This window comes from Epinephelus fuscoguttatus, linkage group LG10 (assembly GCF_011397635.1).
Source record: "Epinephelus fuscoguttatus linkage group LG10, E.fuscoguttatus.final_Chr_v1".
Lineage (NCBI taxonomy): Eukaryota > Metazoa > Chordata > Actinopteri > Perciformes > Serranidae > Epinephelus > Epinephelus fuscoguttatus.
This window is the reverse complement of record NC_064761.1, coordinates 8,114,969-8,187,057: the sequence shown is the minus strand read 5'-3', so window position 1 is coordinate 8,187,057 and position 72,089 is coordinate 8,114,969. Positions and strand designations below refer to the sequence as shown.

Here is a 72,089-nt window from a genome sequence, read left to right as displayed (position 1 = left end):
GTAAAGTTTTCCTCTAGGTGACCCAGACAGACTGGACCAGTGGACACTCAACACGAGGAGACAGAACTGGACTCCAAACAAGACTTCCCATCTGTGCAGTGAGCACTTTGAGAGTCATCACTTCAGCACTGACTCCAGCCCTGCATTCCAAATCGCATACTTCTACTATATACTTTTAGTATGTACTGCAGCTGCCCTTAAAAAGTATGTAGTGTAGTATGCAGTATGCATGCAGTATGCATACTATTGGGACACACTACATCCGCCATCACATCGCTCCCTGAACTCCGACCTTCTTGCTCACTTCTGCCGCCGTCCGTAGTGACACATTTGAATATTTTGTGTTGTTGTACTTCGGAGATGCAGCAAATCTCCTCTCGTCGAGCTCGCCAGAGTCGTGCATACCGTTGGAGGTGCCGGAGAGCTGTGTTGCTGTTATGTTGTAATGTATGTTGTTGTTTCTAATAAACTGACGTGTTCACGTAAACAGTTCCAAGCCTGTTATTAGTGACCTGTCTATTGAACTAGTCACCAGTAGGCATATTAACCCCCTTCACACATAGCTCTCTGTTGCTGGCAGATGTTTGATGTTAAATATATTTACAGCTATGCAGCTGCTGGCACTATATTCTGTCTGCACGTGAAGCAGCCTTACATTCACATTACTTTTATTTGTAGTGTAACATACTTGCACATTCTTACTACATTACTTAATATGTATTTGACTTTTACTATTTATATATTTGCTGGCCTATACTGCTCATACCTGGCTCATAGTGTATTCATATTTAGTCATATTCATTCATTATTTATACCACACTTACACCACTGCCTATACTGGTAGAATCTTCTATATTGTAGTCATAGTTGAACCCTAACATTGATTATACTATAATCACAATAAAGTTGAATGTTGTAACCGTGTTCTTGTAAAACTGTATGATATGTGACAGTATATAATCAGATCATTGCAGTCCTAATATGTAGTGTCTTCGTATCTCAAATTAAATAAATCATGTATGAAAGGAAGTGTGGGTGTTGGTTGTACATGCAGCTCAGTCAGTGCGACGTAACTTCCGCTGCGCAAAGGATTGTGGGTCAGAATGGCCAAAGAATCATGCTGACATGCATACTGAGAAATATGACTGGATGTAGTAGAACATCCTGATACTTTTGGCATACTGCATCTGACATACTATGTATTGGGACACACTAATTCTTTTTCTGGCATACTAAATAGTATGGTAGTATGGGTATTGGAACGCAGGGCCGCTCCTCAGAAACGGATGATGATGTTTATACAGTCTGTGGTGTCAGTACGTTAACTTGCCGTAGCCTTGCTGTTTGTCATGTTAATGTTATTGTCGGCAGCCCTGAATAGCTTGTAAAGCTTTAGCATAGTTAACACGTTTTATCGGCCCATGTGTTTACTTCTACAGAAAATTAATAATTCTGTGGTTTATTTGCACAACGTCGCCTCTGCCGTCTTTTATCACGCTTGCTAACGCTAAGTAAACTTTACCAGCAGATCTGTATGAGGCACAAACTGAGGCTACAGTGAGCAGTGTGTTTCCCCCGTCTCGCTGCTTTCCAAACTGCTGGCCGGCTGTTGCTCTGCATCACGTGGTGTAACGCTACGTCGTTGGGAGCACTTGTTTACATGCAGATGATGTCCCGACTCCCGGCACGGGCGGGGCTGGCAGAATCGCTGCCATTGAAAAATTAGATCGCATATGCATATGAATCGTGCAGCCCTACTATAGGGTCTTTGATAGGCATGTAATGATATGTCGAATTTCGCGGTATCGCGATAAAATAAATTCTCGATACCGTCGTGGGCATAGACATATATACATATGCATCGAGCGCTGAGTCATACGTCAACGTCGCCGCCATATTGGATGTGGCAAGGCTGTGCTGTAAACTAATACAAGTGAATGGACTTAATTTCATCAAGTACCTTTCTACAAAGAAATTTATGTTAATGCCTCTCGTTTATTCATTCACACACGCACTAATATACTTGGGAAACAGGCACCAAAAACAATGTATTTGATCTTCTCAGATGGCGAAGATAAGAACTTTATTGATCCTACACAGGAGCAATTCACCTTACATCAGCTATAGAGAACAAGGTAGTGAATTAGTGAATTAATAGGAGGTTTTCCAAATAACATTCTACGTGCATCATCTTAAATCCTGTAACTTGTTCTTCTAAATAAATTGCAAAAAGCACCACAACACCAGGTGAGGTTTAAAACACTATCTGGGGTTATTTTTGGCACACTCAATGTCTACAGCCTATATGTGACATTTCAATATGTATGGATAATGTTACATATGTATGTGAGCAGTTAAGCTAAATTATTCACGGTGGTGTGGTGGTTAGCACTCTCGCCTCACAGCAAGAGGGTTGCCGGTTCGATCCCGGGCGTGGGAGCCCTTCTGTGCGGAGTTTGCATGTTCTCCCCGTGTCAGCGTGGGTTCTCTCCGGGCACTCCGGCTTCCTCCCACACTCCAAAGACATGCAGATTGGGGACTAGGTTAATTGGTAACTCTAAATTGTCCGTAGGTGTGAATGTGAGCGTGAATGGTTGTCTGTCTCTATGTGTCAGCCCTGCGATAGTCTGGCGACCTGTCCAGGGTGTACCCTGCCTCTCGCCCGATGTCAGCTGGGATAGGCTCCAGCCCCCCCGCGACCCTCAAGAGGATGAAGCGGTTAGAAGATGAATGAATATGTAGATATGTTTATGAATCTTCACATACTATAGGTAATCTGTCACAGACAACGTGAAACAGTTGAACTGTTGAATCTCAGCTAATAAGCTTTTCTGAAAAGCAAAACTTTAAGATGTAACATGATTTCATGAAAGCACATACGGTGCTGCTGATTAGCTGCATGTGTCCAGTCAAGATTTATCTAGCGTAAAAGTATCATCATATTACTCTAATGCAACTCTACTCTACTCAAATGTTTTAGCAGAATTGATAATGAAAAATTGATAATAAAAAAAAAAAATTGATATGAGTTTGATATGAGTCCTGCCTGACTACAAGGAGGAAGAGGTTGGCGTTGTCGGGGTGGATGACGTGGAAGTGCTTCAGGCTGGTAATGTAGAGGATGAGCAGCAGCTTCCACCACCTGCTCCCTTTCCTGCTTACCACCTTGCTCCCGTTGCTGTTCCTCATCCTGTGCCTTATGCTGATCGCAACGCTCCTTATGATTTCCCTGCTTACCCTGCTCCTTACCCTTAGGCTGCTCCTTACCCTTATGCTGCTCCTTACCCTTACGCTGCTCCTTACCCTTATGCTGCTCTTTACCCTTATGCTGCTCCCCATCCTCATGCTGCTCCTTATGCTGCTCCTCTTCCTTACGCTGATCCTTATGCTGATCCTCTTCCTTACGCTGATCCTTATGCTGATCCTCATGCTGCTCCCCATCCTCATGCTGCTCCCCATCCTCATACTGACCCTCGTGCTGTTCCCAATAACTCTGCTGTTGAAGATCTGCTTTTCAGAAACATGTACGGGGAACCGGAAGAGGACTGGGACTGGGACTGGGACTCAGACTCTGAGTATAGCCGTCTTAGCTTTGGTGACGAGATCCCTCTGTTAGATGCTGAAGACTTCGGGCCCATCTCCCAAGAAGAATGTTCCGAGGAGCTTGAAGATGCTGTGGTCCTTGAATCTTCTGGCAGTGCCTCCTCCATGAAGAGGACCAGGGAGGACAGCGACGGGGAGGAGGCTGCTGCGAAGAGGTGGAGATGGGCTGAAGAGAGCGACTCGGATTGACTCAACGATGGATGGGCTGAATATTCTGCTTGAGACATCGGAGCAATCACACATCTGCTCTTCATCACCTCCTCATTACAGCAGGAACAGTGATTCTGATGGCAGCCTTTGCATCTTGCAGGGCTGCTAACACCCCAGATAGCATCTTGCTCTGGGACCACCGGATTGACCCAACACAGGGGGCTTGCCTTTGCGTCTGGCTGGGCAAGCAAAGCCCCAGGCAGCCTTTGCGTCTGGCAGGGCTGTCAACACCCACATAGCGTCTTGCACTGGGTTTTAACTAGTTTATCTCCTCATTATTTGCACAGTGGATCGATCGACTTTTCTTCCTTTCATCCTGAGGACGCCTTTGCGTCTGGCGAGGCCGGGGATGCCCCAGGTAGCCTTTGCGTCTGGCGGGGCTGCTAACACCCCAGATAGCGTCTTGCTCTGGGACCACCGGATTGACCCCTTTTAACCCAGGGGGCTTGCCATTGCGTCTGGCTGGGCAATCAAAGCCCCAGGCAGCCTTTGCGTCTGGCAGGGTTGTCAGCACCCCAGGTAGCGTCTTGCACTGGGACTTATTTAGAGTATCTCCTCATACTTTGCACGGTGGATGGATCAACCTCTCTGTCTTTCCTCCTGAGGGCCGGCCTTTGCGTCTGGCGAGGCCGACGATGCCCCAGGTAGTCCTCGTGTCTGGCAGGGTTGTTGACACCCCGTGCATTAAGCCTGGCGGGGCTGAAGACAAATTTGCCTTTGCATCTGGTAGGGCAAAGAAACATTAGCTTGATTAGTGTTCAAATTAAAACTACATTCCTTCTCACAGCAACAGTTGCTCCTACAGATCAGTCACCTTAAAAAAACAGAACATCCAACATAAACAAACCTCATGGAAACATTGGACCAACAAAGCTCCCCAAAATTAGTTTAAAGTCTGCCTAACATTTAGCCTATATTCCTAACAATTTGCTCCCTTAACATAATCCTCCAGAAATTTTTTTTTAGAAATAATAAAGAAGAATAAAAATTTAAAGAGTACTTGTCTCCCTAATCTTGTATGTCTGTTCTCAATTCACCAGCTGAACTGCTGTTGTTCACCGTGGACGAACAAAGTAAGTATGAGCTTCTAACTCAGAGAAAAAGTGACCTAGGCTAGAATTGAATATGATATATATATATATATATATATATATATATATATATATATATTTATATAAAGTTTTATATACTTTATTAATCCCCCTGAGGGGAAATTCAATGTTTTCACTCTTGCTTGTCATTAACACACAGGTCGTAAAGACACACACATGCACAAACAGGACCTACACATGCACAAAGTGGAGAGATGTCAGAGTGAGGAGGCTGCCTTGGTCAGGCGCCCCAGGTGGTTGGAGGGTTCAGTGCCTTGCTCAAGGGCACCTCAGCAGTGCCCAGGAGGTAAACTGGCACCTCTCCAGCCACCAGTCCACGCTCCATATTTGGTCCGGACGGGGACTCAAACAGGCGACCCTCCAGTTCCCAACCCAAGTCCCTATAGACTGAGCTACTGAGAAATTAAGTAATGTATTATATTATGTGAACCAGCTACATACTGTATACAATTCCAGTTTATTCATATTTCATGCGTATAGTCATTCAAAAATAATTTTCAACCATTTCTTTATTTGACAAATTTGTTTTACTAAGTTTTCTAGTCTTACTAACCATTTTTGACTTTCCTCTTATCTCACTCCCCCACCTGAGCTGCTGCTGTTCACTGCGGACTAATAAAAGGTGAGTACGAGCTTCTGACCTGTTATTTTGTAAGCCTGGTTCTCCATGTAATGTGATTTATTCAGTAAATAAAATATTATTTGATTTACTAACCATTATCTCTCTTTCTCCACCACCTGAGCTGCTGCTGTTCACTGTGGACTAAAGGGTGAGTAGCTTCTGATTTAAAGTATTGTATATTATTGTGTAAACTAGCCACATGTGCACCTGTTTATCCTTATGTTAACTCTTGCTTAATAAATAATAGATTATCTGTTTTACTCTTAACAGACATTCCCTGCATCTTTTAATTGGAGAGACTCAGTGTTCCTGCAGTGCACCCAGTGTTACCTCAACAAGACAGCTGGAGAGAAGTGGTCATCTGTGTTTCAGTCCACTAAGTAAGTATCTTAATTTTACAATAATAGCAATACATCAACATATGCTCATGATTTTTTTAATAGCTAACTTGTTTAAATATATTTCATCATAATCAGTGTGATAGATGAAGCCTGTGAATGTTTTCTGCACTAAAATAACCTGTGACAGATTAATAATGTTAAAACAGAGATGATTCAGTCCACAGGCCGACACTTTACAGTCCATTAGTCCAACAGAATTTTGAGTAACATCAATGCTGACAGCAGACACTGTATTATTTTCTCTTATTACATGAGTACTAATGAATGTATTTGTTGTTTTAGGGCAGGACTCCTCTTGTGTCCAGGGGCCCCTGAGATGGGATGTGAACCAAACTGCACAAAGCCAGCATCACAACCATCCACTGAACACACTCTGTCATGCTACTTCTCAACTTTACCAGTTAGCTGTTGCAATCAATAAAACACTCAGTCATCTAAAGTGACACTCTGTATTGTGAGATTGATTTCAACTTCAGTGATGTTGAGTTAATGTGAAGCTTTTTAAATAGTGAATCAGTTGCAGGTGTGTAGTGGCTAAAATGCTGCTGAAAAGGTAGAACAGGAGTCTCTCTAAACAAGCAGCTACACTGAGTCATCTGGATTACTGTGTCATTTTAAAGCATTTCCACATATACAGAAGTTCTGAGAAACCATCACAGATCAGGGAGGTAAGAAGATGAACACATTGGACAGGTTGTAAACACTTCAGAATGGGGAGAGGAAGTGTGGTGGGACCTTCAGCCACTGCAAAAGACCAAAAACACACACACACATGCACACACCTCTTTTATATCAACACAAATCTTTGAAGGTAACAGGACATTATACATTGAAATTACATGTACCTGTATACATTTTTTAATGCATTTCAAACATGGGTGCAGATCCCGGGGGGGACGGGGGGGACATGTCCCCCCCAAATTCTGAAAAACACAAATTGTCCCCCCCAGTTCTAAATAGCTTAAATGATTGAAATTGAACAAATGTATACAGTAGTCCTACATACTGGGAGAAAGGGAAGATGATGAGGAGAAATGGGAATCCGTGAGAGGCGAGAGATGAGAACGTGAGTGGACATAACATGCCTGAGACCCTGAAACTAGAAGTAGCATTAACTAACAGTGAAGCAGTGAAAAGGAGGGTGATGGCTGGTTCCATGTACTACTGGCTGTTTAAGAGAAATAAACAGTAAAGGTAAGCATATGATTCTCTTTGTAGTGCTTTTTGAATGACTTGGTGATGGTGATGAGCCTCTATGAAATCGTGAAATATGCTGGCAATCTCAAGCGCTCTGTGGGCATGATTTGCACGCGTGCAATTAAAAAAAAAATCACAACTGATTGTGCCCCCCCCCAAACTTGTCATCAGATCTGCACCCATGATTTCAAAGGCCCATTCTGCTGCCACAATTGTCATATAAAACAGATGACAGTTTTATGTAACATCAATATTTCATGAAGTAATTAAGCATTACTTTGGGTTTGTAAGACAAACAAAAATGATGTTTTCTCCACAATAAGACTTGAAGTCTGTAGGAGGATGAAATGATCATTTCACACAAAAAAAACATCGGAGGGATGAAAAATGGAGAGCAACACTGCTTTGTTTGACCTCAGGGTGGGGTCAGAGGAAAGGCCACCATCATGGTTTATCCTCTGTATGAGGCAACTAAGTTCATGCTCAACTCTCGACAGAATGCTCTCTTTATTCACCAGACTAGTCTCATCTCGGTTTGTCACAGTTTCAAATATAATATTTAGTATTTATGCAACATGCTCAGTTCTTCCCCCTGCAGTACTGAGTGTGTAAAAGGCCTTCAGCAGTGTTAAAGTGACAAAATACAACACACAAGGTTAAAAAACAAGCAGGCAGAGTTTGAAACATCCTACACACACTTGTGTGTTCCAAAAACAGATGGGAGCCTTTGCAGTCAAGTATAGTCATGTCTGCACCACCTTACACATTCCACACACCAGTAGCCTACACATGTAACCCAGCAGAGGATGTAGTCGAAATTCAACCTGCCTCAGGAGCTGCTGATCCAGTTCTCCACTGAAATAATCCAGTCTGTTCTCTGCACATCCATCACTGTGTGCTTTGGATCAGCCAACCACCGAACAGGACAGGAAAAGACGACAACAACCAGAAATTGTAAGTCTATAACAAGATCAGACCATACCTCAGCCCTACTGTTTCAGACACATATCTACACATGCAATCATTCTCTCAACAATTTCCTACTGTCTCACAATTTAGTCCCTCACAAATGACACCACTGGACTAATAGCAAGACTATACAACAGAGCTTACAAGACCCATGGAAACCTTCCCCCTTGGACTCACCACTGCATTCTCACATTCTAACGACTTGACTTTTCAAAACTACACTAATAATCTAGCCATTAAATTTTACCTTCAGATCCAAAACAACAAGGCAGGAATGCATCACTAGAGCAGTTTCGCATCTACTTATTCCTATACTGCCTAACAAAAACAATTATGGTCAGAGATCATTTTTTCACATTAACCTCTATTACACATGTCAAACATGTATATAAACACTACTGATGGGAGGACATACCTGCAACCGGTAATTCAAATCTCATATCCCATTTTGCTCACTCCACTTCAGTCCTCTACTCAGCAATGTCTATGTAGCTGCCTATGTTTTGTTTTTTGTTTTGTAGCCTATTATAATGTGGTTTGTGTTGCGTAACAGGAACCAGCTGAACAAGTTTTTTAATTGAGTCAGGACCGTTTTAACTGTAACACACAATGTTACTTTCAGAGTTGGGTATAACGCGTTACAAAGTAATGGAAGTACTCTAACGCTTTACAAAGTAACGCGTTAAAGTACTTTGATTACTTTTTGCAGTAACGAGTAACCTAAAGCGTTAGTTTGCTGTTTGAGTAATCAAATACAAACAAGACATCATTTACTTCCGTTACTTTTAGCTCCGAAACAGCAACGGCTGTCGTTTGGTTCTAATAACGGAGATAACCGCTGTTTTGACCGATCTCGTCCCGTTAACGGAATTTGACCGTACAAAATGCCTCACCGGAGAGTCCTCTCAGCTCTGAGACGAAGATCGGCCCGCCGTCTTCGGTACAGAATGATGCTCGCAATCGACCTGGGATTGTTTGCAGATGTAAGTTTCTTTTTTAATCAACTATAAATCTAATCATAATATACAACGCAATATAACATACCTCACAGCCTGAAAATTGGAGGGAAAAATGTACATCAGTGAACAACAAAGTCGTTGTGAATTGAATGATTTCATTAAGTTTAATAAGTTATAATATATACAGTAGTAATACATATGAATAAATAAAACCAACTTCTTGTTTGTCCTGTTCGCGACAAGGAATTGACGATCGATGACATCACGTTACGTTGCATCTTGGGTAATTTGAGTGTGAGTAGTATTGTCATGATGTATACTCAACATTTCTGGCGAATCTAGTATGCATCCGGGAACTTCTTGCATACTCAAAATCGCAGGCCGCGCAGTGTAAACACACTGCATACTCAAAGAGTTAGTATGAGTAGTAGGTAAGTATGCAGTTCCGAACACAGCCAATGTTAATTAAACCTATCAGTCTGAAAGAAGCCACGGAGCTTGTGGCTCGCTACGTGGTTGGAGAAATGCTGCCGTTGTCTATGGTGGAGTCTCAATAGGTGGAGTAGGACTTGCTGACAGACATATTTCAGACTCAGGACTTGCATTATGCCTGGTACACGCTGGTACTCACCAATTATCCCCGGTCGTCTTTAACGGCGTGTGTGATGTCACTGCGTTATTCTTGTCCTATTTTTATTACTTTCACTATTATTTGAGTCACTGCCAGAACTGTGTCTGTTCATGTGCCAGCCGACATGTTGTTGTAGTCACCTAAAAGCGTCAGCAGATGGCAGGAGCTACATTTGAAGCGCCATATGTAAACTATCAAGCTACTGTATCTTCCACAGGAAGTTCTGACAAATGTTTCAGAATAAAAGTCTATTTAGAAAATGGAAGGATTCTCTAGCCGAGGTTATAAGGGGCTTTTAATTTGAAACAAGTGTTGAGTTTGAAATGACGGTGCAATATGTTAACTTTACAAAGACAATGGAGCAGATAAAAGGTAAATATATGAACACACAGAGGGATTAATAAATAACGGACCGTCTATAATGTAGCTTGTTTCAAATGAAGCTGGGAGCCTCTGCAGTGTGGTGAGTAAAAGCCCCGCCGCTATTTGTTAATGTTATTACTTTATGTCCGACCGTGAGGATGTACCATTGTTTGCTAGCTTGATGCTAATGACTGTAACGTTGACTCAGTGGGTTGACAAAGTGCCTCTGCTGTTTCACACCATCATTTCCCCCTTTTACTCTGTGTGGTAACATCCCTAGAGGAAATATTAAAAATGCTGGGGTGTTGTTGTCATACAGTTGTCTATGGCAGCAGATCGTTGTGTGTTTCTACTGGTCAAAGTGACCTGTGATGGGAGAATTGGATCTCAGTGAAGGGCAAGTGGTCCACAACTTTAATTTTGGAGACCAAAAAATGTAGGCTTAGCGCCCTGTGGTCAATTGCCCAATAGGAAATGTAGAATACTCAAAGTACTTTAAAAGTGCTTGAGTTACTTTTCTCAGGGAGTAACATTGGAAGTACTTTTAAAGTAATTGAGTTATTTTACTCAGGGAGTAACGCAGTAAAGTAACTGGTTACTTTTTTAGAAAGTAACGCATTAACGTACTTTGATTACTTTTAAAGTAACCCTTACCCAACACTGGTTACTTTTAATTCCTTTCCTGTATAAATACAAGAAATGAAAGGGACAGTCAAGACTGCAGAAAATGTATTAGTGCCAGCCTGACCTCCATACAGGACTAACACACAGTGGTGTAGTGGTAGGTGATGAGATGGGTGTACTCCTAGGTAGATGGGTAGTTTACCAAGAAGGAAGTGGGTATACTCTTCTACCAATGGCTTTTTGGCTGATAGGTTGGTACACTGTAAACAGTCATAAAAAGAAGTGGGTATACCCCGAATAACAGTGTGTACCCTCCACTACACCTCATGAGTCAGGAAATGGGCAGATTACATCACTGCATACCATCACACGCTGGACACAACCTGTTCCACACCACCATGTCACTGGACCAGTTTCTTCCTGCATGACGTCACTATGATTAACATTTAACACCAGTCACATAGTGTCAGGAACAATCCCTGAGAAATAACCCTATAACCAAGCATCCACCTTACCAGTAAAATAAATATGTCATAATCTAAACACTCACTGCTCCTTATCATGTTAATATCATCCATCAATATATAAGCATTGCTGTATACACTATGTATGTTTATATGATATGTGTAACAGTTTGTATTGAACTGTTTGGTACATGGCTCTCAGTTCAGTATGCATTAGACCTACAAATTTGACAATTTGTTGAACTAATGAAGTGAACTTTTATGACATTTGGAAAATATAATACAGATTGTGTGAAACTTTGGGCTCTAGTTTCGCAGACCGGGCGAGGCGGAGACGCATTGCACCTGTGCTTCCCAACTGGGTGTGGCCAGGCGGATTTTGCAAGTTTGACACACCTTGCGCGCTGGCGCAGCTACTGGTCTTTCCCACCTCTGTCCCTCCTACCTGCGCAAGTTGGAAAGAGGCAGGAGAGAAGGCGTGGAGTGGGTTTTACACACATCACACCAATCAAATGAGCCCCTCTCCTCGCCCTTAAATGCGCCGCGCCAAGGCGTAATGAGAGTTTACTCAATTCGCCATGGCAGAAGGGAGCAGCAGCATCAGACAGCCAAACTTCTCCCAGGAGGAAACTGATGTTTTGGTCCGGGAGGTCCAAGCTGGCAGTGTCCGAATATATGGAACTGCGAGCAGACCTCCACGGGCTGATGATGCAAAGGTAGCCTGAGAGGAGGTCACCACAACTGTAAATCAATGTTGCGTTTCTCTTGTGCGCGCGCTCTCTCTCTTTCTCTCTCGCAGTCTCACTCTGTTTCTTTTCTTTTGGCTTTTCTAAGATGACAGATGCTGAATATATACTCCCTGTCTGATGCTGTGGCTGTTTGTGGTTGGCTGAGAGGGATGTGAACTCATTAGTTTGCAGCTGTGTTAATCAAATCAGGTTGGGTTTCCATTACGCGTGCCAAATGTGCCAAACGGTGCCAGTCCCCTTTGATCTGGCATCAGATGTGACGGGACAGTCGATATAGAGATACATTTATGTGCTGATTGCAGATAGTTGCATTGAATAGTGGTTTTTGGGGGTATTTATGAGGTGAGGTTTTGGTGACGTGTGCGCACTGTCCGCCAGTCAGCCAAACTTAAGCTTACACCGGCTGCGCTCCGTCTGCGCTGACAGTAGACAGGGTTTCAGCTGGCGAGCTTTTAGCGCACCTTCGGCGAAGCCTTTTGGCTCGAAGCTGTCACTGCGCCAAGCTGGATCTGTCGACACCTCCCCCTGCTGCGCCGCTACACCCATCTCAGCGCACCTCGGTCTGCCAAACTACCAAACTGAGCACTCCTCGGGTTGCGTTGCTCGAAACTAGCTCTGCGTGGGGTTCGCCACCCTGCACCGCGCCGGGAAACTAGAGCCCATGATGTTCTTAGTGCCAGTCAGCAAGGCCCCTGATAGGATGCTGGGTCCCCCCCAACTATTTTCTAATACACAACAAAAATGAACTGATTCACAGTGGGAATAATTTTGGTACTGCTCATATACATAAGGTTCCAGAATGCATAAAAGAAGAATCAAAATGGAGCTTGTTTATTAACAAAGTGCTAGTGGAGGATCCCCTGGACCCCTGGACGGAGGTCCAAGACTCATCCCCTAATGTCCTCAAATCCTAGAAATGCCCCTGCCTACACGCACGAGGCTGCTGCTACTGGCCCCTGGCTTTCTGTCATTTTGCAGAAGTGCAAAGATCAAACAGTTTTTATTACGTCATCGAGCCTTCTTCAGGGCTCAGTGCTGAGCTTCTCACTGAGACGTCATCAGTCAGACAAAGATGAGTTCCGTGCAGCAGGTGAACCCCACGGTGCGGGGGATCAGAGCCCCAACGAGCCTGCAGAGTCTGGCTGCACGTATCACAGAGGAGATCACACAGGTGAGTCACAGGTGTGATACACCTGAACCAATCTGAGCAACATGTTTTAGTTCACTGCTGTAAGAAGGAGAAGAGAGAACAATCTGACAGCAGATTTGAATTGGTAGTTTTTAAATTAGAAAGTGAACTTTCAGGACAAAAGTTCTATAAACTGTGTGTCTGAAGCTTTGAGGGTTTTGAAGCTTTTTATTTTATTTTTTAAAGAAATGTATTTAACAATATGAGAAGATTACCGGCAACAATGTTACTTTAGTTAAAAGTAACAATTCTACAATGTAAAATAATAATAATAATAATAATAATAGTAATAAAAAAACTCTATTAGCCTATCAGTGTTATGTCATTATACATACTGTATTATTGCACTTTTGTTACTTATGCATCAACATGCCTGCATTTTTGATATTACAGCTTCTGGAGGTTGAGTGAGTAGTGGTCAAAGGTTTAACCTCTTTATGCTGGGTGGTTTAATTTGTAACAGTGCATCCCATTTTATAACCTGATCACATGTTTAGTATGAAATGTAACTTGTATATATAGTTACTGGGCAAATGTAATGGAGTAAAACAGTGCACAATTTTCCCCTTGCAGCTGTAGCAAGGTAAAATATAAAGTAGCAGAAAATAGAAATATTCAGGTAAAGCACAAATATGAAGGCCTGACTGAGTAGCATAAATAATAGTAGTAGAATTCCTGGCCTGGCTTTTTTACTAAACGGAAATAATGAATTTCCTATTACTTCTTTCACTCAATTAAATATGATTAATGTCTAGGTTTCTGATAGTCAACATGCTGCAGCCTGTTATGTTAGGGAGCATTCTGTAGCCACCACAAGCTGCTGTCGTTGCCATGAAAGTCTTGTCCTCAGCTTCCCTCTAACAACGCAACCACAAAATATATAAAAAGGAAAATGCACAAGTAAAATGGGAATGATAAGTATGCACTTGATGACTACATACTTTACATATTTTCATGCTAAAAGACCTAAAAGAAAGCAGAACAGGTGCTGGGTAAAAAGTTCTCACCAGTTGATGACATGTAGAAGCCTAAAGATAAGCTTTGTTCTTATTGCAGGGCAGCTAGTTAGCTAGACTAATATTGTGCAGTACAGAAAACAAGCAAGATGTTTTTTATTCCTAACATGAACCTGTTAGATGTTTCTCATATACTTGGACAATCAAAAAAAGGTTAGATTTATGTTTAAATATTTGGATTTTCAGAGATGAGCATGGGAGTAAAGAAAAAAAAATACAGTACAAAAGTACAAAAAGTACTTATATATAAATGGAAGTCAGAAACGGAAATTCACCTCCTCCACCCAAATCAAACCCGAATGCCAAAGAATCGGTGGTCTGCCCCAGCGGCTGTATTGCCGTCTGCCGAAAGTCAGATGCCGAATTCAGCTGATGGGTTCCGAGAATGCCCCACAGCACATCCAACAAAGAATTACCAAAGCTGTCCACTAGGTGTGTTGTGTGGTGCCTCATTTCCGCAGTTTCTTAGTCCATGCTGTTAGCTACCTTGTGGCTCCACCTCTTAATCCAGCTGTGTGAACTGCACCTTCTTTGGTCAAAAGTAGGACAAAAATCCGTCCTGTCATATCACCTGGTCCTGCACCGCAAAGAAGTGGATTCTACAGTCCCATGCATGGATGATCCACATCTGACTGAAGACCCTTGGATCCTGCAGTGTCAAGGTTGACAAATGCAACCAACCTGAGCTTATGTCTAATTCACACTGTTTGTTATAGGGAGTGAACAAACCCTTCCAGCAGGTGATTGATGTCAGTTCAGGGGATCCCCACAGGGCAGGGATGGCACCTACTTCATTTGTTCGCCAGGTTGGTGCTTTATAATTCATCTGTGTGTGTGTGTGTGTGTGTGTGTGTGTGTGTGTGTGTGTGTGTGTGTGTGGCAGTGTGTCTTTACCCTGAGCTCCTCAAAGACAACAGTCTTCCTCAGGATGTCAGGCAGAGGGCACACATGTTTCTAGGGGCCTGCTGTGGAGGGAGTGTTGGTGAGAATGATTAATATTCATTTGTACAGATTTGAAAACATTTGGCCCAAAATGGTTCACAGGGGCGGCACGGTGGTGTGGGTTGCCGGAACCGGCAACCCCAAGAGGGTTGCCGGTTCAATCCCGGGCGTGGGAGCCCTTCTGTGAGGAGTTTGCATGTTCTCCCCGTGTCAGCGTGGGTTCTCTCCGGGCACTCCGGCTTCCTCCCACAGTCCAAAGACATGCAGATTGGGGACTAGGTTAATTGATAACTCTAAATTGTCCACAGGTGTGAATGTGAGCGTGAATGGTTGTTTGTCTCTATGTGTCAGCCCTGCGATAGTCTGGCGACCTGTCCAGGGTGTACCCTGCCTCTCGCCCGATGTCAGCTGGGATAGGCTCCAGCCCCCCCGCGACCCTCAAGAGGATGAAGCGGTTAGAAGATGAATGAATGAATGGTTCACAGAATTTCTCTGACTCTGCTCTGATGGCTGATCAATTCAATTTATCAATGACAGGTTCGTACTCTGTAACCCCCCTTGGTATTCCATGTGTCCAGAAAAGCATTGCTGAGTTCATCACGAGGCGAGATGGTGGAGTGAGTGGAGAAGATATCATTATCTCTTGTGGTTCTCAGAAGTGTTTGTCGGTAAGATGAAAACAACTTTTTTTTTTCAGAAATGATCAGTAGATTTTTAGCTATAAGAGTATTATTTAGGGACACAACATGCTTTTGTGCATGTCCATTATGAATAAACATCCATTAACCAGTGTAGGAACTAAGTCTAAAGTCACACTCATGTTAGCATGCCAACATGCTTACAATGAAAATGCAAACATGCTGATATTTACAATGTTGACCATAATACTTAAGTGTTTTAGCATGTTACAGTGTCATACTACATTACAGCAGTAGCTGCAATCCATATAGTCTGTTGTGATGTTGAGTGTGGTGTCATCCAACGATGTCATCAAACATTTGAAAGTATGACTATGCTACACCCCTGTGGCTTTTGGTGGCATTTCATTCAACTGAATGCTCCCATTCACTTGAGGGGTATTAACTGAAGCATAAATAAAAGGTATCGAATGACGAACTCACCTGGTTCAGCATCACTGTGCTGGTATTGGCACTGTCACTGTAATTGTTAAATGATACCCAACCCGAGTTCTCATACTCTGCTATTTAAGAATTGTATACAGGTTGACAGCGGCAGATCCATTTAAACAGCATGGACACAGCGAGGATAAATGAAAGAAGCTGAACATTTTTCCTCAATGCCAATAGTACTTTAATGAGCAATAAAAACATGCATTTGCCATGTTCTGAATTGTATGGCTCTTTATTGTGTTAAGATGATTTTGCACCTGATGGCCAGTGGCGAGGGGGACACTCAGACAGGTGTGTTGATCCCAATGCCTTGCTCACACACCCTACCACCCCTGCTGGATATGTCTGGAGTGACACTGGTGCCGTACCAGCTGTTGGAGGACCAAGGATGGGCTGTAGATCTACATGAACTGCAACGAGCTTTAAGGAAGGCGACCCAGGAAACCCCACAGGTAAACAACACACATGAGCTACTTTCAATGATCTCCACACTATAATGTCTGATACTCACTATTATTTGCCCTTCTAGGTCATGTACAAGACAGGAAAACAATAAAGGAAGTGATTCGTTTTGCTGCAACTGAGGGCCTTATCCTGTTGGCTGAAGAGGTGATTCCAAGCTCCACAAGGAAACTGAAATATAAAAGTTGTCCTCATCAGTTTTCATTCTCACACAAGCTCCCTTTTTCATGTCTTCTTGAACCTTCTAGGTGTACCAGGACTGCATGTATGGACAGGGGCAAGAGTTTATTTCCTATAAGAGAGTCCTGTTTGAGATGGGAAAAGAGTACTCAGAGACAGTGGAGTTAGTCTCCTTCCACTGTTTATCCAGTGCCTGTATGGGAGAGTGAGTATCTCTGATGTTTCCTTTAGAACAAACCTTTCCTCAGCTAACTGTATGACCCCTTGAAAGATGGCATTTTCTTACTTAATTTAATTAATTAATTAATTTACTTAATTTATCATGTCAGAAAATGATTAACACAACATTGACATTGCTGTGTTCTTGTTTTATTAATGGTCAGTTACTAAATTTCTTCATCATGTTAGGAGCAAGAAAGTACCAAAGGCTTCATTGTATAAATATCGGGTTTGGTTATAACTCATGAGCTCTCTGAAACCACGTACAACAGTGGGTCATTCAAGTGGACTCCTTCACAAGACAAACATGACCCCACTTAAAGCCACCATGGTCCATTGTTAGGACAAAGTCAGAAGATTTTTAATGTATTTTACAGCAGCAGGTTTCATTTTCACAGGTGTGCTTGTGATCTTACAGATGTCTAGACATATCAAACAAAATGATTGTGCTCGACTATAGACATCTGTCCTTATATTTGTGACACTCTGGTGTGTCAGGGTCACTGATGGGTCAAATATCTGATATACTTTGCTCAAAAGTTGTCATTATCAAAGTGTTTTCAGTCTGAATGGGAATTAAATATCAGAGGTGGCGTATTTGCATTCAAAGCTAATACAAACATCAGTGGGTATGAACAGACAGATTTGCTCGAGGTGAGTGAAGAACCAATCAAAAATTGGCAGGTTTACAAAGATGTGTAACTCCAGTTTATGAGTGTGCAGAGTTGAGAGGAAAAGGGAGAGAATAAGAACGAAAATCACAAACCTTGTCTCTAAAAATGACATTTATATACCACAAATTTGCAACAGCAAATGTTGACAGATTATGATGCTTAGGAAAGAATTTAAATGAACATTTGTTTGTTTTCCATGTAAGGCTAATACATATTCTCTTGTGTCAATCTAGGCACGGTTAATGATTATATGGTTATGTTTAGCCAGCTTTATGGGAAGAGAGAAGTCTGGGTTATATATTAATAAAGTCAACATGACCTTAGACAGTTTTTTCTTTGAAAATATTTAACCAAATGACAGTCTTTCCAGGGCGGCACGGTGGTGTGGTGGTTAGCACTGTCACCTCACAGCAAGAGGGTTGCCGGTTCAATCCTGGGCGTGGGAGCCCTTCTGTGCGGAGTTTGCATGTTCTCTCCGTGTCAGCGTGGGTTCTCTCCGGGCACTCCGGCTTCCTCCCACAGTCCAAAGACATGCAGATTGGGGACTAGGTTAATTGGTAACTCTAAATTGTCCGTAGGTGTGAATGTGAGCGTGAATGGTTGTTTGTCTCTATGTGTCAGCCCTGCGATAGTCTGGCGACCTGTCCAGGGTGTACCCTGCCTCTCGCCCGATGTCAGCTGGGATAGGCTCCAGCCCCCCCGCGACCCTCAAGAGGATGAAGCGGTTAGAAGATGAATGAATGAATGAATGATCCAACGTCAAATAACCTTATGTTAGTGGAATAAATAAGATGAATGAATCAATCAGCATTGTGCTGCATTCACATGGACTCAGGCAGACAGTAGACAGCAGACAGACAGCACCCTCTGGACAGCACAATAAAAAATGAGCATTACAGAACGAGGGCAAAATGAAACGTGTAGGATGAACAACAATACGTTTATATAACTGTGTGCTGGGTGCCCCCTACCTCACTCTACCAAGTGAGGTAGGGGGCATGTACAAAGGTTGTGCCCTTGCCACAGCAGCCACGGGTTTGATTCCAACCCATGGCCCTTTGCTGTGTGTCAAAGTAATTCAATTACTTTTGAGAGAGGTAACTAGTAATTGTAACTTATCACTAATTTTCAGTAACTTGCACAGCACTGGAACTATGTGGTGGTATTTTGGAGGACAGTCTTGTTTCTCTCAGGTGACTGTAGACTCATTTTGCTGTGTGCTCACCTTGTCTTTAGGTGTGGTCTGAGAGGAGGATATATGGAGGTAATTAACATGGACCCAGCAGTCAATATGCATTTAAAAAAAGTGCCAGTCAGCCCTCCAGTTTTATCACAGCTTGCTTTGGAGGTCATGGTCAACCTGCCCACAGCTGAAGATCCTTCCTATAAAACATACTCACAAGTAAGGGTTTCATCCAAAATGATTTCAGGCGCAGTCTCCTAAAAAATACTGCCTAAAATTATAAACGTACACATACATGTAAATGAACCATATTAATAACCATATTTCTACTATATTGTCAGCCAAGAAGGAAACATACTCAGTCCTGTATGTCTGCTAATTAGTCAACAGGACATTTAGAAAAAAGAAAGTGGTAAATAGATTTTATTAATATACTATTATTTTGATCAATTCATTATTTAGATTGATTTATTTTTAGTTATACATCACAGCAATTTTTATGATAATTACTGTGTGTATTTTGATGAATTTCCAGATTAAAAGTAGCTTACCATTTTCTGTTTTTAATGTTTTAAACTAACTGAGACAATAAATGCAGCCTTTGCAGATGTCTGTCCCACAAAGAAGTTGTAAAATATTTTTTATCCATTATGTTGTCATGTTCAGTAAATTTGTTCCTGCAGTTTTCTACGCATGCTTATAAAAGACAATATATTCCACCATGGGCTGTGAAACAGTTTATAAACACTATTTTACAAGCTCGGCGGTAACTGTGGCAAGAGGGATTTTATTTTTGGGTTGTCTGTCCATCCATCTGTCCCTCTGTCTGTCCCTCCATCCATCTGTCCCATTCTCGTGAATGCGTTATCCCAAGATTGCCGTCTTCAGTTTTGGCACATCTATTTTGATTCAACAATGAACTGATTAGAACTTAGTGGTCAAAGGTCACTGTGACCGTCTATCTTATATAGACGGTCAAAGACAGAGGTGTAGCAATCTATGTCAAAAATAACATTAAAACATCCCAGTTGGTTAGTATATCTCTGCCAAAGCAGTATGAACTATTGATTTTAGATATAGAATTAAGTTATTAAGTTATTGCTTTTTTAGTTTCAGATAATAATTTCAGAGTACATTACACATATTTTTAATTTAACTACTTCAACTGGTATAATACCTAAAGTGTGGAAGTCAGCTCATGTTTTACTCTTGCACAAAAAAAGCCAAAAAGTAACCTAAACAATATCACTTCTTCAAAAATTGCCCTCATATTTGTCATCACTTATTGGTTGGAGAGCTGCAACACATAACACACGTTTGCAAGACTGGTTAGTACTGCAGGTTCCTAGAACTAACACTAACTTGGGAAAGATTGCTTTTAGATTCTTTGCACCATATACCTGGAACGAATTGCAGTGTACTTTAAAGCTTGATACTCTGGTTCCAATGGGTCGATTCAGAAATCTAGTCAAAAACCTGACTAATTTTAACTGTTGCTGCTATTAACTTGTTTCAACTGATTCATGTTATATGTATGGGTATATGTATATGTATATACAGTACAGGCCAAAAGTTTGGACACACCTTCTCATTCAATGCGTTTTCTTTATTTTCATGACTATTTACATTGTAGATTCTCACTGAAGGCATCAAAACTATGAATGAACACATGTGGAGTTATGTACTTAACAAAAAAAGGTGAAATAACTGAAAACATGTTTTATATTCTAGTTTCTTCAAAATAGCCACCCTTTGTTCTGATTACTGCTTTGCACACTCTTGGCATTCTCTCCATGAGCTTCAAGAGGTAGTCACCTGAAATGGTTTTCCAACAGTCTTGAAGGAGTTCCCAGAGGTGTTTAGCACTTGTTGGCCCCTTTGCCTTCACTCTGCGGTCCAGCTCACCCCAAACCATCTCGATTGGGTTCAGGTCCGGTGACTGTGGAGGCCAGGTCATCTGCCGCAGCACTCCATCACTCTCCTTCTTGGTCAAATAGCCCTTACACAGCCTGGAGGTGTGTTTGGGGTCATTATCCTGTTGAAAAATAAATGATGGTCCAACTAAACGCAAACCGGATGGGATGGCATGTCGCTGCAGGATGCTGTGGTAGCCATGCTGGTTCAGTGTGCCTTCAATTTTGAATAAATCCCCAACAGTGTCACCAGCAAAACACCCCCACACCATCACACCTCCTCCTCCATGCTTCACAGTGGGAACCAGGCATGTGGAATCCATCCGCTCACCTTTTCTGCGCCTCACAAAGACACGGCGGTTGGAACCAAAGATCTCAAATTTGGACTCATCAGACCAAAGCACAGATTTCCACTGGTCTAATGTCCATTCCTTGTGTTTCTTGGCCCAAACAAATCTCTTCTGCTTGTTGCCTCTCCTTAGCAGTGGTTTCCTAGCAGCTATTTGACCATGAAGGCCTGATTCGCGCAGTCTCCTCTTAACAGTTGTTCTAGAGATGGGTCTGCTGCTAGAACTCTGTGTGGCATTCATCTGGTCTCTGATCTGAGCTGCTGTTAACTTGCCATTTCTGAGGCTGGTGACTCGGATGAACTTATCCTCAGAAGCAGAGGTGACTCTTGGTCTTCCTTTCCTGGGTCGGTCCTCATGTGTGCCAGTTTCGTTGTAGCGCTTGATGGTTTTTGCGACTCCACTTGGGGACACATTTAAAGTTTTTGCAATTTTCCGGACTGACTGACCTTCATTTCTTAAAGTAATGATGGCCACTCGTTTTTCTTTAGTTAGCTGATTGGTTCTTGCCATAATATGAATTTTAACAGTTGTCCAATAGGGCTGTCGGCTGTGTATTAACCTGACTTCTGCACAACACAACTGATGGTCCCAACCCCATTGATAAAGCAAGAAATTCCACTAATTAACCCTGATAAGGCACACCTGTGAAGTGGAAACCATTTCAGGTGACTACCTCTTGAAGCTCATGGAGAGAATGCCAAGAGTGTGCAAAGCAGTAATCAGAGCAAAGGGTGGCTATTTTGAAGAAACTAGAATATAAAACATGTTTTCAGTTATTTCACCTTTTTTTGTTAAGTACATAACTCCACATGTGTTCATTCATAGTTTTGATGCCTTCAGTGAGAATCTACAATGTAAATAGTCATGAAAATAAAGAAAACGCATTGAATGAGAAGGTGTGTCCAAACTTTTGGCCTGTACTGTATGTCTTTATATATGTGTGTGTGTGTATATACGTGTGTATGTTTGTACACACACACACACACACACACATATATATATATATATATATATATATATATTTATTTATTTATATTTATATTGTGCTACATTGCACTTTTTAGATTGATTTGTTTTATTCTATGTTACTATCTATGTACTCAGGTCTCTCTTGAAAATGAGATCTCCATCTCAATGGGACTTACCTGATTAAATAAAGGTTTATATATTGTGAATGTGACATCTCAAGGAGGCCTTGAGGAAATTTCCTCAAATGTTCACTTGGTGCTCGAAGGTCACTGTGACCTCACAACATGTTTTTGGCCATAACTCAGGAATTTATGAGCTAATCATAACACAATTTCACACAAATGTGTAATAGGATAAAATGTTGAAGTGATGACATTTTATTTCCAAAATGTCAAAGGTCACCTTCCCTGTGACATCATAATATTCTGCAAAAACACTTTTCTGGCTTTTACTTAACGTCACAACTCCGGAACTGAGACATTTGGTCAGATGCTGAATTGGTGACACTAATCTTGGGTGCCCACCTTGAAGCTGTGCTGATGGTATAGATCTTCTGTGCTACCGGGTTGAAGGTGTGTGTGAAGCATTCATGTTTTCACAGATATCCTCCTGAGACCCAAACTTTTGTTTGGTTCACAGTTATAATTTCTCCTAGCTATTGGGATCAGTAGGGTCTGATAAGTATAAAAACTAAACATTGACGACAATAATTAAGAGTGTAATTAACAGTGTCTTAGCTTGTTAATGTGGCTAAAATTGGTCAAATTTGTTGCCGTATCAAACAACAAACATTATTAATCATAAATAAACAAGTTTACCATAAAATGTGATCAGGTTTTGGACCTTGTCCACCTTTGTCGGGATCGGCTGCAGACTGACTTGGCAAAGGTGGCTGTCATCTTGTTACCTCTGCCAAGGAGGTTATGTTTTCGCCAACGTTGGTCTGTTTGTCTGTTTGATTGTCTGCAAAATAACTCAAAAATTTCTGAACGGATTTTGATGAAATTTTCAGGAAAGGTTGATAATGGGACAAGGAACAGATGATAACATTTTGGTGGTGATCGGTTGAAGCGAAGTGGATAAAATAATAAAATGGTGGGAAATCCGAGCTGCTTGGTGGAGGTCTGCGCTCTCCGAGTGCTTTTCTAATTTTACGTGGATTAGTGTGTTGTGCTCTTACTACCACTACATGGCACAAAAGAAGTGTCCATGAACGAGGACAACAGGTCTAAGTTAAGTAGAATGAAGTATAAGGTCAAGTGAACCCAACATGCAACGTCCTCCTATGAGGACACAGGGTCTCAGGAGGATATGTGACTGCAACTTGGCTGTTTTTCAAGCGGTACTTCTGGTTCTATACTATATTCATAGCTGTAAAACAATGTTTGTTCCTTTTTGTCAGAATGCAGTCTTACTATATAATGACCAAAACTCTGTCTGTGAGTGTGTCTCTGTGTCTGTTCCACGTTTTTCTCCTCACTGACTTGGTCAATCCATGTGAAATTTGGCACAGTGGTAGAGGGTCATGGGAGGATGCGAATAAAGCAATATTACATCAATTGGCCAAAGGGGGGCACTATAGCAACCGATTGAAATTGCAAACTTTGAATGGGCATATCTCATGCCCCGTATGTCGTAGAGACATGAAACTTTGCACAGAGATGCCTCTCCTCATGAGGAACAAATTTGCCTCAAGAACCCATAACTTACAGTTATAGCCTGGAATTGAATTTTTTGAAAAGCACTTAAAATCGATCTCTTCCTAGGAAGTTTAGCCGATCTGCATGAAACTCGGTGAACATAATCTAGGGGCCAATATCTAAAGTTCCCTCTTGGCAAAAGTTGGAAAACTTACTAAAACTGAGCTTCTATAAGGCAATAAATATTACGGAGGGCGTGGCTCATCACATAAAGGTGTATAACATCTCCAGGGTTTCACTGATCACCACGCAACTTTGTAGACATATGACCACACATAGGGCCCTATTTAGATGGTCTAAAGCGGACGGCGGAGGGCGCATAATCCATGTCGCAAGTGTCATTGCTATTTAGATGCAGGCGAAGTTGTCATTTTCACGCCCTGCGCCCTTGTCGTCTAACTAGCAAATGAACTTGCGCTTCTCTGGGTGTGTTGGTCTAAAAATGAGGAGTGGCCAGGCGCAGTCATGGCGCATTGCCAGTTAGATGACGTATAAAGCAAATGCGCCAGTGACCAACAAAAACCTGGTCTAAAGTCAACAGCGCAATATTTCACTGTTAAACAAGTAAGTAATATGTGTATCTAGGCGGGTGCACAACGTGCGTGCACTCTGCTCAGACACACACGGAGCAGCCACACATATGCAAAAGATAACAAATAAAATTAAAGCTGCAAGCAGCGTTGGGAGGGACCTTGGCCCCCCGCCGTCGTCCCCCCACGCCGTCATCTCCCAGCTCAAGTTGTGTACATAAGCCATGTGACCTAATGAAACTTTGACGTGTGTGATGATCAAACAACACATCCATATTCAATTGAAATCATGTGACCTAGTGAAAGCTTGAGTGATATGTACCGGCTGTTGAGAGGGTCTAAGTGCAGCAAACAGAAACAAATATATACTAAGACCTACAAATGTTGAATTAATATCTGATTGTATACATATGTGACACTAATCATATGTGTATTATAACAGTAGAAGTATGACACACACAGACACAGACGGCCAAGTTAACGACATGCAGAGAGGGAGAGAAGGGAGAAAGAGGACAGAGGGGGGAGAAAGAGAGACAGAGAGAGAGAGAGAGGGGGGACAGGGAGTGGAGTGTGTGTGTGTGTGTGTGTGTATGTATGTGTGTGTAATTGTGTCGCTAAAAATTACAAATTATGAGCTGCAGGTTGCTTTAAGGTTACATTATTATTTTTCTCCATCTCTCTCTCTCTCTCTCTCTCTCTCTCTCCCTTTCCTCTCTTTCTCTCTTTATCTCTCTCTCCCTGTCGTTCTCTCTCATACATACACCCACAATGAATATTTGGTATGTATACTCTGACTTGGAGTTAAAAATCAAAAAAAAAATTAATATTTTTATGGTTGTTTTTCAACAAAGACAAAAAAAGTCCTGGAGGGGAACAGTGTGTATTTTTATTGAAAAAATAGAAACTGCCCCCAAAAATGATAATGCATCAAAATTGGTGTTGTTATTTAAGTAAAACTCAATTTTAAAAACTGTAAAGGGTTCTTATGAAGGTGGTGTGAGCGTATATTTTGAAAGATGTAGACATAAGCCATGTGACGTAATGAAACTTTGACATGTGTGATGATCAAACAACACATACATATTCACTTGAATTCATGTGACCTAGTGAAAGTTTGAGTGATGTGAACTGGCTGCTTTGAGGATCTAGGTGCAGCAATCACACACAAATATATACTAGTTAATGTCAGTGCAGAAAGTGAGCAGGACTACATATATTCCCATTCTTCATGAGTTAAAGACTTTCACCAGGACATATTGTATTTACAGGTTTTTGTTATCAGGCATTTCTTTCAGAGTTTTTGGAATGAGTTTTTTAAATGTTTTACTGTCATGTCTGTGTGACCACACACACACACACACACACACACACACACACACACACACACACACACACACACTTCACTCTGGTTTGCTATGTAAACATTATACTGCAAATATAACAATGCATAACTACAAACAAAATTTTAACACAATACCAGAACATTACCATGGAAAAATCATGAATTATAAAGGACAGTGAATAACAAAAGACAATAATTTTTACAAAGACTCATCAGTTATTAAACAAAATAGCTTGTAATTTTTCATATATCATTTCCTCAAAGAAATAGATTCTTTCCTATGATTGACTTGCACTTGAAATTATGTAATTAGCTCTAACCCTCCACATCAATCACTTGAATTAAGAGAAATCAAATTAGTGCAAATAAATGGAAATACATTTATGGTTATTTTTACAATAATTTTAAACCTCTTCATCTGTTAAAAGCTTGGGTATACAACTAATGTATGCAATCATTGTCAAGCTCAATGTCACATGTAAAGGGTGCTTTTGAAGGTATTGTGAGCTTATATTTCGAAAATTCCTCACACATCACACTATCCAGGCACCGCTGTGATAGAAGTCAACCTCAGACACTGGAGCACAAAGGCTCTGGAGAAGAGGCCGAGTTATTGACATGCAGTATGGCCGAGTTAGTGACATGCAGTAACAGGACACGAGACAGAGAGATGGGGAGACAGGGAGGAGAGAGAGTGTTTGCTGACATTTTGACATATCTCACATGTTTACATACTTCCTGTTTTTGGCAGAGGAGTTACAGATTGCACTCAGTATACATAATGTTGTATGCATCAAAAGACTACATTTAATTTTTCTGTCAATTACATCAAAAGAAAGGTGTTTGATGAGACTACTGTGTTGTTGAATGTAACAGTTCCTCAAAGATGTATATTCTTTCCTGATGTTTGTAACACTGTTACTGACTTGTACTTGAAATGAGGTGATTTACTGCAACCCTCCAGGTCAGTCTCTTGGTTTCAGAGACATAAAATTGATAAAATACATGGAAATACTTTTAAGGTCATTTTTAAAGTAATTTAAAACCTCATGTGTGTGTGACCACACACATACACACTTCACTCTGACACACAGACTGTCAGAGTGAAGCCTGTGTTATGCTAATTAAGGACTGCATGCAGCTGACACACAGAGCAGAATGGCTTGAAACTTTCTCAAACAAATCCTTCCAGATGCCAAACCGTGGGTCCCATCTTCAATCTGAAAACATCACCAGATAGATAAATTTGTTCTGAATGCAAACATATAAAGCTTGTATGTCTATGGACTGAAAAATGTGACCTTAATCACAAGTTTACAGTGTGTTGGCCCTCATCTTTTCTTCCAGAGATCATCATGAGGAGTTGTGTCCTGCACCTTCTAACGCTTCTTAAATCCAAATCGTTCAAGTTATGACAAAGTCCTTCACAAGTAATGTTCAGCAGGGGTAGAGCTGTAATTTGGGCAAGTTTGAAGCAGTTATGATAAACGGTGTAGGAGCAAATAATTTTTGATCGACAGAATTTGTCAAAAACGTCATCTTACATTCAAATAACAACAGCGCACTTCCTGTTGGAGTTAGATCAGGGTTTGCAGCGCGACATTTGTAGGTCTTGATGAGACGAACGAGACAGTTTTGGTTTGGTCTTTCTAAGTGGTTCCTACCCGTCACAGCGGGCATTTTCGTGGGTCCAGGTGGCACAACAAATCCTCAGGAGGGTTGGGAGCACATCACCTGTAACACGCCATTATATCCAAACCATTTGAGGATTAAGAAGTTACGCACAATAATTGATAAGGACACGTTGAAGAATAATGTGTGCGAGTTTTTTGTTATACTAATTAAGGACTGCATGCAGCTCACACACAGAGCAGAATGGCTTGAAACTTTCTCAAACAAATCCTTCCAGATCCCAAACCATGGGCCCCATCTTCAATCTGAAAACATCACCAGATAGATAAATTTGTTCTGAACGCAAAAATATAAAGCTTGTATGTCTATGGACTGAAAAATGTCACCTTAATCACAGGTTTACAGTGTGTTGGGAGGGAGAGAAGGGAGAAAGAGGACAGAGGGGGGAGAGAGAGAGAGAGAGAGAGAGAGAGAGAGAGAGAGAGAGAGAGAGAGAGAACAGGGAGTGGAGCATGTGTCTGTCTGTGTCTGTCTGTGTGTGCCATACTTCTACTGCTATTGTAGACATATGATTATTGTCATATGTATACCATCAGATATTAATATATACTTCCCACATGTTGTACCATAATAGCCAGAATCATAAGTCAAACTCAGTTTTAAAAACTGTAAAGGGTTCTTATGAAGGTGGTGTGAGCATATATTTTGCAATTTGTAGACATAAGCCATGTGACCTAATGAAACGTTGACATGTGTGATGATCAAATCAAACCTCTGTCGTTTTTATATTTATTTGTTTTAATAACACTGTGCACAAGGACCAGACTGTCAGTCTGTCAGATCAGCTCTGAAATGTTTAATGCTCATAATATGTAGGTCTTATTGTTTACATTTTAAAAATCTTTATGACGCTTCAAAGACGTACTATCAATGACTAATAATCTCTATCAATGATGTTATTAGTCACACTGATGGAACATAATTCCTATAGCCTAATATTGCAAATTATTTGTTAATATTTCTGAATGAGCAATGGTGCAACATTGCAGAGTCTTTAAATTTACTACATCTGTAACTGAAATACTGTCACTGAATGCTGTTGAGTCAAGAAACAAATATCGATCAATCAATCAATCAATATCACAAATCACAATTTGCCTCACAGGGCTTTACAGCATACAACATCCCTCTATCCTCAGGACCCCATGAAACAGAAGGGGAGACAGAGAGAGATGCAGGAGAGATGATCATGACAGTAGCTTACAACAACATTAATGGTAGCAATAATATTAAAATTATAATTCTAGCAATTGTGGTACAATATGTTGAATTAATATCTGATAGTATACATATGTGACAATAATCATATGTGTATAATAACAGTAGAAGTATAACATACACAGACATAGACGGCCGAGTTAGACATGCAGAAAGGGAGAAAAGGGAGAAAGAGGACAGAGGGGGGAGAGAGAGAGAGACAGAGAAAGAGAGAGAGGGGGGGTGCAGGGAGTGGAGTGTGTACAATATGTTGGATTAATATCTGATTGTATACATATGTGACACTAATCATATGTGTATAATAAAAGGGAGTGGAGTGTGTGTGTGTGGGTGTCTGTCTGTCTGTGTGTCTCTGTGTGTCCGTGTCTGTCTGTGTGTGCCATAATTCTACTGTTATTATACACATATGATTATTGTCACATATGTATGACAAAGTTTTAGGAATGAGTTTGGTAAATGTTATACTGTCATGTCTGTGTGACCACACACACTTCACTCTGACACACAGACTGTCAGAGTGAAGCCTTTGTTATGCTAATTAAGGACTGCATGCAGCTCACACACAGAGCAGAATGGCTTGAAACTTTCTCAAACAAATCCTTCCAGATGCCAAACCGTGGGTCCCATCTTCAATCTGAAAGCATCACCAGATAGATAAATTTGTTCTGAACGCAAACATATAAAGCTTGTATGTCTATGGACTGAAAAATGTCACCTTAATCACAAGTTTACAATGTGTTGGCCCTCGTCTTTTCTTCCAGAGATCATCATGAGGAGTTGTGTCCTGCACCTTCTAATGCTTCCTAAATCCAAACTGTTCAAGTTATGACAAAGTCCTTCACAAGTAATGTTCAGCAGGGGTAGAGCTGTACTTTGTGCAAGTTTGAAGCAGTTATGATAAACGGTGTAGGAGCAAATAATTTTTGTTCGACAGAATTTGTGAAAAACGTCACCTTACATTCAAATAACATCACTCACACAAACACACACACACAGGCTTGTGTCTGTCAGAGTGAAGCCATTGTTATGCTAATTAATGACCATGTCATTAGGTGACTTCAAGCTCAGTTTGACTAATAACTAATGATAACAAAATCAGCAGGCATTTCACACTACAGCAGCAACACAACCTCACATGTCACCAGCCAGGCACCGCTGTGATAGAAGTTAACCTGCTGCACATTTCTTTGTTACTCAGGACTGTCTTAAGTTACTGAATTTTTGCAGATCAGTCATTTCTTTGAGCATCACTTTTTGTCTTAACGTTCAAATATTACACTGCACAAATTCATCCTCAGCTCAAATCAAACCTCTGTCGTTTTTATATTTATTTGTTTTAATAACACTGTGCACAAGGATCAGACTGGCAATCTGTCATAGCAGCTCCCAAATGTTTATTGCACATAATGTAGCTTACAACAACATTAATAAAAGTAATATTATTATAATTATAATTCTGGCAATTATAGTACAATATGTTGAATTAATATCTGATTGTATACATATGTGACACTAATCATATGTGTATAATAACAGTAGAAGTATGAGAAACACAGACGGACAGACATAGACGGCCGAGTTCTCAACATGCAGAGAGGGAGAGAAGGGAGAAAGAGGACAGAGGGGGGAGAGAGAGAGAGAGAGAGAGAGAGAGGGGGATAGGGACTGGTGTGTGTGTGTGTGTGTGTTTGTGTGTGTGTGTGTCCGTTTCTGTCTGTGTGTGCCATACTTCTCCTGTTATTACACACATATGATTATTGTCACATATGTATACCATCAGATATTAATATATACTTCCCACATGTTGTACCACAATAGCCAGAATCATAAGTCAAACAAAATTTTAAAAACTGTAAAGGGTTCTTATGAAGGTGGTGTGAGCGTATATTTTGCAATTTGTAGACATAAGCCATGTGACCTAATGAAACTTTGACAGTTTGTGATAGAAGTTAACCTGCAAGACAGTGGAGCACAAAGGCTCTGAAGAAGAGGCCGAGTTACTGACATGTAGTAACAGGACACGAGAGAGAGAGAGAGAGAGAGAGAGAGAGAGAGAGAGAGAGCGGGGGACAGAGAGAGAGAGAGAGAGAGAGTTTGCTGACATTTTGACATATCTCACATGTTCACATACTTCCTGTTTGTGGCAGACAAAGTTACAGATTGCACGAAGTATACATAATGTTGTATGCATCAAAATCACAGCATTTAATTTTTCTGTCAATTACATCAAAAGAAAGGTGTTTGATGAGACTACTGTGTTGTTGAATGTAACATTTCCTCAAAGATGTATATTCTTTCCTGATGTTTGTAACACTGTTACTGACTTGTACTTGAAATGAGGTGATTTACTGCAACCCTCCAGGTCAGTCTCTTGGTTTCAGAGACATAAAATTGATAAAATACATGGAAATACTTTTAAGGTCATTTTTAAAGTAATTTAAAACCTCATGTCTGTGTGACCACACACATACACACTTCACTCTGACACACAGACTGTCAGAGTGAAGCCTTTGTTATGCTAATTAAGGACTGCATGCAGCTCAGACACAGAGCAGAATGGCTTGAAACTTTCTCAAACAAATGCTTCCAGATGCCAAACCGTGGGTCCCATCTTCAATCTGAAAACATCACCAGATAGATAAATTTGTTCTGAACGCAAACATATAAAGCTTGTATGTCTATGGACTGAAAAATGTCACCTTAATCACAGGTTTACAGTGTGTTGGCCCTCATCTTTTCTTCCAGAGATCATCATGAGGAGTTGTGTCCTGCACCTTCTAACGCTTCTAAAATCCAAACCGTTCAAGTTATGACAAAGTCCTTCACAAGTAATGTTCAGCAGGGGTAGAGCTGTAATTTGGGCAAGTTTGAAGCAGTTATGATAAACGGTGTAGGAGCAAATAATTTTTGATCGACAGAATTTGTGAAAAACGCCATCTTACATTCAAAGACCGACAGCTCACTTCCTGTTGGAGTTAGGTCAGGTTGCAGCGCGACATTTGTAGGTCTTGATGAGACGAACGAGACAGTTTTGGTTTGGTCTTTCTAAGTGGTTCCTACCCATCGCACCGGGCATTTTAGTGTGTCTAGGTGGCACAACAAATCCTCAGGAGGTTTTGGCGCACATCACCTGAAACGCGTCATAACATCCAAACCAGTCGAGGATTGAAAAAGTTACGCACAATAATTGATAAGGACACGTTGAAGAATAATGTGTGCGAGTTTGAAGCCGATACGATAAACGGTGTCGGACTAGTTGATTTTTAAAGGAATTTTTTTTTTTGAGGAAAACTCTTATTTTGAAAGGGAAATATCTCACTTCCTGTTGGAGTTAGGTCATGGGTGCGAGTGCGTGATTTGTAGGTCTTGATGAGACGAACGAGGCTGTTTTGGTTTGATCTTCCTACGACGTTCCTACTGGCTGCAGCGGCCATTTTTGTGTTTCTAGGTGGCGCCAGAGAGCCCATTTTGGCACTTTTCAGATTAATTTCGTCAGTTTATAAAATTTTTCGCCAGTCCTGACAGGCATGCCAATTTTGGTGAGTTTTCGAGCATGTTTAGGGGGTCAAATTCCAGTTGAAACTCACGTACGCTGAAAGAAAGAAAGAAACAATAATAATAATAATAATAATAATAATAATAAACACTACAAGAACAAGAGGGTCCTCGCCCTTTCAGGCCGAGGTCCCTAAATATGATTACAATGTGAAAGGTTATTATTGTGCACATTAAAATATTTATCAGAAACACGTCTTAATGGTCAGTAATTAATCAGAATGATCTAATCTCAGTAATAGGTCCAAGCTCGCAGTGTCCGAATATACGGAACTGCGAGCAGACCTCCACGGGCTGATGATGCATAGCCTGTAAAATGAACTTGTCTTTCCCAGTTGAATTGTGATCATTTTGGCATGTAAATCACAAAATCAAAGATGTGAAAACGTTTGATAAACTTTATTTTGACATAAAGACAACAATAACCAGCTTCTGTGACCTAAAAACGTAAACTTATAGCCCTACAAGTACAAATGTATATGTAAAAAAAAAAAAAGCTTTTAGAACGTAAAACTGAAGATCATCTTGTCAGGAGGAGGAGGAGGAGGAGGAGGATTACCCCAGCTCTGCAGCCAGCACGCAGCCAGACCACACGGGCCCAGGTGCAACCATGGAACCAGCCCTTGCTGCACCTTCAGGCGGGGGGCTTCAGGATGCTGGAGAGGGAAATGGGCTCTCTAACTTCCCGGGTTAAAATAAAATAAATTGAATAATTTACAATTTGTTGACAGCGTTTCTCTTGTGCACGCACGCTCTCTCTTTCTCTCTCGCAGTCTCACTCTGTTTCTTTTCTTTTGGCTTTTCTAAGATGACAGATGCTGAATATATACTCCCTATCTGATGCTGTGGCTGTTTGTGGTTGGCTGAGAGGGATGTGAACTCATTAGTTTGCAGCTGTGTTAATCAAATCAGGTTGGGTTCCATTACGCGTGCCAAACGGTGCCAATCCCCTTTGATCAGACATCAGATGTGACGGGACAGTCGATATAGAGATACATTTATCGTCTCCTCAGCTGTAAAATGCTCACTTTTTCCAGTTGGTAGGTCCACCATCTAACTAGCTCTCTGCCGTGCGCTCCAATCGCGCCTCTTTTAAAGGGAATGAGAGGTGACACTCCGATTGGCTTAATGAATGATACGCCCAAAACACACCCATGACTAATTCACAGAGTAAGTCCAACCCTTTTAGACTCTCCGCCATGGCGCACAGTCTAAAAACACGCTGTCTAACTAGCAAGTGACTGGGACACGCCCATGCGCCGCACATCTGGTGCTTTGCATTTTAGACCATCTAAATAGGGACCATAATCTGAGGGGACCCCTCCATTATTGACCCACTCAAACAAAATGGGGGCGCTAGAGAGCTAATTTCTCATCTAGGCCTAACCATATAGATATATATGATACATACTGATTTTTTAAACTTGGTAGATATGTAGAACAGGACGCCTCAAGGTGACTGGAGAAATGTAACTCTAATTGGCAACTGGGTGGTGCTATAACAACAGAAAAATGCTTAAAAATGGCTAAAATGCGGCCGATCGCTGTGGCTCCCCCTGTGGCCGAATGCTTTTTTTTCTTCTCATTTTTGGTATGACTAAGTCATGGTATGGTATGCCGTACATAATCATGGAAACTGTCAGTGTGTCATTCTGTCAGTCAGTCATTCTGTCTGTCCCTCGTTTTTCTACTCACTGACGTGGTCAATCTATGTGAAACTGCACATAGGCATTGAGGATTGGCATAGGTAGAAAGTGACAAAGCTACCAAAGGGTATGGACTAGTAACATAAGTAACTTTGTTATTTTTTAACCAATCATTGAAGCTGTGAGACATTAAAACTGCTTTCACTGATTTCTTTGCCCATGAAGGGCATTGTAAAAAGCAGTGAATACAATATCTGTCATATCATCTCTTTAAAGTTGATATCACGAAAGTGATAGCAAACAGGTGCACATTGCTACATCCAGCATTTATATGGAGATGTATTCCTGCCCACCCAACAAATCTAACCTCAATTTTCATTCAGCTTTTAGCTCTGTTTAGTTTGAACCAACTCCAGGGGAAAAAAATCTGGCTTTAGCTGCTAGATCCTCCAAAATGTTCACCAGTTAATCACTAACCATGTCTGCCAGCCATTTGGTTCTGAAAAAGTAGTGTAGTGTTACAAATGAAAACAGAGTTGATGAAACGTAAATTTGCAGGGCTACAAACATAAACAATAAGCTGAAATGTGCTAAGACATTTTATACTGTAGCTCTGTGAGGAACTTCTGCGTCAGGTGATAATTCTCTGTTGCTCCATCACTATGAGTGACTCCTTTCACATTACACAGTCATTTTTCAGCTGTTAAAAATATTAATAAATGCAGCTTTAATTTACTGTCAGAGGAGTTTTAAGGGGCAGTCCAGGTCTTCAGCGTGTGTGCTTGCACAACTGTAAACTAGTTTTTGTCCTTTTTTCTCAATTATAGCAGATTCTTCACTCACAGACAACTCTGTCCCAGAATGTTCAGCGTGCTTATAAGTTCCTGAATGATCTATCAGGGATGAACTGCCAACCAGAGATGGGGGGAGTCTTGCTTTATCCCTGTCTGCATCTACCACCTCAGATGATAGAGGAGGCCGAGGTGAGAAGCCATCTCCACTGGACCTTAAGTATTCAAGTTTTACTACAGTTTGTGGCTGTAGTGCTTTTGATTTAAGTCATGACTTATTTCTGAAGCTGTAATCAATTTGTTTACATCAATAATGTAAAAGCAGTTATTCAGATATGTACACCAACTCACAAAATATAAATGATTTGTGAATATATGCGTCATTTATAAGGTCAACAAAATAATGATTGTAATGTTTTCTGATACTAGAAAAGAAGTCAAACAGGCAGATCTCTTTCATTTTTATTTCTAAAGTCACTGCTGATAAGAATATACCTGTTGAGCATGATGGACTGGGGGCTCATCCTACTCTCCAATGTGCTATGTGTGAGCTCAGTCCTGCATGTTCTTTAATGAAGCAATAGGAGAAGATATTCGGTCTCAGTTAATGTAGTTTATTAAGCAGTAAAGGAATAAAATTACAGAGCTCTGGGTCTCAACTTCAAGTCCCTGACGAACAACAAAGGTGTGTCAGTTCACGAAGTCTGACCTCCTGTCCTTTCCCTGACCCAGTATATTTGAGCGTAACAGAGTGTCATTGTGCACGCAAGGCGTTGTCCTCTTCTCATTGGCAGTTCCACTTCCTCCTTCACCACACCACGCCCCTGCCTCGTGTTAATCTGACTCCTTCCCGCTGGCGGTGGGGGCGTGGTTCCTGTTTTGAAAGACAAGAGAACAACACAACTCCCTACACGTGCTGTACCTTACTATCTGTACATCACTTTCTATTATTTTTACCATATATGAAACTAATTATCTAAGCATTGCGGTATGTGCTCCTCAGATTTCATGTCTCTTCCTCTCCTGTACTTCTCCGCTTCTGCAAAGCAAACACATTCAGATCAGCTGAAATCATCTTAGTATTCTCATTGTTCACACATCTAAAACTTATATAGTGAAACACAACTGATAGTAAAATGCATAAAATCATTCTATTCCCAACAGTCCCCCTTTTGGCCTCATAGGACTGAGGCCACTTTTCTTTTTCAGTCCCAACGTATCCAGGTCCCCTTTTAGGTCTTCTGATTACTGCACTTTGTGTTACTTTTGAAACAAAAAGTTATAACGCCCCCTGGTGGGCTCATACACATGAGACCACTCACACCTTGTCTTCTCCTGAGGCTGAGTCCGAATCTGAATCAGTAGGCGGCTCTCCTAACAGGGTGGCCGTCTCCATTTGAGTCATCTGATATGGTGGGGGCTGTGGATGTTTTCTCTCCACAGCTGTCACTATGATTCTTTCACAGAGGACCGGATACATGGGATACAACAACAACCACATAATGCTAACACCGCGAGCATTCCCACCAGAGACAAGAATACCGATACCACTAAATCTTTCCACTTACCGAACCACTTCGAAGATACCACCCAGGGGTTTATCGATGCCTGAGTGTTCATGCATTTCCTCAGAGAGCGTGCCAGCCCTTCTAGCGCCTTAGTTACTGACCCGTCTGGAGCTGTGTTGTTTGGGATGAAGGTGCAGCAGAGGCCCTGGAACATAGAGCAGACACCCCCTTTCTCCGCCAAAAGCATGTCTAACGCAATTCGGTTCTGTACTGTCATCAGGGAGGTAGCTGCCAGTTGTTCAGAGAGTCCTCCAACCGCGTCCCTAGTGCTGTTGGCCAGTCTAAGAACATTGTAATGCACATAATTAATTCTGTCCACATTTTTGTTAGGGGTGATGGGAAACAGTGCAGCTAATATGGGTATGTTTTCAAAACCAGCAGCCACTTGGTCAGCCAATTTGTACTGGTCTGGGACCCGCGAGGAACACCTATGGCATCCATATACGTGGTTGTTCCTGGCTCATATCAAATGCATTTCTTTCTGTCTACCTGAGTTGGTCTGGGTATCCCTCATCCCCAACAAGATCAGGGGTACAGCCAGTCGGACCAGTGCACACGTACCAACCCAGGAGGATGGCAGGGACAAGTGGAGGGTTTTATCTCCACAGTACCAGAACAGGTCCCCTCTAGCCTGAACCATGCTGCTGGCGTTCTGCCACGTACTCACATTCAATGTTCTCTGGCACCAGTCAGCTTGCATCTGTCCCATATCAGTTACTACCCGGTGGAGAGGTTCCTATGGAAACAAGTGTAATTGGCGATTCTGGGACTAAACGTTGGTGGGATGGTGTGATTCTTTATGTGTGGAAACAGAGAACTCAGAGTGGTACAATTAGCAGGATCAGGATACATGGTCATATTTATCATGCAGTTGAAACCAATAGGGTCTGTGTCAGGATACAAAGGGGCTGGTGGTGAACAGCGAGGTCTGGCGGATGAACATACGACACAATTGGACATGTTCATGGATTCTGCTGTCGCCGTCACCCAGTCTAACCATAGGTTTTTGTCTCCGTAGCCTGTGGCCAATCTGACTACGCTCACTGCGGGTCAATTTAGAGTAGTCAATGTTTATCACGCCTGTGTTCTGTTGAGGTTCAGGCGCCTTGGTTCCATTACTTGGGGATACGGTGGTATTAGGAGGGGGAGGATTCAATAAGGTTAGTTTAATTAGTCCCATGGTATCGGTGCCACTGTGGTCTACTCCCAACACCAAATACATTGTGGTGTTGGTGCGATCTCCACATTTGGTGCGGTGCCTAATTGAGTTTGACCATGGGTTTGTTGTGAGATTATACACACTTAGCAATATCGGATTCTGCTTATGGGAGCCTGGAAGAGGCTGAAGCTGCTGCCTCTGTATCTTTATCTTTTTCCCAATGTCCTGTCCTCCTACCCTATATGGTGGTGGGTCCCAAAGCCCAGAATACGTCATCACATCTCTCCATCTTCCACACCACGGATTGTGTGTGGGCCCTCCCCATGAGAATGCATAAGTACACGTCATACCCTCCAATTTGGATCCTTTCCTTTACAGTTTATTACGGAGCACAAGTCAAACTGGAACCCTGTACTTTGCCCTATGATGTATGTCAATTCTACTCCACCATACTTAGCTATGCAGGAGTCTGACGTTCCACTCCCTGGGGTGTCTCTCCTGGTTCGGTTTCGTGGTGGTTCTACGGCTTTGTCTCTGAGGGAAGACTCATAATACAACAGAGGTAAAACAATAACACAGGTTAACACAACAACTCCCAACACAAACCACTTATGGTGGCGTGGTTCTAATCCTAATAATTCTACTAATAATTTCATTTTTTTTTTTTTTTTGCAAAAAGGTAAATATAAACGTGTAAAATATAAGAGTAAATATGGAGTGTAAATGTTCTGCAAGCGAGTCTTTCTTGTATCCTGGCTTTATATTACTCAAACGTACTCTGGGCAAAGTGTTCAGAGGAGCTTCAAACCTTCACATTGATCACAGGATATCTCTTCCGCACTTATGCTAAGCTAAATGAATAAATGTCGGTGTGAGTAAGCTGTGCGTGTGTTTTTTTTTTTAAGCTTTAGTGTCTCTTATGTCCTCCAGTGTTCGGGCAGGTGTCTCTGCCACTGCACACTGACTCCAGTGATACCATGTGTCACCTTTTCCTGTAGTTTGACGGCGTGGGACGTCCGTTCCACGACTTTGTAGGGACCAGTCCACCTAGGCTCTGACCACTTTCGTTTGATCACCTTGAGTAGGACCCACTCTGATGTTGGGGGTCTTTCCTTCTGCTCCCTCCCGAGCTGTGGTCACCTGTTTGGAGAAAGCTGACACCAATGCTGTTAGTTGGTCATAATATGGTTTGTATTGCATAGGGCTTTCTATTTCTTCTGTAGTTTGGATCCCAGCTCCCGGTCCCGGGAACTGGTGTCCTGTTTTTAGTTCATATGGCGTGAACCCTGTCAATGCGTTCACCGAGCTCCTGATTGACATTAGAGCTAGGGGTAGAGCATCTACCCAGCTCATTTTAGTCTGAGCACAGATTTTGCCTATTTTTCCCTTAATAGACTGGTTCATCCTTTCCACCTTGCCCTGTGACTGAGGATGATAGACTGTGCCAAATGTGTGTTTTAGCCCCAATGCCTTCTCTACCTGCTGTAGGTCTTTGTTTTTAAAGTGAGTTCCGTTATCAGATCTGATTCGTTTGGGGAACCCGTGCCTGGGGATATATTGATTTATCAGAAATTTGATTACTGTTTTTGCATCCTCTGATTTGGCAGGTATGGCTTCTGGCCAGCCGGTGTATGCATCCACCGCCACCAGAAGATACCTGTGCCCTCCCACTCTCTCTATCATATCTGTGTAGTCAATAATGACCTCTTGACCTGGGAGTTTGGGGAGAGGAAATTTCCCTTGGTGTGGTTTCACTGTGGGTCTGACATTATATTCTGTACATATTTTACATTCTCTGATGTGATTCTCAATCATGGCTGGCAGAAAAGGGTGCCACCAATGAGTGAGACCTCGCACCATTTGCACCTTTCCACAATGAGCCACCCCGTGAGCCTCCTGGAGGACTGATCTCATCAGCCCTGGGGGTAACACTGGTCTTCCGTCCGGAGACCTCCACACACCCTCTGTTCTCACTGCTCCTCTCTCTTTCCAGATTGTAAGCTCCTGTGGAGAAGCTTTCTGCTGCTCTGCTATTAACATATTTACATTACACGGTGGCAGGAGATCATGTACTGTTTTCTCTGTTTGTAGCATGATATACTGTGGACTATATCCTGCCTTTCTCTTGGCTGCCATGTCTGCAGCCTCATTTCCCCTAGCGATAGCTGTCCCTGATATATCATGGCCATTACACTTAATGACTGCTATCTGTGCTGGCTTCATCAGAGCCTCCTGTAGCCTCTTCATATATTTTTCGTGTTTAATGGGGTTTTTGCTGCCGTTAGAAAACCCGATCTGATCCACTGTGTCATCTCCACATGGATTGCTCCTACAACATATGCAGAGTCTGTGTAGATGTTCACTCTCTTCCCTTCTGACCATTCTAATGCTGCAATCATTGCCTGGAGCTCAGCCAACTGTGAGGACTCTTTCCCTGTTTCTGTCTGTCTCACCACTGCATATGCTGCTTTCAGTCCCTCAGTTGGATGCCTGAAACAGCATCCGTCTGTGAACAGTGTTTCCTCTGCGTTAGTCAGGGGCTTCTGCAAATCTTCTCTCACCCTGGTGTCTTTCTGCACCTTTTCCTCACATCTGTGTGGCTCGCCTCTCCATGTTATCTGCCATGTTTACACCTTCATGTGTGAATGTTATGTGTGGTGCATTTAAGATCTTTTCCAGCCTCGTCTGTCTGAGTGATGTCATAGTAAATGCCGCTGAGTTTACATATGCCACTATGCTGTGCGTTGTTAGTACAGTCAGTGCGTGTCCCATCACTATGTGTGCTATTTTCTGCAAAATTTTTGCCACTCCTGCTGCATGTCGAGTGCACGGTGGGTGTCTATCCTCGGTTGGGTCTAAGGATATGCTTACATACATCAGCACCTGTCTGCCTCCCCTTTTTCTGGAAAAGCACACCAGAGGTGGTGTGTGTCTTTCGGAAACATCAAGAAAAACGGTAGCTTGTAGTCGGGATGGCTAGATCCGAGCAGCAGAGAGTGCCTGTTTGAGGGAGATAAATGAGGTTTCAGCGTCAGTGGTCCATACCAGGAGCAGTAAGATTGCGCATGCCCTGTGCGTTAACCATGGCACGCAAAGGATGGGTTAGTTCGCCATAAGAGGCCACATAGTGCTTGCTGTACCGTGAGGCCCAAAAATGACAACATGTCTTTCACGGTGTGTGGTTTTGGGTGATGCAGAATCGATTCTCTGTGTGACGGGACACAGCCGTGCCCTTAGCCGACACTATGCGACCCAGGAACGAGACCTGCTGCCTACAGCATTGTAGCTTGGTTTTAGAGACTTTGAACCCTGTGTGGTGTAGGCGTAGTAAGACAGAGCGTGTGGCCTCCAGGCAGGTGGAGGGATCAGTGCGGCCAAGAGGATATCATCAACGTACTGGATTACCACAACCCCTTCTGGTAGTGACAATTCGGCCAGCTGCTGTTTGAGAACCTGATTGAAAAGACCAGGTGACAGGATAAAACCCTGTGGGACGCGGGTGTAACGTAGCTGTCTACCACGATGAGTGAATGAGAAAATGTCGCGAAGGGGCGGCGAGAGGTAGGCAGAAAAGGCGTCGCAAGGTCTATACAAGAAAACCACTTATGTTCTGGCGACAAGCTAGACATGGCGGTGTATGGGTTTGGCACTGGTACTGTGGGTGTGGAGATTACTGCATTAATGCGTCTGAGATCATGCGCCATGCGATATTTGCCTGTATTCTGTTTCTCTACAGGAAGAATGGGTGTGTTCCAGCTGGAGTTTGAGGCCTCCAACACTCCAGCCTGTAACAGACCCTCGATAGTATCTGCAATACCAGCCTCAGCCGCTGGCTTGTGGCGATATTGATTCTGCCAAATCGGTGTCCAATCATTTAACTCAAATGTAATGGGGGTGACCTGTGCACAGTAGCCCACATCGGTGGGCCCAGAAGACCAGAGAGAGTCAGGAAGTGTGTGTAACATGTGTTCTGCGTCTGGATGGTCAGTCTTTTCCTACCATGAAACCTCTCTATCTGTCGGTGTTCCAGGATCGCCTTGTCTGTAGCTCCTGCCTGATGCGATATGCTTTCTCAGAGGGTGAGAAATCCACCTGAGGAATTTGAGTGCGGATCCAATCAGTGAGTTGCATTAGCCTCTTACACATAGGGCCCAAGTCTTTGGCCTGATGTTTTGCATGGATTGCCAGAGATATGTGAGGGGAGGCTTCTTCCTCCCCCTTATACCACTGTTGCTGTTCTGAAGCGAGGTCAACAGCTGCAGCCACTCCTCATTACCCACCAGTATACAGGACGACTGTATATCCCACCTGTGACCTTCAATTTCGTTATAAAATGCCTGCTGATACATCTCATCCCCTTTTCTATCATAATAAAGTGTTACATGGAAGGGATCAGGAGGAGGTGTGTAAGGATTTAATGACTGAACCCAAGGGCGCCATGACTGATAGAGAGCGCAAATCCCAGGAGTTGCTGTGGTGTTTGGCTCGAGGAGGCCCCAGTAGATATCTGCCCACTGTCCTTCAGCTGTGGGGGATGTGTCTGCAGATAACAACATTTGTGAAGATGAATGTACAGTTGACAATGAGCAGTTCACAGTGTATCCATTTGGGAACGTCACTATCAGTCCGTCCGGGCTGCACAGGATGGAGGCTCCGCACTTTAATAACACATCTCTGCCCAAAAGGTTAACAGGACATGCCATTGAGGAAACAAATGTGTGTGGAAATGTCTGATCTGCTTGGAGTATGGTAGTGGTGAGTGGTTTTGTGAGTGGCAGATTTTCTGATTGACCCGAGAACCCAGTTAATTCAACCGCTGATGATGACATGTGAGTAGCAGACACAGGGAGGTTTAATGTGGAATACCGTGCCCCCGTGTCCAACATGAAAGGCAGTTCTTGATTCAGTACTTTCAGTCGCAAGTAGGGGTCTGCCAGCCCCTCCCGCGTAGGGGTTCTTGGGCCCCGTCAATATCCTTGGGACTCTTCCCAGGTCATAAGAGGATATTGACCCTGCGGAGCGACAGTGGCATTGGGTGCTTGATGCACATAATCTTGATAACCTCCCTGTGCGGTCCCTGATACCCGCCCCTGGGGGTTCTGTTTCCGCCACCCCTGGGAGGTCCGAGCTGCCTGCCTCGCATCCTGTCCTCCAACCACTCGGGTCAGCATTACATGAGTGGGTCTGGTGTGGACAGCGTTCCGCCAATGCAATGGGTCTCCACAAAGGAAGCACCCCCATCAACCTGACCCCTCTTGGGCCGCCACGCCTTCCCCTGCCTCTGAATCTTCCTGTACCACCTGGAGCCGCTCCAATTGGGAGGGCGAGGGTCGACCCCCTCAGGGGTGGGCAAAAGATCGGGGGAAACAGTGGGTGATGGCTGAGGCTGCTGAATCATGTGAGTGTTAGAATGTTTGTCTGTTTTCACATCGTTCGAGTTACGCCGAGCATCCACCAAGTCAAGTGTGAGCAGCTGAACCTGGACTGAGTCGGGGCTTTCCTTCTCTTCCGCCTGTTTAGCTCTGTGTTTTTTCATGTGGTGTGTGAGGTGTTTCTCCCACTGTTCAGTGGAACAGCCAGGAAGGTCAGGATTGTTCTCTAATGATTCTTTTACCTTCGTAGGCAGTCCCTCTAACACGGCCTTTCTGAACAGGGTGGTTTGTAGGTCACAAGACCCTGGGTGTACTCCAGCCACATCTACCCATGTGTTCTTACATCTGCTAAGGAATGCTGCGACGTTTTCGTCCAGGTTCGATGTGAAACGTGAGCGTGTGCATGGCGCCAGATGGAATGGGAAACTGTTGTCGCATGGCCCGACCGATAGCAGTGGCATGTTGGGCGAATGGCTCTTTATCCGCTAAATTAACTGTTTTGCCAACGTCTCAAGTGCAGTTAAATCCCAGCTGGAGAGCTGTTGTCCCAATAGCGCTCTCCAGTCCCCTAATGCTACTTTGTGACCCATGGTCTGTTTACAGAAACGCTCCATCCAGGGGCCTCCTCCCGCTAATGGCGGGGGCATCTTATCCAGGATGCAGTGCATATCTGTAAAGGAGAAGGGTTGGTATACCTCTCCTCCTCCTGGGGTCTTTTCCAGGAGTGGCATGGCAAATGTTTTTGGCTTGTTCTTATTTTGTCGGAGATTATAAGGAGAATGTGGACAACCTGAACGTGAGCCCGCAGCACTGTGTGGCCTTTTGATTGACTTTATTATTCCTGTTAGTCTTACAGCCTTCGTACCTTGGTCACTCTCAGAGTCTGACCCTGACCATCCTTGACTTTCCTCATCCTCCATTTCCTCTATCTCAGAACACTCCTCTGGTTCTTCTTTCCTTTCCTTATTTCTCCTTTCTCTGTTGCTTCTATCTGACCTCTCTCTTTGTGCCCTCAACTGAAACACTGCCTCTGCTAGTGGCCTCGGCTCCTCCTCCGTTGCTTCCACGTTAGAGGTGCTGGAGGAAAGAGGGCCCTGTTTCATGCTTCTCTTACTGTCTCTGCTCTCTATGCTGCACACATCATCCTGCATGTCCCTACTCCTGTCTATAGATCTCAGAGTCTCCTGATACACATTCTGCGCTCCCGCCACAATATTCATCACGTCCTGTTTCATTGCCTCCACCTGTACTATTCCCTGTCTTATTTCCTTCATCACTTCCTCTTTGGCCTTCACATACTCTCCTTCCCCTATCACATCTGTATTAAGCACACCGTCTTTAATCATCAACATTGGCATTTGCATATTCTTTCCTGAATATGGTGGGGGAATTGGAGGTGTGTGTGTTTGGGGTATCTCAGGATACAACCTATTAGAGGTGGGCTCTGGTGGGGGTGAGGCTGGATCCTTTGCAGGAGCAGACAGAGGTTGCTTATCTTTGTTTTGTTTTTTTGTGACTTTTGTCTGTGTTTTTCCAATAGGCCATGGCTGTAACTGCCATCTGATGGAGCAGAGCTCGTTTGCGCTCCTTCATTTCTTTTTGATGTTTCCATTTTCTCTTTATAAATTTAGGTTCGTTCTCCTTTTAACGTGTTCTTCCAAATCATCTCTCGCCTTTAACTCTGCAGCCAGCAATTTCTTTGTAACATTTACTGCCTCCTCATCCCGAGGAAGCTCATTTTGGGCCTGTAATGCCTTCCATAAATCATCAAACTCCTTTCCTACAGCCTGTCTCTGCTTATCTATTACTCCTGACAATAACTGTTTCCTAATCTCCCCGTACTGTGTTTTTACTAGGATGGGAGGACATCCACCCTGCTCACGACAGTCCCTGTCAAATTCACCGTCCCATGATGTCTCTCTGTCCCTCCTCTGTCCTTACTTATTTTACTCAGAGGGTACTCGTCACGATGTTAAAAAAAAAAAAAAAAAAACTTCACACAATTACAACAATACACACAATACTCAGCGCCACGTGACCGCTCTGCAGCGCAGTCTGCGCGACTTATTTTCCCTTTCTATCGCTGTGATTTCGCTGCTTAAGTTCCACCAATTGCAGGCCGACACATCCAAGCTTCTACACCACTCTCCTAGGAGGGTGCGGGATGCCTATGGCTCGGCGACAATTGGCTTCTATCTTAAGGCAAAATTACACAGCTTCCTCTTTTTCTTCCCCACAGAACGCGACCACCGCTCAGGCACGAAAAGAGTTGGAATTCGAGTCACCTCTAATAGACTCTACACAACTCTTCCGCCCCGTAAAGATAGCTGGTTGTCGGTAAGCCACCCACAAAACAATATCCCCTAAAAGACTTATTTATTTACACTCCCAATATCAGGGTGGTTCTGCGGACCACTGAATAGATGTCTCAACATGAGCGATAGTATTCAGTGTTAGGGATCACATGGAAAACGCTCCCCTGCCCGCAGAACTCTGTAACCTCTTTTTTGTGTTGTAGCAATCTACACAAAGGTCTTTCAACCTCAGACAACCCGTGTCTTCAGACTATATTCTCAGCTGTCCAAGGGGCAACCTTATGGGTTCTCCCCCCGAGCTTATCCACCTCAGGACACTTGTCTTTTTCTTTTTTAGAGATTAGATGGAAAACCTAATCTCAGGGTTTTTCACCCGACTATGTTTCGTATTTAGGAGTCAAATTTATGATTTGCTCCAGGGCCTTTCACCCGACTATGTTTCATGTTTAGGAGTCAAATTTATGATTTGCTCCAGGGCCTTTCACCCTGTCCTGTCGAGGTGTTGACTATGTTTCGTATTTAGGAGTCAAATTTATGATTTGCTCCAGGGCCTTTCACCCTGCCCCGGGGCTTTCACTTTTGTGTTTTGTTCTAACTTTATTCCTTTACATTTCAGACTAGGAGACTTTAGTACAATGACAACACAAGTTTTAGTGTTTCCAATTGCAGAACTTTGATAAAACAGGCGTCTGCTTACCTTCTTTTAGGCGCGCAGGTGTTGTCACAATACTGCTGTCCTCCGCTGTTGAATGTCTTTTATCCCGTCACTTCTCCGGCTTCAAATCACGTCGGGGTCACCAATTGATGGACTGGGGGCTCATCCTACTCTCCAATGTGCTATGTGTGAGCTCAGTCCTGCATGTTCTTTAATGAAGCAATAGGAGAAGATATTCGGTCTCAGTTAATGTAGTTTATTAAGCAGTAAAGGAATAAAATTACAGAGCTCTGGGTCTCAACTTCAAGTCCCTGACGAACAACAAAGGTGTGTCAGTTCACGAAGTCTGACCTCCTGTCCTTTCCCTGACCCAGTATATTTGAGCGTAACAGAGTGTCATTGTGCACGCAAGGCGTTGTCCTCTTCTCATTGGCAGTTCCACTTCCTCCTTCACCACACCACGCCCCTGCCTCGTGTTAATCTGACTCCTTCCCGCTGACAGTGGGGGCGTGGTTCCTGTTTTGAAAGACAAGAGAACAACACAACTCCCTACACGTGCTGTACCTTACTATCTGTACATCACTTTCTATTATTTTTACCATATATGAAACTAATTATCTAAGCATTGCGGTATGTGCTCCTCAGATTTCATGTCTCTTCCTCTCCTGTACTTCTCCGCTTCTGCAAAGCAAACACATTCAGATCAGCTGAAATCATCTTAGTATTCTCATTGTTCACACATCTAAAACTTATATAGTGAAACACAACTGATAGTAAAATGCATAAAATCATTCTATTCCCAACAAGCACTAATCATTCCATCACAGAGTGAGCCAGGTTAGGTTATTCCTGCTTTAAGCACAGGTGTGCCCATATATGCAGACTGTTTCCTATGTTTTTTGTGTTATTTTTCCCTCATAGGCTGTGTGTTCTGGCTCCTCCTGCCACCCTGGAGGAGGTCTTGGCACGACTTCGCTCTTTCCACCTGCACCTGCTGGACGGATTTCCCTAACAGAGGTGTCAAGGACACACTTTGGAGACAAATATCAAGCCGTGGTTCATAGGATTTTCTCCCACCATGAGTAATGCATTATTTTTCTTTTAACTGCATTTTTTGAATGAGCAATGTCAATAAAAGAAAGAATTTATTTCCTGACCCTGCAAAGACTTAAATATACTACAGCCATCCTCACCTCAGTAAATAACAAAGCCAAACTACAAGCACAACGGATGCAGTTAATGAAGGTTCTTTGAATTATAAATGAGGTTTGATTTGATTTTATTCACTTCATGTCTTGCATCCTGAGACATATATTGTTTCACATAAATGGTAAATGGACTTGCACTTGCATAGTGCCTTTCTAGTCTTCCAACCAATCAAAGCACTTTAACACTACACATCACATTCACCCATTCACACACACTGCATACACTGGCGACTGAGGCTGCCATGCAAGGTGCCACCTGCTACTCAGTTACAGTAAACATTCATATGCATTCACACACCGACAACACAGCCAGTAACTTGCCCAAGCATACTTCAACATGTGGAGGAAACAGGGATCAAACTGCTGATCTTCCGATTACTGGATGACTGCTGTGCTCTATTTACCAAACAACAAAACAAATACTACGGACACATATTACACATCAGACACGGCTAGAGGTAGAAGAATTATTCAGTGCTAAAATCACAGTATGAAAATACTCTAAAAGTCCTGTATTCAAAGCCTTACTTTTGTAAAAGTAGTCACAGTGCAGTAAAATGTTCCCTGTCAGTATTTTACTATTATACGTGACGTTTCTGCATTAATTACTACTTAATTACTGCTGCATTAACGTGTACGTTGCATTTTGTTGCTGTACATGTACACTCTGTGTGTTAGAGTGTAAATGTATTATTGTACCTCACTGCAGATATAATCTATATGTGCACCACAAGATAAAGCAGCAGCCACATGGATGACTAAATATTCATTTTGGGCGACATGGTCAATTTGTTTGTTATGAACAGTAACATGTGGAGGATACATGTTCACTGGAAAAATCAAAATGATTGATTTGATTGATAACAACTCTATGCATCATTTACAGTTTAGATTTCTAAGTTGGTAAAAGATAAAGCACTTTATGATCTCAGTTAGCAACTGGTGGTCCTTAAGTATAGAAGGAAGTGTAAATGGAGGGTAGTAAAGTAAGAGAACATGAAAAAGCAAACCCATTTGGGGAGCAGTGTGAGAAAAACAAGATGAAGAGTAAAACACTTTCACAGAGGGAGTCTGGTGCTGAAGAATATAACCAAATTCTGAACAGTACCTTGTCCACTTTTTGATAACTGGCCTCAGGTGTTTTTTGTGGAAACTTGTATGTAATTATAATAAATAAAAAAAACACATATAATTTGAATAGTGTCATGTTTGGACAGTTCTGCATTGTGGATTCTTTTTTTCTTTGGGTACAAGCACCAAATGCTCCATGATATTATAGCAATGTGTTAGTTTAGTGATCACTATGGGATATTTATTTTACACTCCCACCCCCTTGAAGTATCCTATAATATAAATTACCCCTACAAGTCTTTTGGACTCAAATTATTGTTATAATTCTGTACATCTGTGCTGGTTTGCTCTGGCTCTGCAGGGGTTATGTAAGGACAGGTGAAACAGATGCAGCAGGGACCACAGATTCCCAGGTCAAAGAGTGGACTGTGTGTTTGTGTCTGATTACTGTTCATTTCTGAGAGTATAAAAGCCGTATGACGCACTCAGACAATCGTCCCAGAGGAATCATGATGAAAGCGGCCCTTGTCCTGCTGTTTGCTGCCTATGGTGAGTCTGATCCACCTGCTGTAAAGAGGGGCACCTCTACCTACATCAGGGTTAGAGTTACAGGATTAGTCTGCAGTCATTTTGTATTTTTGTTTAGTGTTTGTCCATCTCTCAGTATTTTCTGACTTTCCACACTCAGCCCAAAGCCCACTGTACTTTTAGCAAACGTAACTCCAACAGGAGGAAATAGTGCATTTGTTGGGGACTGTTTTCAGCAGTGGATTCATCCAGTGAGTGTTTTAGGCAACAGTGTTTGTGGGATATAGTCAAAACAAGCCCCAGTGTGTGACTTCACTCCACTACACATTACAGGAGGAATTGGTCACAAAGAGTTCCCAATACAAACCAAGGGTGCAAAATCTAAGTGTTATTTTTTTCACGCTTTATCTGGCAGTGAGTTGAATCTTTTGAAAGTTTGCATAGGAAAAGCAGAAAAGGAGCTGAACTGTATCAGCCTTTGTAACCTCCAGTTCACTCTCTGGTCTAGCTCATGGGTGTGGCAACCCCACCTACCCACCCACTGTGAGTCGTGTTGTGAATGGGGAAGATGCTCGACCCTACAGCTGGCCCTGGCAGGTGAGTTAATTATGATCAGTGTTTGGCAATATGACAGATATGGCCTACAGATCTGCCAACTCCTGCAAAAGAGTTTCTGCCTCTGTTAATTTAGCTCAATATAACTTGGTAATTTAGACTTTTTGATTTCAAACTCCAAAGAGTGACCTTTCAGAGGACATCAGCATTGTGACTGTAAAAGTGTTCAAGCCCAACTTTATTAACTCTAATGGTTTCTTACATTGGTGAAATACATTGTCAGATCATTTACCTGAGTAATATAATGTAAACATTCTCCATTACAAGTAAAAGTCCTGTTTTCAAAATCTTACTCAACCCCCATCCTACTGATGAGGGTACCCACAGACCCCAAAAGTTTATTTTTTGTCATTTCTCACAGGTGCTTTATTCTATCATTCAGAATTTTTAGGACTTCATCAATAAATTTTGAACACCTTTGTTCTAATGTGTAATAATAAATCTAAATGACATGTGGAGTTCCCCAAGGCTCCAGTATTGGGTTTCTTCTATTCAACTGTGTTTCGATGTGCCAAAATTTCCTCCCGTTAAACAAATATAAAAGTTTTACCATATAAATATAACACAAGTTTACTTAAAATTTCTTAAAACTAAAATATACTAGAATCACAGAATCATAAATAACCTTTTAAGTACTAATTTGGATTGTACTTGGGATAAAAGCTGCAATTTGTATTAAAGAAAAGTAAATGTTTCTGTTTTACACAAATATGCAAATGAACTAATTTACTAAAATAATCATTATGTTTAAGGGTTTTTCCAGATGATATTAATTACATAACCAACAATGTTTTAAGAAGAAACAGTGACACAATAGTAACGCTATGGTGGTTGTTTCTTAAAGTAGTATGTTGGTAGGATGAGGGTCAAGTACAAAAAAAAAAAAAAAAAGAGCCACAAGGGGGCCTTGACCACAATGTTGTATTCCACTGGTCTAAACTGGCCAACTGTGTGACTGATGTATTAAAATACATCAGTCACAGGGATGAGAGTGGTAATTACCTTTAGTTTGATATAATACTTATTTTACGTAACCCTCATCCTACCAACATATTTAATATGCAATGACTACCAATTGGGGTCCCTGGTGACGCAAAGAATAAACTACTCTAAGAGAAAATTACCATGGCAAAGTGTTAATTTTGATTAACAATTTTGATAAAGTCATTTTTTGTGTAAAATCCTAATCTGAAAATCTCCTTGTGACTGCTCTGTTAAATAAATGTAGATCAGTTTGCAGTATCTCAGCGGCTCCACATACCGTCACACCTGTGGAGGCACTCTGCTCGCTGCCAACTGGGTCCTGACTGCTGGTCACTGCATCGGGTGGGTCACAGTTTACTGTCATTCTCTGTGTTGTTTTATCTCATGATATGAAATAAAGGTTTAATCTAAAGTGTGTGTATACGTATACTGTTTATGTATCTATGTGTTAGACCTCGTACCTACCGTGTGGTGCTGGCTGAGTACGACCTGACCAAAGAGGAGGGCTATGAGCAGTATAGAAGTGTGGAGAAGATCGTGGTTCACCCTCGCTGGAATCCAAGCTGCCTGTCTTGTGGGTAAGTGAATATAATGTCTTCATACAGCTGTTCTCAGATTATGTTTCAAATTGAAAAAAGAGCTGCTACTGAGCAGCTAATGTAAGTCATTCTTTTTTCCTCTTAAAAAGATAACCTTAGTTGTGTTTTGGTGGAAATGTTTTCAAGTTTCTGTTTATATTTATTATGACACATAAGAGTTTTCTGTCCATGAGATGTGTGTCTGTGTTTCAACATGATTTTCATGTTGTTCAGTAATGACATTGCGATGATCAAACTGGCCTCACCGGCGACTCTGAACGACAAAGTGCAGCCCTCCTGTGTGCCAGAGAGCGGAGAGACCACTCCTCACAACTACCCTTGCTACATCACCGGCTGGGGAAGAATCTACAGTGAGTGTTTGTAATGTGACAACACACTGATCCTGATCTATGATACTGTGTTTTACTATAATCTTATTCTGGATTTAATTAGAAATATAATATGACAAATTTGGGACCACATTTAAGACCATGTCAACATATTATTTAGTTAAAAAAAACTTGCCACTTACAAGCAAACAACATACAGAAGAAATGAATTATTATATATTATTATTATTATCATTATTATTATTTCCCATAACTTCTTACATTCAAATAAAGCACACTTGTCTCCAAAGCAGTTCTCATTACAAAGGTTTCAATTAATCATTTTATTGCCCAGGCTCCTTCCTGTTGGTGTATGGATCGTATTTATTATATTATTCAGAAATCATATTGTGCGGTGTCGTAGGACACTTTAAAGGACTAGTTTGACATTATGGAAAATATGCTTATTTGAGTTAGATGTGAAAATCCAAAAGTAATAAATTACAGTCATAAGAACAGTAAAAGGCTTGATGACGTCTGGAGGATATTAAGTTGAAGGTTGGAAAAAAAGCAGTCCTATACCAGGTTTTATCATGTGTGTCACCACCTGACAATGATCTGGGTTTTTTATTATTTCTTGCAGGTGGTGGTCCAATTGCCACTAAGCTCCAGCAGGCTCTCCTCCCTGTGGTGGGCCACGAGGTCTGCAGCAGCAGCGACTGGTGGGGGAGCACCGTGAAACCCACCATGATCTGTGGTGGTGGTGACATCCGCTCTGGCTGCCATGTATGCACTGCTCCCTCCATCACAACATGTTCATTACTATAGTGTATCAGTCTGTTGCCTTCACTTGACTTCTGTCTGTCTGTGCAGGGGGATTCAGGAGGTCCTCTGAACTGCAAGGGCAGTGACGGCAGGTGGGACGTGCAGGGGGTGACCAGCTTCGTCTCCTCTCTAGGATGCAACACCCACATGAAACCCACAGTGTTCACTCGCACCTCCTCCTTCACCAAGTGGATCAGTGACGTGAGTTTCTTTCAGAGTAAAAGCACAGTTGCATATTGCACAGTCACAACATGATCTTTACTTAATCAGCACTCAGTCAGTGGTTTTTGTGCATAAACATAACCACAAATTAACCACAGAGTGTAAAAGTCACATATCCATTCAGGTATTCATGAATGTTTGCAGCCTCTAAGTTTCTTGAACACCTGTCTCAGGAGAGACAAAGTAAGCAATGACAGCCTGTGGAAAAGAACAAAACAGGATCCCACTGACTCACAAATTCTAAAGAGAAAGAGGAGTTGGATAGGACACACCCTCAGTAAACCTGCCACAAACATCACCCAGCAAGCCCTGAAATGGAACCCACAAGGAACTAGGAAAAGAACAGCTGGAGATGGATGTCTAGGAGTGGGCTCAGCTAGGGAGATCTGTAGTGAACTGCCAACAACAGAGTGAAATGGAAGACATTTGCCAATGGCCTATGCCAGTGGTTCCCAACTGGTGGGTCACATTCCAAAAGTGGGTCGCAGATCCATTTTTAATGAACTGCAGGTGACTTGCAAACACGTATAGTTTGTAAAAAAAACAAAACAACAATCTTTATTTTTAAGTATGGTGAATTTCCGGCACAGAGCTGCATTTTTTTAAGTGTTGTTTCCTGCTGTAGAGTGAGTCACTAATTGATGGCTACTTGACAGGGACATCAATCTAGTTTGACAACATAGCCAAACACAATGAATGTATTGAGGCTGGACTAGTTGGGAACGACTGGTCTAACAGACAGACAGACAGACAGACAGACAGACAGACAGAGCCATGGTTTGCTGAAATGTACAATGCCAACATTTATTTCGGCAACTGGGTCAGCACAACCCTCCAGAACAGCCTCAGTGCTCCTTGACACAGATGTTTCAAGTTACTGGAGCTCTACTGGAGAGATGAGCAATGCTCCGCTTTAATATATTCCCTCATTTTGATGATGCTGGTTGAGAGTGTTGTCTAATGTGTGAGTCAATGGTCTGTATCAAACTGCTAAAAGTAAGATTTTGGGCTAAGGTATACGATTAAAATAAAAATCCTTCACCTTTACTCACCTTACCACAAACTTCCACAGAAATTCATTTTTAAAAATATCTTATTATTTAAAAAAATTGTTAGCATTATTGAGCTCCAGAGGTGTCTCAAATTGTAGATCCTAGATGACAAAACAGAGGTGAGCACACATCAGTATGGTGTTGTGTGAAACATCACTGCTAAGTTAACTGAAGTATATGTAGTATAAGTATGTAGTTATGTAGTATGTGTAGTTAGTATCGTTTTATCAATTAATTTTCTCAATTAATCAAATCTAATTTATAAACCACATTTAAAAACTTGTAAAATGTTGATCAGAAAAAAGAATCAAATAAACTGCAATCATCACCAATAAAATGATGACAAAACAAAAGAGTAAAATAAAAAATAATGATAATAATAGAATGAGTGTTTATGATAAAATGACAGAATTATAAAACACCAGATTAAAGCCAGACTGAATAGATAGGCTTTTAGCCTACATATGAAAATTTCAATATCCTTTGCACTGAGTAGGAATTTTATCTACTGCCAAGGTGCATGGAGAGGGAAAAAATCTGAAGAGGCAATATTTGTTCTTCAAAGTTGTTCTTTATACTGTCGCTGGAGTTTGGGGGGACTTGGACTCCTGACCTAAAGTTACCTCAATGTGAAGCTATAATCTAATATTTGGCAAAAAGAATGTAAAGCTACAAACTGCGCAGTACCTCAGAGGGAAAGAGCAGTCTCCTCATGTGACCTGCATCTGTTCATTTGCTCATGTTACGAGGCATGTCTGTATTTCTTACTTTATTTTTTTTCCTCTTTCATCTTTCAGACGATGCTGCAGCACTGAGGACCTGGAGGCTTTTTAATGTCAATAAATCTATTTGACATCCAGTTGTCTCTCTGTTCTTTGAATCAAATTTGTACCACAGTTCCATAGGCATACATTGAAGCAGGTTTTGCATATGTGTGTTCACACTGGAAGTGGAAAATATAAAAGCATACCTATGACAGTATTCAGACCAATAAATGCATGTTTTTTAAGCACACTGATGAGGGACAGTACTCTCCCAAAATGCAATTTACAGATTGAAAATACATTTTTCCTGCTGTGAACAGGAAAAATAGAATATAATGAATCATGGATCAGCTCTGTGAAGTACCAAGAGAACAAAAAAACAATACCTATTCAAACATCCAAAGAAAGAAAAAATTGTGTCAATTTGTGAACTTAAATTGACAGCACTATTTTAAAGTTTAAATTTGTCTTTGTAGCATAAGTTTGTTGATTTCTTTTGTACACCATGACAAATTTAGCACTGCGCTCTAACTTTGCCAGCCTTACAATGGAAAGTTAAGGGAGGCTTCAAAATCAGTGCTTTTCTCCTTGTCAGGTTGGTTAGAGATTCAGGTGTGTTTTGCTAGTAGCAGCTAATGCCTGGAGCCTGCAGCAGAGATGAGCAGTGGGCTGCAGAGGTCTGTTAAGCTCACTTCTTTCAAACACCACACCTCCAGATTTGGACATCATCAAACATCTTCAAACTTATAGTCTTTTAGACCCAACTGATGGTGACTCAAGTGACATCACTTAAGAACATGCATCAGGCTTCACAGAGATCTCTGGATACACTACAGCAGGGGTGGACAAACTACAACTACGCCCGCTGCTTGTTTTTAAAATCCTGCTGCGAATTTTTGAAAATAAACTAGAATATGGCTGGAGCATATTTCTAGTAAGTTGCACAGTGTGTACATTGCACAGCCTAGTTTAAACACAGTGTTGCTGTCATCTTAAAAAACTAAGCTATTGCGAAGTGCCAATCTCTGGGGCTACAAAATGAGGTCAACTCATAAGTCCCAAAACTGCAGTTCTTTGAATATCCACTAGAGGCTGGCTCAAGAAGTGGGTCAATCCCCCTAGACCACCATATTAAAATGCTCAACTTTACAGCAGAAATAAACATTTTAACAGCCTAGTACAGAACAACAGTTTTGATCTCTATAGGCAATTTCCTCCTTCATCACAACTGTAACAGGGTCATTTTTTTAAATAACTCACCCGTTAACATTTTAGTAAGGCTAAAAGATATGCATAATTAAGCGTGGGTCACTTTAGCAGGCTGTCTGCCGATAGCATCCTCAACCTCTTAGTCAGATCCACCCCTCGCTCCTCCACGGCACCAGCCTCTCGTCCAAATATGGTCATTTCTGGCTCAAAAAAACCAAGATGGCCACAGCCATAATGCCAAACTCAAGGCTTCAGAACAGGAGTCCACAAACCAATGGGTGACATCACTTTAGCTATAGCTATTATTTTTATAGAAACTGTCTAGAAACTGTAATGTCCATGGTCTAGAAACACTAATTTTCTTGTTGTGTAACTGGTTGAAAACAATGCATTTAGGCCTACTATTGTTGGGCCAGTACTCCTCATATTTTTCTCTATAAGGCCCACAATCAAAAATGTTTGTCTGCTCCTCTGCACTAAACACTTCATACTACTTCTTTTTTTTATTTATTTATTTTTTTTTTACTACACACAAACAGCAGGCCTTGTATGCTACAAGACCCAGAAACTGTCTTTGAAGTGTAAAATCAGTGAAACTCCCCTTTTACTCTAAATCACTATCCGAGCATTGCAGGAACCGATGGTGGTGTAGTTTCAGTGGGTGACCACAAGGTGTCAGTGTTAGCTTTTGCAGTTGATGAGCAGATTTGCTGATGAGAGAGAAGGAGGCAACATATAGACGTGTATGTGTCGTGAACATAAAGGAAAGATCATATCTCACTGGTCTTATCATTCAAATCAAGCTGCACATGAAACTTAAACTGATCCTCCAGGACTGAAATTTAGAGCAACACTCGAAGAGGTGTATCCTGAAAATGTACACACACACACACACACACACAATTTATCACCATAGAGCAAAGGAATAAAGTGAAAAATAGCAGCTGGCTTTGTCTCCATCTGGGGGGACTCCTCCAGCCTTTAGCCGCCTGGAGTTCAGCCCAGCGAGTGAATAAGTGAGCTTCAGATCACAGGCCATTGGCTGGCTGCTCATTACTGAACAATGCATTAAATCCTCGGCTGTAAATAATGTGATAACTGCTGTTCCGGACTCTGCGCTACCCATAGGAACTGGCGGCCATCTTTCCTGCTCCATTTCTCTCTTTATCACTCACCCTCTGTCCTTTCACAATGAGTAGAGTTCAATTTTGCACATGCTATGTAATTATTCCACTCCAGTTGCTCCAGGGAGAGAGAGAGAGTGAGAGGGCTCATTCCTCAAAAGCAAAGCCCCACAATCTACTCCCTCCCCCATCCCCATCCAGCCTCCACCGCTCAGCTCAGGGTGCTCCACTGCAGGAGGCAGAGGGGATGCTACAGCATCATTTCCAAGGCTTCACAGAAAAGCACAATCAGCAGCTTTACAGGATAGAAAACCAAGGCAGGAAATAAGGGTCAACTCCACAGATACATGTGAGGAGGGACAGTAAACACTGGGGAGGTATAATGCAGGTATGTCTGCACACTGACGATTGTGATGTTGAAATGCCTGCTTTTAGCATGCTGCTGAAAAGAGGCATCTGGACCATCTTTTACTGTGAGGGTCTTTCCTGTTAGACAGCGTTAGTTTTGCTCAGTGTGCCGAGCAAAGCAGCATCAATGAAACAGGCTGCATTAGTGAACCTTTTCCTTGATTTCTGGTGGAAAATGCAAATCTATCTGTTGCACAGGATGGGACTTGTCAAACGCAATCGAATCCACAACAGGAAGTAGAAGAGCTTCTACACACTAAGGTCTCTACTTGTACTCTTTGTTTGATTACATAAGAGCTTTCAGCCACAGACTTTCTTCACACACGGAGCAGAATCAGACTGGAGGAACAGTTAGCTCCATATATAGACACTGCAGTAATTAGCTACAGTGCAACACATCTGTGTATCCCTGACACAAGACCTTACACTCAAGGATGTTGTAATCTGATGAGATGTATGGACTACAAAACTGAAACATAAAGGGCAGATGAAAGAAAAAAAAAGGAAAATAATTTTTAAATTGACAGAACAATAAACAGTGGTTCAGTTAAAACAACAACAACAACAACAACAAAAAGAAACACTAGGCATAAATGTTGGCATTGTACATCTCTACAAACCACAGTTAGCTTATGATACGCAGTCATGGGGCATTATCATGCATGGAACATAGCAATATCCTGGTAAAAAAAACAGCGCTTTTTGTCGCACTATAAATGCTGTAATGTCTTGGTAAAAAGAAACGCTGTTTGTTGCACTGCCCCTGGTGGAAAAAAATGCTTGTAATGGGGAATAAAATGCATTTGGTGGCTCAAACCCAGAAACTGGATTGTGCTTTGGTTTAAAAAAAAACTGGTTTGGGGGTAAAATTCCACCTGGAAATGCAACAATTTTTTGCCATGGTAAATTACAATCACTTTTCACAACACTATCCTAGTAAGTACAGCAATGTCTCAGTAAAAAAACCAACTGCTTTTACTGGCACTACCCCGGCAGGAAGTGCAGCGATCTCTAGGTATAAAACAACTGCTTTTTGTGGCACTATCCCAGGAAAAAAAACAGCAGGGGTTTACTGAAAAAAAACAAAACATTTTGTGGCTTAAATGCAGTGGAACCTGTGACAGGTCGCTAAAACACAATTGATTTTGTTGTTTGTTGGTTTCGGAATGTGGTCTTGGCTTAGCAGATGCCTCAGCTAGGTTTTACTGCATCCACCATCCTCTCCACCTCCATCATATATTACAATGCTTTATAAATGTTGATATAATTTGTATTTAATGTGCAAATGTAACAATTTTGTAGTTTGCAGAAATGTACAATGCCAATACTTTCTCCTGGCCACTGGGCTGCATATGTTTATAAGGCAGCAAAATAAAAAAAATTAAAAAAAAAAGGAGAGAGAGAGAGAGAGAAATGAGGTCATATGAGGACAAGACTGAAAATGGTTTAAATATAATATTATAATTGCTTCTAAAATTTTCAGCTTTGAACTTGTAGTCAGGCTTCTAGTTCCTTACTAGTTCCTTTCATCCTTCAAGGATTATAGTTCATCTAATGAATAGGTAATACTTCATAAAATGTCTTGGTGTTAAAGTGCATTTTTCATGAATGAATGTGTATTTTTGGCCTGAAGAACAGTTTCAGCCTTTAGGCTTCATGAGATTTTCTGATCATTTTGTTCAGAAACAATGATTTAAACTTGATTTATTCCAGTATATTTTAGAATCAGACATTTTCCTCTGCTTGGATGTGTATTATGAGGCTTAATCACTACAATAATCTCAAATAGGAATTTGCTGTAAACTTCTCGTTTGTGCCAATGTTGCCGTGCAACTGAGCCATCATTTGGATGCCCCTTTTAATTTTTCCTTATGTGCTTTCTCTGGTTCCTCAAATGCAATTAGATCCTCATGTTAATCCAATCCCCAGCACCGATTGTCCGCTTGTTTGTTTGGCCGGCCATCTGCCTGCTGACCTGCCTGCCTGCCTGGATTTCCACTGACATGATGGGAGCTAACACACGTATAGTACAGCAGATCTGATGCACCTCACTGTAAACACGGTATACAAACAGGAGGTGACATACGAACACAGGAATAAGACATCAGTGGGGACAGAGTGTGCAGGAGCAAACTAAATGCTGTCAGAGAAGAGGCGTGCTCCTCCTCTAAGGAGTTACAGCGGGAGCTTGCAAGCTGTTGTGATGCTTACCATGGCGACCCGACAGGACAGGCTGCTTGTTTTCATTCTCCTCATCTCTCTATTTTTTCCTACACCTCTCTTTTGTCTGCTTTTTAATTGTATACGTGTGTATGTCTTTTCTTCCCTCTGTCACTATTTCAGAAATACTAAATGTCTTAACTCTTTGGCACCCTTCAGCTTCACTTTACACCCCAATAACCCCACAGTGTATAACACAGAGATAAGGGCATTGACCAGCAGAGCTCACACTATGTCATAAAATGCGAGTTTAGTTTTGATTCCCCATTTTTCTACATCTGATGGTATCGGGACCAGAGACCAACAAAAGGCAGTGAAATATTATTCCCCACATTGGGAACAATAACAAATGTTGCTTTGTAAAAGATTCAAATGAGAGAACTGAAAAATGAGCCACTCACAGTATTATCTAGTTACATATATTGACTTATTTGTTATCTTTTTTTTTTAGTTTTTTGTCAGTTTTGGTGCTCCATATGATTGCTGCACATCTATGAATAAAATGACATCATATTACTTTTTCACTTTATCTCAAGTATTTATGTAGTGCAGTACCAAGAGAGATGGAGAGACTGTGTTGGAGGTGCATCACATTAGCCAGGCAAGCTAACAGTCAATAATGGGTGAAATAAAAAAGAAAGAAAAGATGTAGCCTCTGGGTCTTGGGTTGGGGCTTTTTTTTCTTTTTCTTTTCTTTTTTTTTCTTTACAAATTTTGCAGGTTCAGTCTAGTTTGGCCTTGAAAAAACAAAACAGTGCATTGTTCACATAGCATTTTTTTTTTTCTTGGCATGTGGGGCTGGCAGGGCGCTAGGACACCAGTGTCTTTCTGAATGTTCAGAGATTTTCAACAAGAAATGCTCAGAGTGACCACACAAAAAAGTTGGAGTGCTCTGAAAAAAGATAATGGGTGTAGTGCTTTGTCTCTATAGCTACCACCTGCGGCTGCATACGCCCTCTCCTCTTGGGAACAGTTGAAAAAAGAAACTGGTGCTCAAAAGTAGGGTATTTAAGGAAGGGATGAGGGGGGATGCTGGCTGGGCTCCATATACTTTTCCTTGATAGAGATAAAATAAATGTTTCATAAATCTTCAATATAATGTACAAAGGGTTTGACATGCTCCTGACCAGACTTAATATTTCCTTGACTATTTATTGGCAATTGACATTATTTTCATTACAACTTTTTGAATCTTCCTTAGATTTGTGAAATGCCCTGCTGCTTGACAAATGTTATGTTCTGAGAATAAATAATATTTCAGTTAGAAACACTTCAGTCAAAGAAAATTATTATTATTATTTCCATTTGCAGTATTTTATTTGGTGGTATGGTTCTGTTCTGGGGCCTCTCTGCCTTTCCTCGGGCCTGCGCAGAAAGCTTCTACCGCATGCCTACATGGAAAGCCTAAGACAGAGAGAGCACACCTCTCTGCCCTCCACGTCAAAAAATGAGGAACACCTGAGGCAGAGAGGCAAACCGCCCTGCCCTTCCATGCGCCCACATGGAAAGCCTAAGGCAGGGAAAGCAGCAGCAAAGACCCCCCTCGGAACAGAACAGAGCCAGCATCAATGACAAACAGAAATTACATTGATAAGTCAGACACAACATGAAAAGGAGGGGCTGGGGTGGAGACGGGTTGCAAAGCAGCTTGCAGAGGAAGCAGCAACAGTAAGCAGGCCAGAGCAGTTTAAATAAGATAAGATAAGATAAGATAAGATAAGATAAGATAAGATAAGATACACCTTTATTGATCCCATGATTGAGAAATTCCAGTATTACAGCAGTCAAGGGGAAAGAGTCAGATTAAAGATTTCAAAATTTAAACTTCAAAACTTAAAACTTAAAAAACTAGGCATGCAAAATAAGTACAAAAATACAAGAAATGGCAATAAATAACAATAATGATGACAATAATAATAATAATAATAATGAGCAGCAGTGAATGAAAATAAGTAGTGGATAAAGGGAGCACATCTAGTGAAAGTGATTGTATGTGCAAAACAGCGGACAGCTGTGGTGTCCATAAAGTGTCCATAGTGTCAGTAAAGTGTCCATGGTGCAGTTTACTGTGAGCAGTGCTGGTTATGTAGCCTGACAGCAGCAGGCAGGAAGGACCTGCGATAGCGTTCCTTCACACACTTTGGGTGAATCAGTCTATTGCTGAAGGAGCTCTCCAGAGCTTTTATCTCCTCCTGCAGAGAATGGGAGTCATTAGTCCTCAGAGATTTCTCCCACCACCTGCACAGAGTCCAGAGAGCATCCCATGACAGAGTTGGCCTTCTTGATCAGCTTGTCCAGTCTCTTCCTATCTGCAGCTGAGACGCTGCTGCCCCAGCAGACCACTCTGTAAAAGATGGCTGATGCCACCACAGTGTCAAAGAAGGTCTTCAGGAGTGCCCCCTGCACTCCAAAAGACCTGAGCCGCCTCAGCAGGTAGAGTCTGCTTTAGCCTTTCCTGTATAGTGCTGTTATGTGATCAGTCCAGTTCAGTTTATTGTTAAGATGAACACCCAGGTACTTACAAGATGTCACCATCTCAATGTCCTTTCCCTGGATGTTCACCGGTGTTGGGGGGAGGAGTCTGCACCTGCGGAAATCCACCATCAGCTCTTTGGTTTTACCCGCGTAAAGGTGGCTACTCAGACACCAGTCCACAAAGTCCTGGTTGATTTCTCTGTACTCCCTGTCGTCCCCATCTGTGATGAGGCCGACGATGGCAGAGTCGTCAGAGAGCTTGCAGATGACAGGTGGGAGTGTTGTATTAAAAATCTGCAATGTAGAGGGTGAAGAGGAACGGTGCCAGCACCGTCCCCTGCGGGGCCCCCGTACTGCAGACAACCAAGTCCAATACACAATCCTGGGTCCTGACATACTGCAGCTGGTCCGTGAGGCAGTCCAGGATCCAGGATGTATGTACTCCAGTTTGTCCCTCAGAAGTGCAGGCTGTATGGTGTTGAAAGCGCTGGAGAAATCAAAGAACATGATTCTCACAGAGCTTCCGGGCTTCTCCAGGTGGGAAAGAGCTCTATGCAGGAGGAAGATGATGGCGTCGTCCACCCCAGTGCCAGGCTGGTAGGCAAACTGCAGCGGGTCCATTGAAGGGCCTACTGCGGGGTGGAGATGATGATGCGCTCCAGAGTCTTCATGAGATGTGATGTTAATGCCACCGGTCTGAAGCTGCTGAAGTCTTTGGGGTGCGGAGTCTGGGGCACCGGTACCACGCAGGATGTCTTCCACAGCTGTGGTTCCGTTAGTTTGTTTAAAATAATAGGCTAACATTTAAATGTGCCACAACTTTTTAGATCAGCCGATGCCTGGCCCTTCCTCCGCTATGGAGACTGAGGACACCACCCCATCCCACCTCTAACCACCAGCCTCGGAGCTCAGCCAAAGTTCGGATATGCTAGCCCCATCAATGCATGTGAATTCTGAGGAGATCGACCAACTCCTTTATATGGAACAACAAAAACAGACCACTGCCCAAGAAAAACACTCTTTCCACTTGAAGGGTCTGACAGGTGAATTGAGGGCCACACGTCAACAGCTTCGGCCAATAGCCAGTAGCTCACGACAGTTGGTCAGTGCTCTGGCAGGTCTGAACAGAAACCTTGTGGGCTTGAGATCTGACAAGAGCGAGAAAGGGGAAAAATGTAAGCCCAGGGAGAGGAGGAAAGGGGATGTGATGATGTATTTATTTGTATCTTCAAAGGAAAAATAAAAATTTTGAGCCGAGCTGTCTTGTTTGTGATTCAATCAATGTTGAAGTTCTAAAATAATTGTTATAGATTTTTCTGTTTTAAAATGAATAATCATGGACCCTATGAATGTTGAGTGAATAACGGTTTCTAAATTGATTACTTTGATTATACTACCTACGATTAGAAGGCTTTATTGTTCAGTGAGATGACGAGTGGCTACCGTATACTCACATTGTCATGCTGCTTACTGCCAATTTTGACCACTTATTACTATTCCCTATTACTTTTTGCTATTTTTTCGATATCTTTTGCATTTAATATGAATTATGGAACCGTTTTTATTCACGTTTGTTTCTCCCGTTTCGTAAAATAAATTATTGAAAGTTGCTTTTGAAGTGTGTGACAGAAGTGCGTTTTGAGAACAACCGCAGACTGTCACCTGTTCAACGCATCAATATCTTCGGATGCCATTAAAGTAATAATGATTGCCATTAAAGTAATAATGATTATAATAATAATGTCAAAATATTATTTACAGACTGATTTAACAGACGATCACTACTGCCATGATCACTGGAAAGTCTGGGCGAGAGGCTTCCACAGAGGAGCGCCAGGTTTGCACCAGCTTTCTAAAGACATTATTTACTTCACTCAAACTGCGTGTGGCTATTAGCGCTGGTGTTAGTGAATGAGACGTTGTTTATCAATGAGGCTCATTTGCATAGAAAGGGGCAATTTTTGTGCCAAATATATGCATATTACCTCATTTAAATACGTGCAAATAACACCGGAGCACCGAGACGCAATCTGCTTGGCAGCGCAGTTAGTGGAGCATTTCACCCTCTGCGCGTGCTTTATGAATTAGACGGTATTTGTTTGCTCCATTTTTAGAGATCTGAGATTTGAATTTTAAAAATGGTCAAATGGTGTGCATGGGGTACATGCAACTCCGACACAAGGTATCCTGAGAGGCTGGGTGACAAGGTGTATTTTTTACCCTTTCCTAAACCACATCTCAACTGAGAAAAGTGTCTCCTTTGGATAAAGTTGTGTGGTAGACCACAACATCAACTCAACGTAGGCCTGTCATGATAACAAATTTTGCTGGGTGATTAATTGCATCAGAAATTATTGCGTATTATTATGCTTTTAAGACCATTTTTATAATTGTTGTAATTTTGCTGTTTTTAGACCTTTTTTTAAATTTATATAATGATGATAAAGGCATAATGATGGAAGTACACCTTTTTAAAAAGAAATAAACATTTATTTAACAAGAATATTTAAGAACGCAAAAAAGAAAATTGAAATATCCGAAATAACCCGTAAATATATCGAAATAAATAAATAAATACAAAAAAATCTCTCAGTCTCTCACTCAGGTGTGCAGAACTTAAGTTGGTCATATTCACTCTTTTTGTTGAGATGGTTTTAGAACAAACCCAGCACACCGGCTCGTCCAAATTACTGGGCTCCCCTCTGTCATTTGGTTTAAATCCAAAATACTCCCACATAGGGGCCGTGGCATTTGGTTTAGGAACAAGTTCCATGTCTTTCTCTTACTTTTTCTCCGCCTTGTCTCCCCCTCACGAAGATCGCACGTGTGTGTGTGTGTGTGTGTGTGTGTGTGTGTGTTCATTATGCTAATGAACCAACTCACCTGGCTGCCAGACCATGGCATGCACGGCAGTGAACGCTCTTGTCGTCCAATCTCTTTGGTGGAGAGAGACGAGGAAAACAAACATGCATGAATATGGCAATTAATCGTGTCCGGAAAAGTTACCGTCTCCCTTATAAGTTACTTGCAATTAACCAACTCATTGCGTATCGTGACAAGCCTAACTCAACGTGAATAAAATTAACAAGGATGTCTACATCTGTTCTAAGGTAAGTCAACATCGTGTTTGAGGCAACATATTGTCACTTTGCTGGAAAGAAATATAAAGTTATCTTTAACATCTCTAGCTAACGTTAGCTAAAGTTAGCCTGACGTTAGCTCCTAGCTGCGTTGTTCATCATGTCACCTTGTTTGCTGGAGTTCATTACCTTATGTTGTTCTAGTTTTTGTACTTTGGTGATCATACATCATTGGTAGCTGTTGTCCAAAGGGCTCTAGTTAAGCTAACGTTAACTTCTGAAGCTTAGCTTCATTAACTTATCTGTAATGGCAGAGATAACAAAGGTTGGTAAACGTTATGCTGAATGATTCAGTGTAAATACTGTAGCACCAAACTAACGGAGAGACACTATTAGGACTGTGCGATATGACGATATATATCGTGTGACGAGAGAAAAATGTCTATCGTTTCATATTTTTGTCTTTTTGTTGAGTCTGGTTTTGCACGGATCACATTGATAAATTACACTTTATGGCTGTAACATAATGAGTTTAAATCCATACTCCACTGGAGTCTGTGGCACTGAGTTTGCACGGAACAAGTTGATGTCTTTCTCTTGGCTTTTTCTCCAGCGGAGTCAAGTACATGTGTGTGTGTTGTGTGTGTGGGCGTGTTTGTGCTTTGAACATCTGTGAAAATAATGTTTCATTGATGCTGAACCAGCGCTCCCTCACTGCAACTCTGCTTGACCAGCAGCTGCTTGCTCTCTCTCTCAATCTTCTTTGGTAGTTGCGAGAGTACAGCAAACATGAGAATATGGCAATGTCGTGTCTGATCTCTGTCATACCTCTGAATCTAGAAAACACCTGCATGCTACGTAGAAGCACACATTTATGCCGTTGGGGGCTTTTTATTCATTGGATTAAAATGTGCTATATCGGGATAGGTATTGTTTTCGGGATATGAAATGACCTATATTGTGATATGAGATTTTGGTCATATCGCCCAGCCCTAGACACTCTTGGTAAAGATGGTAAAATGGCTGTTATCCTATTCTCATTCTGAGCCAAAAACCTTAACTTCAGTGGCACTTTGATGCACCAAAATTTGATCACTATGTCCCCAAAAATCATCAACTGCCTTCTGCAAAATGCCGGGTACTGTGACACCTGCCATAGCGCCGGTCACTGAATGTTATTATTTTCCATGAGTGAGTGGAGGGGGAGGTGTGGCTTAGCCATGTGTCAATTTTCTTTACATGCCAATATTCACAACTTGAACTAATTTTTTATGGAAAACCCTCGTGATAATTTTGCTCAGTGGACCCTTAAGTACAAAAGGAAAAATGGACACGGATATGGATTTTATCACCGCCTCAAAGGCAGGCCCCCAGGAACAGGGGCTTTGAAGCCAATTTTTTGTAGTAGCCAAACAGAGCAATTACACCATCACTTCATGCCCTGTGGCACAAAAAGACCTTTTCCCCAAAGACTGACATTGTGAAAAAGATGTCTGTAAATCAGTGGATACGTTTTTTTGTGTCACAATCCTCCACGAAATGGGTGGTTACACTATCAGGATTTAATCCATTTCTGATAACATTTGGAAAGTCTAGAATAGCTGAACAGTTGAAACGTATTATCCCCATTCACGGTAACGGATCACTAAAACCGGAAGCAGTCGGTGCAGCAGGCGGAAGGTAGCTGCTTGGTCACACTCAGTGGCGCTTTGCAGCTGTAAGTCTCTAGTGCGCCTGCTCTATTGGCCAGACAGTGCGGAAGCAGTGCTGATCATTTGGGAAATTTTATATACAGCAGCTGAACCATTTTAGCTTCATGCACCGCTAAGCAGCTTTCACAGGAATGAACGAGGCATCGCATTCAGTGCTGTATCCAGATCTCTTAATACATCCATGCTCAAAGGTAGGTGCCACAACTATTTTTCCATCTCTCTTGTATCCTATGGTGATAAATGTGAATGAATTATACTTTGGTGGTCATAGTTTCCATAAACTGAACTAAATGATTGAATTGTGGAGACCAAGCTTATGAAGTGTAGCATGTCCATATTGACAAAAGTTGTGGGTCACCAGCAGGGCAGGAATTTCACAAGGGCCACAAGGGCCATGGCTCTCGTGCCCTCCCAATCTGGCCCTGTGCCCTTGAAAAAAATATCTGCCCTAAGGCCACAGTGGCCTTGATGCCCCGCCCGCACTGCCCCAGGTGATTTTGCGGTTTTCTCCTCTGCCTCTTTCCTGTCAACACGACTTTGACACCTGCGTCTATTGAGAAAAAAAATAATGCAATGACAGTCTGGATTCTTATTGGGCAAAATCAAATGAGATGATGAGTACATCACGAGTGGGGGGTTTGATTCGAGCCTGGCATGAACTGCTCGGAAGGGCTGTAACGACAGTCTGACACCAGTCTATCACTGGCCAACCTGGAGACTTCATCAAACGCAGGGATCGGCACCGAGACCCAGTATTAAACAACCCAAGGCAAGTTTATTGAAGACTGTAATAATAGTAAGCTCCGCCATTATCAGCGTTACTTTTTAAAGTTTAGGTTTCATATGGGGTGCCGTTTGTAAAGTGGCTCACGCTGAAAATAACATCAACATTTTGCCGCATTTAGCTTCAAACAATGTTTAAAAAAGTGTGAATTTTTTAACGTTACTTTTTACCACATTTACAGCAATATTTGTTAACTTAGAAATATATTAAATAGTTAAATCTAAATATTAAATGTGGCACCTAAATGTTAAATGTTAAATCTAAATATTAAATCTAAATCTAAATCTAAATCTGAATGTTAAATCTAAATGTTAAATCTAAATCTAAATTTAAATGTTAAATCTAAATGCTAAATCTAAATCTAAATCTAAATGTTAAATATAAATATAAATATAAATGTTAAATCTAAATGCTAAATATAAATATAAATGTTAAATGTTAAATCTAAATGTTCTGGGTGAAACTAAATATACACATCAAATAAAATTTCTCCAAACATGTTTCTTGTTATTTTAGGTAGTTATTATCATGCTAATGTATGTTCAAGTGTTCATTTCTCCCGATAAGTTGGTTTTAATTCGTTATTTGATTCTATAAACACAGTCTGACCATCTCGAGCTTTTATTTTGGTACTTCCGGTGACCAGCAGTGTGAATTTGCATATTAGCTAAATATTTAGTTTCACCCAGAACATTTAGATTTAACATTTAACATTTATACTTATATTTATATTTAGCATTTAGATTTAACAATTAGATTTATATTTATATTTAATATTTAGATTTAACATTTATATTTATATTTAGCATTTAGATTTAGATTTAGGTTTAGATTTAATATTTAGATTTAACATTTAACATTTAGGTGCCACATTTAATATTTAGATTTAACTATTTAATATATTTCTAAGTTAACAAATATTGCTGTAAATGTGGTAAAAGGTGACGTTAAAAAATTCACACTTTTTTAAACATTGTTTGAAGCTAAAATGTGGCAAAATGTTGATGTTATTTTCAGCGTGAGACACTTTACAAACGGCACCCCATAGTTTCATCATCATTCTGCAGCCTCTCTCCTGCTCTCTGCATGTCACCCCTCATAGCGTACACACACACACACACACACACACACACAGACACACAAACTCAACAGCAGAGAGTCCGTGGTGCAGATGAAGGGAATATAACTTCAAGATGACTCTAGTTAATGACAACTATGGTTGTTACTGTGAGTAAGTGCAATAAAACCTCTGCCAGCCAAGCCAATACTTTATCAATACATGTGATCAGCATGTAGAAAGCCATATTTCAATCCGCTCTGTCCCCAGTCTCTCATTCACCGCTATTATGATTTATGATCGCGGTCGACACAAACACATCACGCTAACGAGGCAAACAGCAAAGTGTTAAAGTCAAACTAAATGAAAGCTGTCTGTATGTAGGCTAACACTTTATCTGAACATGTACCTGAGGCAGCCAACCTGCAGACAGTGAGTGTCCTCAGTAGAGGAGGGACAGAGAGCAGGATGAATGACTGATACTGATGTTTGTCTTCATGCTGGGGGAGAGGGAGATGCTGGTAGAGACATAGGGCCCTATTTAGATGGTCTAAAACGCAAAGCGCCAGGCGTGCGGCGCATGGGCGTGTCCCAGTCACTTGCTAGTTAGACAGCGCGTTTTCAGACTGTGCGCCATGGCGGAGAGTCTAAAAGGGTTGGACTTACTCTGTGAATTAGTCATGGGTGTGTTTTGGGCGTATCATTCAATAAGCCAGTCAGAGTGTCACCTCTCATTCCCTTTAAGAGAGGCGCAATTGGAGCGCACGGCAGAGAGCTAGTTAGATAGCACACCAACTGGAAAAAGTGAGCGTTTTACAGCTGAGGAGACGATAAATGTATCTCTATATTGACTGTCTTGTCACATCTGATGTCAGATCAAAGGGGATTGGCACCGTTTGGCACGTTTGGCACGCGCAATGGAAACCCAACCTGATTTCATTACAGTAACACAGCTGCAAACTGATAAGTTCACATCCCTCTCAGCCAGCCACAAACAGCCACAGCATCAGATAGGGAGTATATATTCAGCATCTGTCATCTTAGAAAATCCAAAAGAAAAGAAACAGAGTGAGACTGCGAGAGAGAAAGAGAGAGCGTGCGCGCACGGGAGAAACGCTGTCAACAAATTGTAAGTTATTCAATTTTATTTTATTATTATATGCGGCCCAGATAAAATAGTAATTGAATAGCCATGCTGTAGTTTGTTCGTTTGTTAGCTATCTAACAACACATCAAAAATAATTGTAAGCCAGTCTTGTTCAGTGAATCAGTTTATCATGTACACTCAAAAAATATTTAGGCCTAATATTTAAGATTGTTTGCTTATAAATACATGAACCTGGTTGTTCTATATTCAAAACACATTGGGTTTATTAGTGCTATTAAATAAATCACATTATTAATTATTATACTCATTATTACTTGAGCTTGTTTTATTTATTCATTTCACAGATAGTTATACATCTTTAGTCCTTAAATTAAATTCATTATGGACGTGGGCTTAAAATCATTGTTTTATTTTATGGGCTTGCTGCCCTGGCTTTTGGCCTTTGTGCCCTCAAAAAATTGACAACACGAAAAGCCAAGTGGCCTTGATCCTAAAATGACGAAATTCCAGGCCTGGTCACCAGTGATGACCTGGTAGGTTTTCAGAGGTTTTAATATTTTGAAAGCTAAGACTTTGTTTCTTTGAAATCAGATGAAAACCCATTGTCCCAGCCCTGCCTTGTTACTATATTGCTAAGCCTTTCATTCAGTACTTCAGTAAGCCACAGAGAGAGGGAGGGGGAGCGGCACTGAGTGGGACCACAGTGCGGTTGACAAACGTTTGCTGCTAGCTCATCATCATGCCTTACAAGCTTCAAATTTGTATTTATTGACTGAATTTAGCAATGAGTTTCATAATCTGAAAGCTGACTTTGTTTATTCAAAATCAAACAAAAACAAAAAGGACCCAAAATCAAGATGTTGACATAAATCCATGTTAATCTAGAAACTGGCTGAAGAAAGAAACACCTAAAAATTTATGGATTGCCTACTAGTGCGGAAGCCCATTCACATTCCCAGCTCATCAAATACCATCACTTTGTCAGTGATCCCTCAGATGCCCACGCACAAAGGCACTTTTCACAGGGGAAAATATGCACCACAGGGTTCGACATAAGCAATGGCCCGATGGCCCGGTGCCAATCAAAAAGTACGTCGGGCAAGTTGACTGACAGGTCTCAGGCCTGCTCGGGCCAGTGACGCTGTAAAGCTTTTTTTTGTCAGGGGAACAACTCCAACAGCGGAGAAACAGCGGAGGAGGACAGGGAAACGTGCCGGTGCACTTGTGCGTCTCTGCCAACGCGGACACCGCACACCGCTGCCAGGTATATTTCTTTCCAACGTGTGTTCGCTGGCCAATAAACTGGATGAACTTCAGCTACTGATGGTGAAAAACGAAGACTTTCTACATCTGCAGTTTTGTGCTTAACGGAGACGTGGCTGTGTGGATCGTTACCGGAATCTGCGCTGCAGCTAGCAGGCTTCCACCTCTTTAGAGCAGATCGTAACACGGAACTCTCCGGCAAAACTAAAGGTGGCGGTATCTGTTTTTATACGAACAGTGGCTGGTGTAATGATGTGACAGTGATCCAGCAGCACTGCTCTCCTGATCTGGAATCTTTTTTCATCAACTGCAAACCTTTTTACTCCCCCCGTGAGTTTGCTTCATTCATTCTGGTCAGTGTTTACATCCCACCACAGGCCAACGTGCAGGAGATACAGCGCACGCTCGTCAACCAGATAGCTACTGTGTGGAGCGGTCTTACCCAGACTTCTTAGTTATTGTCCTTGGCAACTTTAACAAAAGTAACCTCACCCATGAACTCCCCAAATACAAACAGTTTATAAAATGTCCGACCAGAGAGAAGAATATCCTGGATCACAGTTAGGCCTACACAACTGTTAACAACGCCTATCACCCGGTCGCGGGGGCGCTGCACTGGGCCACTCTGACCACAACACCGTCCACCTGATTCCCTCATACAGGCAGAAGTTAAAGCTCTGTAAACCTGTTTTGAGGTCATCTAAGAAGTGGATGAGTACACATAGGCTATGACATCATCCATCAGCTTCTGTGAGGACTGCTGTATATACCATCACGCACTACGGTGAGGTATAATGGAGTTAAATGAAATGAAGTTAAATTATAGTTTTATAGACATTCTCTCTCTCTCTCTCTCTCTCTCTCTCTTTTTTACTTGGGCAAGTAAGAATATACAAGGGGCCAGTAAAACTCTGAACTACTGGCCCAGGGGGCCAGTGGGGGAAAAAATGTTATGTTGAACACTGCACCATGCTGCAAAAGTTGTTGATGCTGTGGCCAACAACCAATTTCATCAAATACTGCCATTCTGACACCGACGCACAAAGGCACCTTTTGTGGCATATATCGCCTTTGTTGTAAGTTTATTTTGAAAAAGACTGTATGGATGTCACAAACAGAAACTGTACATATCCAATGAGAATGGAAGTATATTTTGAAATGATGCAATGCATGTAACAAGCATTGGCACGCCATCTTAGAATGTCCAAAACAAGAGCAGGAGGATACCCAGCTATCACGTCATATTTGGACATTTAGGTCCACTCTACATATATATATATATATATATATATATACACACATATATAATTAAAGATTTCTGATGGTGATTTAAGGGCAACTAGTTAACTCCGTTATATTTGTCTTTGGACAAAAAGTGTTTACATTCCTTGAACAATTTAAGAAATGCCTCTTACTTATATTCCATTTTACTTGGGCATACATCGCATTATAGAGGCTGAAAATTACTTGGTTTTGCTCTCAGTGTTTGGCTTGTGCAGAACTCTAATTGGGGATGTCCTGACCCAAAAGTTGAGAGTCACAGCTCGAGAGTGCTCTTAGTGATGTAACACTTCATTAAAACACAGCTGCCTCTTTACAAACTTTGCTTTAAAAGGCGCCTGATGATGTGAACAACATGAAGAATCAGTCTGAGAAGTGGATTAAGCAACATCTCAACCCTCCTTTTGCTTCTTTTCCCAGACTCTGTGACTCAGTTGTTGCAGTAAGCTCATTAGAAAGGTGGTACGCTCCATGCCAAATTGTGTTGCCATGACTATTTTGGAGAAGCTGTGGCT

At 41.8% G+C, this 72,089-nt stretch overlaps 1 protein-coding gene, 1 long non-coding RNA gene and 1 pseudogene across 2 annotated transcripts; all 3 read left to right on the top strand.

The window, feature by feature from the left end:
* The first annotated feature begins 3,038 nt into the window (after window positions 1-3,038).
* Window positions 3,039-6,316, top strand: LOC125895346 (uncharacterized). Its single transcript, XR_007450169.1, has 5 exons — window positions 3,039-3,109; window positions 4,854-4,886; window positions 5,065-5,695; window positions 5,818-5,927; window positions 6,231-6,316. It is a non-coding gene; the product is annotated as an uncharacterized LOC125895346 (long non-coding RNA).
* A 6,660-nt stretch (window positions 6,317-12,976) lies between these two features.
* On the top strand, window positions 12,977-46,763 carry LOC125896169 (alanine aminotransferase 2-like; annotated as a pseudogene).
* A 1,694-nt stretch (window positions 46,764-48,457) lies between these two features.
* LOC125895338 (proproteinase E-like) lies at window positions 48,458-53,948 on the top strand. Its single transcript, XM_049587090.1, has 8 exons — window positions 48,458-48,505; window positions 48,993-49,081; window positions 50,328-50,425; window positions 50,536-50,661; window positions 50,896-51,032; window positions 51,634-51,776; window positions 51,864-52,016; window positions 53,887-53,948. Exons 1-8 carry the CDS (start codon window positions 48,466-48,468, stop codon window positions 53,902-53,904), a joined length of 804 nt encoding a protein of 267 aa, XP_049443047.1. The 5' UTR covers window positions 48,458-48,465; the 3' UTR covers window positions 53,905-53,948.
* Window positions 53,949-72,089: the final 18,141 nt, after the last annotated feature.

Excerpts from the sequence above, each read along its gene's own strand:
- LOC125895338 (XM_049587090.1), top strand. The coding sequence starts at position 48,466 with ATGATGAAAGCGGCCCTTGTCCTGCTGTTTGCTGCCTATG. Across the intron at positions 50,662-50,895 it reads CCAAGCTGCCTGTCTTGTGG|TAATGACATTGCGATGATCA; the intron begins GTAAGTGAATAT and ends CATGTTGTTCAG. Across the intron at positions 51,033-51,633 it reads CGGCTGGGGAAGAATCTACA|GTGGTGGTCCAATTGCCACT; the intron begins GTGAGTGTTTGT and ends TATTTCTTGCAG.